This window comes from Ailuropoda melanoleuca, chromosome 8 (assembly GCF_002007445.2).
Source record: "Ailuropoda melanoleuca isolate Jingjing chromosome 8, ASM200744v2, whole genome shotgun sequence".
In the NCBI taxonomy this organism is placed as follows: domain Eukaryota; kingdom Metazoa; phylum Chordata; class Mammalia; order Carnivora; family Ursidae; genus Ailuropoda; species Ailuropoda melanoleuca.
This window is the reverse complement of record NC_048225.1, coordinates 54,583,769-54,644,716: the sequence shown is the minus strand read 5'-3', so window position 1 is coordinate 54,644,716 and position 60,948 is coordinate 54,583,769. Positions and strand designations below refer to the sequence as shown.

At 46.9% G+C, this 60,948-nt stretch overlaps 3 protein-coding genes, 1 long non-coding RNA gene and 1 pseudogene across 8 annotated transcripts in view; 2 read left to right on the top strand and 3 right to left on the bottom strand.

Moving 5' to 3' along the window:
• Positions 1-888: 888 nt before the first annotated feature.
• On the top strand, positions 889-21,525 carry DNAJB13 (DnaJ heat shock protein family (Hsp40) member B13). 2 transcript variants are annotated; one of them, XM_034666355.1, is made up of 8 exons: positions 889-1,016; positions 13,403-13,506; positions 14,507-14,668; positions 16,911-17,068; positions 18,093-18,206; positions 19,345-19,458; positions 20,338-20,414; positions 20,983-21,525. In XM_034666355.1, exons 1-8 carry the CDS (start codon positions 973-975, stop codon positions 21,134-21,136), a joined length of 927 nt encoding a protein of 308 aa, XP_034522246.1. In that variant the 5' UTR covers positions 889-972; the 3' UTR covers positions 21,137-21,525. The 2 variants fall into 2 exon arrangements, with proteins under 2 accessions (XP_034522246.1, XP_002915359.1); XM_002915313.4 differs by lacking the exon at positions 889-1,016 and adding an exon at positions 7,629-8,533.
• An 8,146-nt stretch (positions 21,526-29,671) lies between these two features.
• UCP2 (uncoupling protein 2) lies at positions 29,672-36,680 on the bottom strand. 2 transcript variants are annotated; one of them, XM_002915312.4, is made up of 8 exons: positions 36,278-36,680; positions 35,127-35,283; positions 32,606-32,830; positions 32,220-32,430; positions 31,206-31,400; positions 31,018-31,119; positions 30,508-30,688; positions 29,672-30,119 (listed from the first exon to the last, which is right to left on the bottom strand). In XM_002915312.4, the coding sequence occupies exons 3-8, from the start codon at positions 32,729-32,731 to the stop codon at positions 30,005-30,007; spliced, it is 930 nt and encodes a 309-aa protein (XP_002915358.1). In that variant the 5' UTR covers positions 32,732-32,830; positions 35,127-35,283; positions 36,278-36,680; the 3' UTR covers positions 29,672-30,004. The 2 variants fall into 2 exon arrangements, with proteins under 2 accessions (XP_002915358.1, XP_019650951.1); XM_019795392.2 differs by having other exon boundaries at positions 36,365-36,680.
• A 4,193-nt stretch (positions 36,681-40,873) lies between these two features.
• Positions 40,874-43,837, bottom strand: LOC100480057 (annotated as a pseudogene).
• A 9,220-nt stretch (positions 43,838-53,057) lies between these two features.
• On the bottom strand, positions 53,058-59,505 carry UCP3 (uncoupling protein 3). 2 transcript variants are annotated; one of them, XM_019795391.2, is made up of 6 exons: positions 59,378-59,505; positions 58,679-58,889; positions 58,205-58,405; positions 56,939-57,040; positions 56,227-56,407; positions 53,058-53,706 (listed from the first exon to the last, which is right to left on the bottom strand). In XM_019795391.2, the coding sequence occupies exons 1-6, from the start codon at positions 59,501-59,503 to the stop codon at positions 53,592-53,594; spliced, it is 936 nt and encodes a 311-aa protein (XP_019650950.1). In that variant the 5' UTR covers positions 59,504-59,505; the 3' UTR covers positions 53,058-53,591. The 2 variants fall into 2 exon arrangements, with proteins under 2 accessions (XP_019650950.1, XP_034522247.1); XM_034666356.1 differs by lacking the exon at positions 56,939-57,040.
• The window catches only part of LOC117803367, an 11,542-nt gene continuing 6,995 nt past the window's right edge, over positions 56,402-60,948 (top strand). The window contains exons 1-2 of one of the 2 annotated variants that reach the window (XR_004627157.1): positions 56,402-56,744; positions 58,000-58,056. This is a non-coding gene — a long non-coding RNA (uncharacterized LOC117803367). Of the gene's footprint in view, positions 56,745-57,999; positions 58,057-59,285; positions 59,412-60,948 lie in introns of those variants that run through there. The other variant, XR_004627158.1, reaches the window with a different exon arrangement.

The following is a 60,948-nucleotide window of genomic DNA, read 5'->3' as shown; positions in this document are numbered from 1 at the left end:
CTTAGAATCTCTGAGTTCTTTCTTTCTCAGTACATTTAGTCCTTCATCATTCTTTTTAACACTTTCCAGAGTTTTACATTTTAGAGATTACTAGAGAAAGGTTACTTGGAGGATACAACACTTGAACTGAGCAATGTAGGCTAAGGTCTGGATTTATTTAAGGGAAGAAGCCAATTTCTGGCTGGGGTAACAGTATGGTTCACAGCATTCTTAAAGGTATGTTCTCATGTAATGTTTATAACGTCACTATGACATGCAGGTAGTGAGACTCAGATGAATTGATTGGCCAAGGGTCACAGGGAACAGGAACTTCAACACAATTTATCTTAACTTTATTTTTTTTTATTTTTTTATTTTTAAAGATTTATTTATTTATTTATTCATTCAACAGAGATAGAGACAGCCAACGAGAGAGGGAACACAAGCAGGGGGAGTGGGAGAGGAAGAAGCAGGCTCATAGCAGAGAGCCTGATGTGGGGCTCAATCCCAGAACGCTAGGGATCACGCCCTGAGCCGAAGGCAGACGCTTAACCGCTGTGCCACCCAGGCACCCCTATCTTAACTTTAAATCCATTCTTCTTTTTTTTTTTTTTACCTGTTGTATATTGCCTAAATTGTGAAAATAAAATACTGTTAGTCATTGAATATTACTGGGCATCTACACTATACTAGGGACTATATATGTTTAATCCCAACAACACTCTTAAAATGGAAATGGCATTATTTTGTTTTATAGATAAGGAAACTGAGCCTCGAGAAATTAAGTACCAGTGACCCTTGATTTGGACTTTGCTTAGTCTGTCTCCAAGACCTGTGCCTTCTACTATGCCACATGGTCACAAGACCTCTGGGACTAGACCAGTTCCATTTAAGGAGTGATTTGTGATATGGTCAGGTAGACCCAAAGGGACATATTCCAGAGCTCAGAAACATTGGATCCGAGGAGGTTGGAGGGAACCTCTAAGAAGTCAGATGAAGAAGACAGGATGGAGGATATGGCTGAGTTCACACAGCAGGTACGTCTGTGAGATCCTATTCCAGGCCTCGCTCTTCACCACCATCACATCCATAAGCCCCTTTTCATAGGTCTCCAGAGTTGATAGCCTGGTTCTAATGGATGCAGTGACCCTTGACAGTTGCCCTGAAATCCAGATCCAAACAGAAGGACGGAGGCTAGCTCTCAAGTGCCCCAAAGTCTTGTCTTCTGTGAGTGGAACCTCCCCAGTGTCAGCGACAAAGTTTTTTTTTACTTTTGGGTTGAGGAGTGCATTCTGGGTAAGGAAGGGTAGACAACCCCCCTCTGCAGCAGTATAGGCTCAGGCAAGCCGGACTTTGTTTCTTGGCTTTTGGACGCCCCCTTGTGACTTCTTGTGAGAAGTGCCTCTATTTCTCAGATCTGGAAAGCTGGCAGTGAGTGGCATCTGCCAGTGAGCATATCCTCGGTGCCAGGCACAGTCCTCACAATAGTCTCGCAGAGTAAAGGTCCTTTTTCTTTTTTTTTTTTTTAAAGATTTTATTTATTTATTTGACAGAGACAGCCAGTGAGAGAGGGAACACAATCAGGGGGAGTTGAGAGAGGAAGAAGCAGGCTCCCAGCAGAGAAGCCTGATGTGGGGCTTGATCCCAGAACGCTGGGATCACGCCCTGAGCCGAAGGCAGCCGCTTAACGACTGTGCCACCCAGGCGCCCCTAGGGTCCTTTTTCTTGAACACATCTCTTTGTGGATATATTTTATATTTTTATTCTTAATTTACTTTTCTTTTAAGATTTTATTTTTTTATTTGAGAGAGAGTGAGCTGGAGAGAGAGCATGAGCAGGGCAAGGGGCAGAGGGAGAGAGAGAAGCAGACTCCCTTCTGAGCAAGGAGCCCGATGCAGGATTTGATCCCTAGATCATGACCCGAGGTCAAGACAGATGCTTAACCGACTGAGCCACCCAAGCACCCCTAATTTACTTTTCACCTTGAAATCATTTTGCACTTGAGAAAAGTTGCAAGGATATGGTAATCATGTTTAACATTTAGAGACTGCCGCCTGTTGTCCAAGTGGCTGTTCCATTTTACATTCTGAGCAGCAGTGTATAAGCGTTCTGATTTCTCCGTGTCCTTGCCAGCCCTTGGTTTGTCCACCTTTTTTATTATAATCAGGTGAGCTTAAGTTGGTTAAAATGGTGTCTACCAGGTTTCTCCTTGGCAAAGTTAGCATTTTGCAGAGAGCTACTTTGAGACTGTGTAAATATCCTGTTCCTCATGAAACTTGCCTCATCCAGTGGCAGCCTTTGTTGATGATTTCTATCTGAATCACTTATTCCTACTCTAACTGCCAAATGGTGATTTTATAATTCCATCATTCTTTTACATTTCTACTGTAAGGTAGAACTTTCCCTTCTCCCCCATTTATTTAATTACTAGTTCACTCACTCATTCACTATAGATATGAGTATGGACTATACATGGATTCATATTTTATTCTATGGATTATAATCCATTATAGCTATTATTTATTTTGGTGTTTTATTGTTTGTTGTTGTTGTTTTAAAGATTTTATTTATTTGATAGAGTGCAAGCAGGGGGAGCAGGAGGCAGCGGGAGAGGGAGAAGCAGGGAGCCCAACACGGGGCTCAATCCCAGGATCCCAGGATCATGACCTGAAACAAAGGCAGATGCTTCACCAACTGAGCTACCCAGGTGTCCCGATCCTATGTCCTTTTGACATGTTAATAGCATTCTTTTAGCGCTTCCATATTTTCTGATACAAGATTATTCAAGTTTCATCCCAGCCTGGAATAAGTCATTTGTCTAGATAGCTCCGGTTCCTTTTAGTGGAGAATGGCATTTGGAAATCAAGATCTGGGCACCATATATATATACTCTTTATTACTAGGGTATTATTGCTTCTAGGCCCCATCAGTGGACAGTACTCTGATGTAGTCTCCATTTCTATATCCCTCATTCTATATATATATGAAAGGTCATGAGCTCACACTGAAGTCCCCTAATTCCAAACCAACTCCACTGGGATTATTCTAGCTTTCTACATGTAGATCTCCCTCCTTCACAGTGAGAAATTCTGCTGTCATAATTCTCAGTATTTCACTTGCTCAACATCTCTGTGAGTAAGCAGTCTGGCAACCACACAGGCCATCTCCCCTTTCACCCCAACTCCTGCACACATGGTGTCCCTCAGATAGAGTCTCCTTTTTCCCGTGTTCACCTCAGCCAGTCCCAGGCTGAATAAGGCCTTCCCCAACACTCTGGGTTTAATTTTTAACAACATCTTTTCTCTGGAAATAAGAGTTAAAAAAAAAAAAAAGCCAATACACATGAAAAGACTTTCAATTCCAGTAGTTAAATGCAAATTAAAACCCACAAGAAAGCTCAGGGGCACCTGGGTGGCACAGCGGTTGGGCGTCTGCCTTCGGCTCAGGGCGTGATCCCGGCGTTATGGGATCGAGCCCCACATCGGGCTCTTCCTCTATGAGCCTGCTTCTTCCTCTCCCACTCCCCCTGCTTGTGTTCCCTCTCTCGCTGGCTGTCTCTATCTCTGTCAAATAAAGAAATTAAAAAATCTTTAAAAAAAAAAAAACCCACAAGAAAGCTCAGAAATGCAAAAAATAAAAAATAATGCCATATTTTCACTTTACAAATAGGCACTGTGGCTAAGACATCACTGTTTAAGGTCATAAAACTAGTAGCTAATGGACAGAATTTGGAACTTGGGCTCTGCCTCTACTGCCTCAATGCTAAGGAAGCATTTTCTATGTGATACATGCTTTTGTATAATTGTATTTAATATTTTCACACCTACCCTGTGGTGGAGTTTATGTTAATAATCCCATTTATTCAAGGAAACAGACTTGGGGCTATTAAGTAAACTTGCTTCAGGTCACACAAATGGGAAGTGAGCACAGCAGCATCAAGACAGTTGCTTTGTGACCACTCAACCTTTTTTTTTTTAACTTTATTTAAAAAACATTCAGTGCAGTATTAAAAAGCAGTACAGCGAGCTGGAGTGACAACCAACAGAAAGAAAGGAGAGTGCTAGGGAAGACACAGGGACGCCACTCCAGCTGCTCCCAGAGGCCCGAGGCCAGGGGCAGACTCGGTTGGGGCATGGGTAGTGGGGGAGAGAGGAAAGGCTACCCGCCAGAATGAACAGGCAGAACAAAACATATAGAAAACATCTGGCTGAACTGAAGAGGATCTAGGGGAGACAGGAAGCCCCTGTTTTTTCCCCAAAATGTCCTAGACTTGGGGGGGGTTGCCTTCCTGGGGTGCAATGAACAGGCCCTGTCCCACCCCACACTTCTCTATCATGGAGTACAGGATGTGCTAGGGGCCAAGTGTGTGAATGCTGGGGAAACACAGGGGAGAGATGAGTAGGGAGCAATGTCCCTCACTGGAATCTGTTATGAGGGCTGAGAGTGTCCCCATCCAGCTCCTAGACTCTGGGAGTCTTGGATAGATGGAGGCTGGAATGGGTTGGGGCAGGAGGAAGTCTGGGTGCTCAGCCTAGAAAGCCATCAGGGTCGTCATCCTCAAAGTGGCCTTCCTGTAGCACCTTGATGTAGTGCTCGTAGATTTTCAGGGCTGGGCCCAGGCGGATGGACAGGCCAGTTAGCATATCAGTGCGCTGCATGAGCAGCAGAGGCTGGCCATTGATTTCCTGCTCTTGGAAAGCTATTGGCTGCTCGGGGAAGCCAGCCTCGGTGAAATACTCAACCACGTCCATCACCGTCCACTCCACATGCAGTCCAGATCTACACCTATGCATATATGGAAACTGCCTGTGTAAAACAGCAGTCAATACAGATTGGTGGGGAAACAAAAGACTGTTAAATGAATGGTTCTGGGACAATAGGATATCAAAAACGAAAATGATACTACCTTGTACCATATTAAAAAAAAGTTATAGGTGGATTAAAGGTTTAAGAGTGAAATGGACTTTCGGAAGAAAAGATAGGTGAAGATCTTTATGACCTCTACAGAGAATATTTCTTTTTTTTTTTTTTTTTAAAGATTTATTTATTTATTTGACAGAGATAGAGACAGCCAGCGAGAGAGGGAACACAAGCTGGGGGAGTGGGAGAGGAAGAAGCAGGCTCATAGCAGAGGAGCCTGATGTGAGGCTCGATCCCACAACGCCGGGATCACGCCCTGAGCCGAAGGCAGACGCTTAACCGCTGTGCCACCCAGGCACCCCTACAGAGAATATTTCTTAAAATGGACACAAAAAGTATAACCAAAAAGGAAAAGATTGATAAGTTCTACCCCATTAAAAAAATGGTAAAAACACAAGCTCCAAAGTGAAAGGGGTTTGTATTTTATACATTTCAACAAAGAAATATAAAACATAAAGAGTCACACACACACAAAAAGCCCAGTAGAAAAATGGGCAAAAGAGGGGCACCTGGGTGGCTCAGTCAGTTAAGCATCTGCCTTCAGCTCAGGCCATAATCCTGGGGTCCTGGAATTGAGTCGGTATCAGGCTCCCTGCTCAGTGGGGAGCCTGCTTCTCCCTCTCCTTCTGCCGCTCCCCCTGCTTGTGTTCAGTCTCTGACAAATAAATAAAATCTTAAAAAAGGAAAGAAAGAAAGAAAAAAAAAGAAAGAAAAAAGAAAGAAAGAAAGAAAGAAAGAAAAGAAAGAAAGAAAAATGGGCAAAAGACATATAGACATTTCACAATGAAAAACGGACAGTTAACATGAAAAGGCACTCAACAAAAAAAAAAATGCAAATCAAAGTTTGCATTGAGATGCTATTTCACATCTATATTGGCAAACATTTAAAAACTTGACATCAGTGGTGCCTGGCTAGTTCAGTGGGTAGAGCATGCAACTCTTGATCTCAGGGTTTTATATATATATATATATACATACACATACATGTACTTTAAAAGAAAATTAAAAACTTGACGTCAAGAATTGATGAGGATGTGAAGCAAAAGGGAACTCTGACACTGCTATTTTGCCAGCGTAAATCAGAATAACCACATCAGAAAACTGACATTGCCTTGCAAAGTTGATGCATGTACCCAAATGTTCAGCATCCACAGGGAATGCTCTGTGCAAATAAGTCACACACACACACACACACACACACACACAAATACATACTATTGCATAAATGATTCCATTTATGTAAAGTTCACAAACATGAAAAGATAAATATGTTAGGAATACATGCAGTGGTGTGCTGGAGCTGGTTGTAACAGCTTGGGAGAAATTGGCAAATGCTACAAATCAGGGCTATTTTTTTCCCCTTCTGGTGAGCTGGTTGTTAAATATTTACAAGTACACCACAGGAAATGCATAGTGGTGAAACAAAAGCAAGTGAATACTAAACAGGTAGAGAGGGGCACACAGGGGCAACATTCCTTCAATAAGGAAAGTTTTAATGCTGCTCTTTTGTTCATATAAACTTCTTCATAAGAAAAACAAAAGTAAGGGTTAGCTTGGTGGAAGCCAGGGTCAGTGGTGTGTATGGTTTGGAGGGTTTGAAGAGAGGTAGCCCCAGAGGTGAATGTATGAGAGAGAATGGTTAGTTGGGGCAACTGGAAGCACGCTTTTCATGCTCAAGCATTCTGAGAAGCAAGGAGCAATGGGGGTTGGTGTACCCTGGGGTGAGAGATTAGGGTAGATAGGGTGAGAGCAGATCACCGAATGCCTGTGTGCCAGGGTAAGCAGTTTGGATTAACTTTGGGCAATGTGGAATATGGTCTTGGCAAGGGAGAGGCAAGGTGGGCAGGACAGTGAGGAAGTTGGAGTATCTTTGCTAAAAGGTGAAAGCTAAAGCCAGACCATGGCTCTGAGGAGGAAGAGGCTTGAGAGGTGCCTAAGAGGTAAAATGGACTGATCTTGGTGACTGGATGTTGGATGTGGAAAACAGGGCACTTCTGCTCTCAAGGAGGTCGAGCAGAATTCCCCACTCTTTAAAGGTGGGCCATGAAATGACTTCCTTCCAAGGAGTACAATTCAGAAAGGAGGAAACAAAAGTAACCTTATAGTGCAGAGAAACCTGACAAATACTACCTCAGCAGACGAAGGTCAACGGCACCAGTGATGTGTTGATGGTAGGTACCTTTGATATGATGGGATGAGAATAGCATTTCACCTCTGTGGTTTTCCTTCCAGAAGCCTCTAACCTCAGTCTAATCATAAGAAAAACATCAAACAAATCCCATCAAGAGACTGTATAAAATATGTGACCAGAACTCCTTAAACTATCAAAGTCATCAAAAAACAAGAAAACTTTGAGAAACAGTTTAAGCTAGGAGAAGCCTAAGGAAACTTGACAACTAAATGTAATGTGGTATCCTGGTTGGGATCCTGGAACAGAAAAAAAGACATTAGGTTAAAAACTAGGAAATCTGAATAAAGCATGGACTTCAATTATAAATGATGTATCTGGAGGAAATAATCAACAAAACTAAAAGGCAACCTACTGAATGGGAGCAGATACTTGCAAATGAGATATCTAATAAAGGGTTATTAATATCCAAAATATATAAAGAACTGATAAAACAACACCCACAAACAAATACTCCAATTAAAAAATGGGCAGAAGACATGAACAGACATTTCTCCACAGAAAACCTACAGATGGCCAACAGACACATGAAAAGGTGCTCATCATCACTCATCATCAGGGAAATGCAAATCAAAACTACTTGTCAGAATGGCTAAAATTAACAACACAAACAGCAAGTGTTGGTTAGCTATACTGGAATTAAAATAAAAACTCAATAAATAATGTCATGAAATTGAACATTCACACCCCCCCGATGTATGAATATTGGCTATTATTTGTGACAAATATGCCTTACTCATGTAAGCCATTAATAATACAGGAAACTGGGTATGGGGTATATGGGAATTCTGTACTGTCTTCCCAACTTTTCTGAAAATCTAAAGCTATTCTAAAATTTAAAACTTATTTTTAAAAAATCAGCTAAATGCATTTGTTCTGAATGATATATTTTTTTAAGATTTTATTTATGAGAGAGAGAGTGTGTTGGGGTGGGGGTTGAGGGGCAGAGAGAGAGGGAGAGAGAGTCTCAAGCCAACTCTGACTCCACACTGAACCTGGAGCCCCACTGGGGTTCAGTCTCATGACCCTGAGATCATGACCTGAGTGGAAACCAAGAGTCGGACCCTCAACCGACTGCTCCACCCAGGTCCCCGTTCTGAACACTTTTAATTAAAACTAATTGCTACTTTCCTTAAAAACTGAGTTGAGAGTTTCTGAGTTGAGTGACCTTTACCAGGGTCACAGAATCAGCTCCTATTCTTCTAATTCTTCCATTGGCTCTCTGTGAGGCGGAATTGAGCCGGTGGTTTGCTTAGGCAGGAAGGACTACCACTCCCAGAGTACCCCTGTGCGGTTGTTAGGAGCAACCAAAGAATGCAGACTAACAGCCCTCTTGGAGTCGGGAGTATACAACCACTGAGTGCCTTGCCAGCCAGCCATGGGCCAGGATTATTACGCCGTGCTCCAGATCACTCGCAATGCAGAGGATGCCCAGATCAAGAAGGCGTAAGTTGGGGTGAGAGTGAGGCTTTAGGGGTGTGCCAGGAAGGCCCCACCTTTATCTCTTCCAAACTGAGCTTTCTTGCACAAGTTTAGGGCAGGCAAGGTAAACCTTGTTACTTCTCTTGCTTCTTACATACTTGTAGCCTGGGTTTGGGCTGGGTCAGAGTTCCCAACTCATCATCCTTTAACCCCTATGCCCTGTCTCCCCTCCTGAGTATCCTGGTTTTCCTAGCAATAAAAATCAAGACAAAGGAGACATTAGAACTTTATCCTGATTATGGAGAACCAAAGGATTGAGAACAGGAGAGTGACATGACCAGATGGATGTGTTTCAAAATTTATTCTGGCCATCAGATGAGTTTTTGATGTTGAACTGCATTTCCCAATACTTTCATCAGGTCTTGGGGACTTGGGGTCCATTTCTAAGGAAGTCTGGAACAGGAGTCGGCACATTTTTCTGAAAAAATGTGTTTTTTGGGGATGCCTGTGTGGCTCAGTCGGTTAAGCTTCTGACTTGATTCTGGCTGGGGTCATGATCTCGGAGTCTGTGAGATCGATCCCTGAATAGGCTCTGTGCTGGGCATCAAGCCTGCTTGGGATTCGCTCTCTACCTCTGCTTCCCTCCCTTCCCCACTCCCCCCCACCCACTTCCACGTGTGCTCTCTCTTTCAAAAAAAAATGTGGTTTTTGGATGAATGTTTATTGAGTGCCTACTGTATGGTTAGATGCAGTGGTAGCAGCTGAAGATATAATCATGAATCAGATATACAGCTTAATTTTGTTGAATAGAGATGTTGGGTAAGTCATAAGTGTGATGAGTGTTGCAGAACGAGAAGTACAGAGTGCTTTGGAAGCTTATTTTAAAAGGAGAGAGACCCCTTCAGAGGCTGTCATGATAATCAAGGCAGAAAATGAAGCTTAGGGGTGCCTGGATGGCTCAGTTGGGTAAGTGTCTGCTTTCGGCTGAGGTCATGATCCCAGAATCCTGGGATTGAGCCCCACATCGGGCTCTCTGCTTGTCAGGGAGCCTACTTCTCCCTCTCCCTCTGCCCTCCTCCTTGCTTGTGTGCTCTCTTTCTCTCTCACTCTCTCTCAAATAAATAAATAAAATCTTCTAAAAAGGAAAAGAAAGATGAAGCTTGATGCAGGACAGTGGGCTAGAGAGAGGAGAGAGAATGGACTTGGCTATTAATGGGATCATTGGAAGGTAAAGAAAAAGGGAGGAATCTGGGATAATATAGTCAATTAAGGTTGGGTAGTGATACATTTCTTGAATGTACAGATTCTGCTCTGAGAACCTGCCATCATTATTTCATTTAATCCTCACAACAACCCTAAGAGGTAGGTGCTGTTATTATCCCAAGGCCATGTGCCTAGTAAATGGCAGAACCAGTATCCTGACACCACGCCTACTGTGGGCCAGGTCCAGGGCATTTATGTGGGATAAGTGGAGAGTCTACAGTGTGGCTGGAGAAACAAGACACAAACTCAAAAGACAATTACAGAACAATTCAGGACAATGTGTGATGTCACCCACTGTTCAGATCATCTCCTTGGCCAGGGGGAGCCATCTAAGGAGAGGTCACAAGGAGTTGGAGAGCAGAAAGATAAGACAAAGTTAAACACTGGAAAGACCCAAGTCTGAATCCAGGTTCTCCTACCTGCTAGCTATGTGACATGGACAAATGAATCTCTCTGAGCCTCAGTTTTCCCATCTCTAAAATAATAATAATAATTATAAGGGTTGGGGCACCTGGCTGGCTCAGTGGGTTGAGTGTCTGCCTTTGGCTCAGGTTATGATCCCTACATCCTGGGATCGAGCCCTGCATTGGGCTCCCTGTTCAGCAGGGAGTCTGCTTCTCCCTCTTCCTCTGCTGCTCCCCCTGCTTGTGCTGTCTCGTGCACTCGCTCTCCCTCCCTCAAATAAATAAAATTCTTTTAAAAATAATTATAAGGGTTGTGGTATTGACATGGGATTATGTGAGATAATGAACATGAAATGCCCAGCAATCATTTGCAGCTGAAACCATGTCATATAAAGAGTGATTAAAATTACCACATGTATTTCAAACAATAGCTCCCAACCCTTCTCTCTTGTAACAGCTTTAAGAGATGAGTCCCATACAGGAGTACCTAGATTTTGACCTCCCCCCTCAAAATGCTGAATGTATCTAATGAAGAAAAGTACCATGAAGATTCCTAATTGCCTTGCTATTTACCTGCTCAGTATCTCTCACTGGGTCTAGGCTGCGGCATCTGAGCTGTGACCCGCTCCGTCCTGCCCACTCAGGAATACAGCGACGGCACAGCCAGGCAAATCTTACAACCAGTCGAGTTTATATGAAAATGGAACTCTTCTCAAACCAACTTACTTTTACTCATTGATCGAATTTACCTGCAGTTCTCCCCATAACTGACTTTGACCTTTGTAACTGAGAAGGGCTGGTTGCAAAGTCTCAGGGAGGTAATGACCATGGTCTTCAAGTCTCTGAAGGTAGACAAAGCAGATACTCTCTGGAAGGCCTCCAAGGGCACAGTCAGGACCTTCAGCGTCACAGGACAGCAGACCTCACTCAGTATGTTGCCTGAAAGTCGGAGCGGTCCCACAGTGAGATGGGCTGCCTTGTGGGACAGTTAGGGTCATTCACGTACTCCCTCCTGCTCAGTGCTGGCCACCAGGGACACAGAACTAGACACAGCAACTCAAGGAACTCACGCTAGTGGGAGAAACAAACCAGTCCGTGAACAACTGGAGCACCGAGTGCTAAGTTTAGGGATCGAAGGTGCTGGGGACTCGGGAAGGGGAGTCTAACCCAGAATGGAGGCTGCAGTTAGGGAAGGCATCCTGGAGGAGTTGACCCCTGAGCTGCGTGTTGAAAGATGAATGAAAACATGCCAGTGGGAGATGGGAGGGACTGGAGAGGGATGAGCATTACAGGTGAAGAAATAGAATGTCAAAGATATGAGCAATGCCGTGTGGGGAGTTTGGAGCCTGGTCTGAAGGTCAGGAGAGGTCATGGGAATGGGGAGGGAGAGCTGTGAGTGAGAAGGCCAGAGAAAGAAACAGAGGCTTGAATCTTAGAGATTCGGGTTTTATGCTGAAGACAAAGGGAACTAGTGGAGGATGTAGGCCGGAGAGTGACTTGGTTGGGGAGCAGCACAGCGAAAGGCCCGGAGAGGAGGAAGGATAGAAGCAGGAAGCCATGGTTCTGCAGTAGTTGGAGGCATGAAGAGGCAGGAAGAGAACACTGGGGAGAAAGAAAAACTGACGTGCCCTGGTGATGGGTGGGCTGGGGGTGGAGGGGACGAAGAACACGGAAGTTGATAACGCTCAGCATTTTGGCTGCTTTGCCTGGGCAAATGGGCAAAAAGTTGGGGAATGAAAATGTATGTGTATTTGGGCTCATTGAGTTTGTGGGGCCTGTGGGACATTGGAAAGGTGATACCAAGGTGGCAGCTGGATAAAGAAGTCTGGGGCTCTGTGGACTGGTTTCAGATAGGGATTTGGGAGTGGTCAGTGAGTGAGTGGTACACAAAGCCTCGGGGTAGATCAGCTTGTGCAAGGAGAGTGTGTGGGGCACGAAGAGAAGGAACAGAAGGGGTCCCTAGCATAGAAGGTGTGAGCGGCCGGGGAGCTGCACTCTGACCCAGCGCTCTGACATGGGGTCACATTGGGACTGAGCCACTCGGGGTCTGCACTGATGCTGTCCTTTGGCTCCTCCAGACCAACTCCCCACCCTCCTGCAGCCTGCTCTCGGCGCTGGAAGCTGGGCCCTGCCTCAAAGGACGCCCTGGCGCTCAGACTTCCTGATGCATCCAGCAACAGAGCGCCCACGGCAGGTGACTGGGAGGGAGGAGAGGAGAGTGGGGCTGGAGTATTTATTCCCAGCTCCCTTCCTATGAAGGCCCTTTAGGTTGGATATGTTCCTTAACTGCAGATGACAGCTCCGGCCGAGTACCCCCCCCCCCCCGCCCGACCCCATCCACACACTCTCCTGTGGGATTTCGTTAACTTCTCCCTGCCTTCACTCCTATAGGCTCAGGGATGGTCAGCACCATCCCCTGTGGTTATCCTCCCTCTCTCCCACACTTTGGTGAGTGGTCTCTTTTTAAAATTCTCCACAAATCACCCAGGTCATGCCAGCTCTTTCCTCCCGGACCTTGATGGTACAGATTTTCCCATGCTGTAGGCACTGCCTCCCCGAGGGGTGGGGTGGGACAGCTACAGAAGCTGGGAGAGGAATGAACACAGAAGCGGGAGGCGGTAAGAGGGTCTGACATGTGCTCAGTTGCCTCTCTGTACCTGGCCCTTTGATGCCTTATTTTACCTGATCCCAAGAAGCCTAGGTGTCAGTTCAGACATCAGGACAGGATTAGATGGGCAAGAAATGTATTGGGGGAAACACATGTGAGGGTGAAGGGGGAGCAGGAGTGTGCGGGGAGGGCCCTCAGACCCCAGTGCAGGTCTGCTACCTGTGACAGGGGAGCTGGGAGGGGAGGGCTACGGAGTGGTCTGGAGAAAAAGCTCAGCTGGGCCCGTCAACAGGAGTGTGATGCAGAGGATGCAGGTTGGAGGGGTCCTGCGTCCTGCAGGGATACACCAGCACTAACATCCCCCCCATGTTCGGGCACTGGCCGGAGCAGCTAGAGGAAGTATAGCCTCGGCACAAACCCCCAGGGCGGGTGGCTGCGCTTTCTACCCACTGGGTTCTCTCCAGGGGCCTCTGAGCCGTGTGCCGCCTTGGCCACCACGGCCCTGATTCTATAGCTGGGACCGTCAAAGCAGTGGACGGCAGAGCCAGCTCCGAACCATGATCCGCGCCTCAGGCCTGTGTCAGCTGCTATGACGTGTATGAATCATCCCTCCTCTAGGTACCGGAAACTGGCCCTTAAGAACCATCCGCTCAAGTCCGGTGAGCCATCCGCTGCAGAGACATTCAGGCAAATAGCAGAGGCCTATGATGTGCTGAGCGACCGTGAGTGACTGCACGCATCTCCTCTGGGCCACCTCTCTGCCTTAGGTCTCTGGGTGTTGGGCATTCTGAGGGGCCCAACAGAGTAAGCATTCCTCTTCCCTGCCTAGAGTCTGAACAAACCTAGAAAGCAAACAGCATGCAGAATTGCCTCTCTCAGTAGTCACAAGGTAAGGTTGACGTGGTGTGGAGAGCCCTTGGATTAAGCTGATCTGCTCAGCCAGTCTCAGTGGGGCAGGCCTGGGGCAGTTCTCCCACATCCCCCACACCCCACCTGTGCCCTGCAGGGGTGCGTACAGTGAGATGCTTGCTGCCAAGGGAGGAAGGTTACTCTTCCCAGACTGCCAAGTAGCTACCTCTCCAACTCCCCAAGGAGAGCTTATCTACAAAGGGGCAGAGACAGGCTGGTAAAGCAGAAGTCTGAAACCAAGGGTGTAGAAAATGATTCCCCACCTCTGCCCTGGGCAGTACCCGCATGGATACCCCTGAAGGCTTGTCCTGGAGACTAATCACAGATCCTATGCAGAAGAAAGACCAGATCACAAAGGTTTCTCTAGTCCCGAGTTCTCAGGACTTTAGAGTACTTAGACTGTAGGATTTCAAAGCTCTAGAATTTGGCAGCTCTAGAATTCTTAGATTCTAGAATTTCAAGGTGCTAGGATTCTATCTGCCCCACATAAAACAGTAGCTATGATGATGAATTTAGCCAAATTCCAGAACAGTAGCCTGACCCTTAATATCTAGATCCCTCCTCCAATCCTTCCCCACCGCCCCCAGCAAGTCTCCACCTTTCCCGGCTCTCCTCCTGGCTACAGGACCATACCTAGGAGATTACGCACCTAACTTTAAGGGTCTCCCTCCAAAGAGTGCCAGACAACAGGAACTTTAGAAATAAGGTTGCTTTTGCCCCTTTTTCTCTACCCTGTGTCCACCTGCTTCCCAGCCCAGCAGCTATCTTAGTCCCCAAGGCCAACCCTCTTCTCAAGGTGCCCCATGTCCACAGCTGTGAAGAGAGGCATCTATGACAAGTTTGGAGAGGAAGGCCTGAAGGGCGGGATTCCTCTGGAGTATGGATCCCAAACCCCATGGACAACTGGTTACGTCTTCCACGGCAGCCCTGAAAAGGTTTTTCATGAGTTCTTCGGAGGAGATAACCCCTTTGGTGGTAAGAGGCCCCACCTACCCGCTTGCCTTATGGGAAAGGACAGAGCTGTAAAAGCTTTTCTTCGAATCCTTCTGTTTTTTTTTTACTTTAAGAAATAGATATAGTGCATGGTAAAAAAAAATTATATTAAAGAAGAAATAAATTCCAGCCTTTATTCCTTTTCCAGAAGCAGCCACTTACTGTTAACTATTTATGTATCCTTCCAGAAATTTTCAGTGCATTTATGAGCATATATTTATCTTTACATAAACCTTTTATCTAATTAAGAAAATAGGACCATATCGTACACACTTAATTTTTGCACTTAGTATATCTTGGAGATGATCTTATTATGTACCATACCATATATAGATCTCCTTTATTTTAATGGCTGCATCAGATTTCATTGTACAAGCGTGTGTTAGATGAGTACATGGATGGGTGGGTGGATGATCTCACATCCCAAAGTGACAAGGAGCTGACTCAGGCTCCGTTTCACTGCCTGTCCGCCTGCAGCACCTTCCTCTGCATTTCAGAAGTTCTCTCTTCCTTTTCTCCATGTTAATAAGAAGTGAGCTACAGCTCACGGCCTGTCTATCTCAGAGACCCCCCCACCTTGCATCGTCTTCACCTGTCTACCAGAGGAAGCTAAGTTCATAAACCCCATGTGTGACTGGACAAAGCAGGCAACTTCGGCCTGTTTCAAATCCATGCACTGCCACTTATGAGCTGTGTGATTCTGGGCAAATCTCTTCACTCATCTGAAACCTCAAATTCCTTACTTTTAAATGGCTGTAGTAGTCCATTCATCACCCATCATTATCAAATGAGATAATGGGCTTTATAAGACCATTAAGAACATGGGCTTTGCAGACTGAAAGATATAATGGACCCGTCTCTTCCAGGGACAGGTGCATGGAAAAGAGGCAGCTCAGAGGAGCCAACCCAAAGCTTATAGGGGCATCGCTTACAGGGCTTGGGGTCCCTCAGGTAGCGCTCAGAAGCTATACTGCCATATGTTTCACCCTAGGGATTCTTGTGTTCCGTCTCCCTGCAGGGCCGAGGGACTAGGCCTTCCTATGACCTGGCTCCCGGGGTGTCTACAACCTGGTACACCATAAGTGCAGGGTGAATAAATGAATTCAGTGATACAAGAGGGGACCAGGTAATTCACAGGCCTCTGGATTAGTTATCACCTCACAGCGGGGCACAGTGTGGTGCCGCCTTGCCCTCCCTAGCCTCAAGTCACTGCAGCCTTCTAGCCTGTGACCTTCATTCCTGGCACCAATTGTAAGAGGCAGAGTACAAAAAATCTTAATTATGATAGCAACCCCGGACTCTACAAAGCTTACAAAGGGCTTCACATGTAGCAATAAGCATAGTGGTTCAGGGCACAGGTTTGAGTCAAACTGCCCTGGGCTCAGATGGACTGTAGAACTGTGAGCATTTTCTTTGGCCTGTGAGAGAATAGTGTGAAGAGCTGAAACCAGCATTGGATGCATGGTAAGCTCTCAGCAACGTTTAGCTCTTCTTCATCTTGTTATTTAATTCCAATTAAATGGTAGAAGGCAGATCAGGCATTATTACTCCATCCACGGACAGAAAAACTGCAACCAAACAACGACATTGCACTTCAAGAGACAAGGGCTCTTTGCCCTGGGATGGAAGGGCGGGGCAGCAAGAGGGGTGCCGGGTGTAGAGCTGGGCCGGGAGAAAAGAGATTGAGGAAAAAAGGAGTTCGGTGAACTCTCACATTTGTTAGGAACTACCCCTGCCCCAGCCCCTTGTCAGCTGCTGACTTCATAGAAACTTGAGTCTGGGGTCTCTAGTGGTCTTGGGCTGGGCTAGAGAGTGAGGGAGAGTGGAACCTGGGGAAGGGTAGGAAGGACTAGAATGCTTCTGACCCTCCCAGCTGCAAGCTACCAGGAGTCATTTCTGGCATACCAGAAACTGCCACCAGAGGGCACTCCTCTCCTGAGGCAGCCAGTCCGAGGGGCGTTTCCCCAAATTCAGGGAGAAGGGAGTCAGGAAAGGGTGGGAATATCCAAACAGGGGGATGAAACAGTGGGAAGTGTCAAGGAATGATAATCATTGGATCTGCAGTTGAGGACAACTTTTTGGCCTGACCTCACAGTCTGAGTCTGCAAGGTAGGAATGGGATGCGGGGTGTTACACTTGGGGACTGAAGAGGTGTGTGTGGAGGTGTCTATGCATTCAAGTCCCTGGAAACAGCCTCTCTTATTCCTCTCCTCAACTCCTGCAGAGTTTTTTGATGAAGAAGGCAGAGAGGTAGATTTGAACTTTGGAGGGCTCCGGGGCCGAGGGGTCAAGAAACAGGACCCCCCAATCGAAAGAGACCTCTACCTATCCCTGGAGGACTTATTCTTCGGCTGCACCAAGAAAATTAAGATCTCCCGAAGGGTGAGTACTTGTCTTGCTCCTCCTGGGAGCCACTACCTATCCCCCCAATCTCACAAGTAACCTCCCTGTCCTCACTGGAGACCTCGGGCACAGTCTCTGATGGAATCATGAAATCTCAGATTTGGAGACCTAGGATAATAGAATTCTAGGCTCTGAAGTTGGAAGGGACAATTGAGGGTATTAGAGCATTCTTTCCTAGTGCAGGAATCTCCTCTCCAGTGTTCCTAACTGGGACAGAGTCTTTCCCTTCTCAGTTCAGCCCCATCCCTGTGGGAAGTTTGGCTCTGAATGGGCAGAGTCTCTTGTGAATTCTGCCCTTTGGGCATTACCAGACCATATCCCCAGGGCTTCATCAGTGTGTATGCCTCATGAGTAAGAGGAAACAGTGTGGACATGGAGGGTGGGCTGCAGGACAGTCCCGTAAGGGGTCTGATCGAAGACCCTCAGTGTCCCAGGTCACAGTCCTTGGGTTGGCTCTGACCCATAGCCCAGCCCTATGCTAGGCACACGAGCAAGGCCTCCTAACACCTTTGCCCAGAAGAGGAGATGCCAGCTATGGCCATGCTTTCCACAGAGGGCACCCATCTGGGCATGTGATTGGGGAATGGATGGGTGACAAAATAGGGAATGCTCAGGTAGGCTACCTCCGTGGTCTTTCTCCCTTCCTGATTAAGAGACCTGCCAGAGCCTCAGGGCCAGAGCCTCTGGGTTTGGAGAGAGCACCTGGGTATGTGTTCACTATGCATTTGTTAGTGGCCAGGGCCATGTGATTTCTAGAGCTGGAGTTGGAGGCTTGACCAACTCATGGTGACCACTTGGCATCTCAGTCCCTAGCCCCATGACATACCCTGGAATTATACGTCCTTGGTTTCAGTGAATGGGGTGAGAGCGGGAATGGCTCAGGGAAGGTTCTCCCCGTTGCTAGAGGAATGAACCTGAGCACCGAAGCCCTGTAACATCTTTCTCACGTGAAAAGGCCAGCTAGGAAATCCCCAGCAAACCTCCCCCTGCCGTCTGGTTGCAGGTGCTGAATGAGGATGGGTACTCCTCCACCATCAAGGACAAGATTCTCACAATTGATGTGAAACCTGGTTGGAGGCAGGGCACACGGATCACCTTTGAGAAGGAAGGGGACCAGGTGAGAAGGAAGGAACTGACTAGGGTCAGTCCTAGTGTCAGTCACCTGGGCTTGCTCATGGGGTGGGAAGACTGAGGGGGAAGGAGGCAATGCTTTCTCCTGCCCCTGTGAGCCCTAGTCTGGTAGGGAGACCAGTCTGAAGAGTGGGTGAGATGATCCCCAAAGTTCCTTACAAGCGATAGAGCCTCACCATACCTCCGTGAGTGGATAGCCCAGGGCTTTTCCCCATTCGGCAGAATAGGAAACTGAGGCCCAGAGATGGAAGGGATTTGCCCAGGGCAAGAGCACAAGAGCGCTTTCTGATTTTCTTTAGGGCTTCTTGAGTAAAGCCCAACTATAGGAGCTATTCGGAAACCACTTATTAATACTAATTTTAATACTATATAATATCTTAGTGATAATTACTTATTTAAATAAAAATATAAAATTATTGTTCAAGGCATGCTGAATCCTTAAGTCTGAGAAGAGGCAGAGTGATGGTGTTTTCAGAGTCAAAAGAGATTAATTCCTTGGCCCATACTTCTTGCTCCCTTTCTCACCTGTAAAACATCTACTTCCAAGACACTCCCTTCAGGACCCAGCCCTAAAGCTCCCAGCTGCGGGCAGCCTCCCCTGACCTCTCCACCTGGGTCAGCGCCTCTCTGATCTCCCACCTCTGGGTTCCCTTTACCACAGTCCTGAGCATGCTGAGGACTGTGTGCCTGTCCCCACCCCCACTAGACAGGGAGCTCCTTGCGGCTAGGGAGCAGTTGGACTCCTCTGTCCCCAGTGCCCAGAAGAGACCTCAGCAGAGTTTTGGTGACTTAATGAAACTTGGCAGGACAGAGGCTTGCAGGAAGTTGTCTTCAAAACTTGCAGTTCAGCGTTTTGCCCACAACCTCAGGAAGCCTCTGTCCCCCTCCACCTGAGTGAATCCTTTTGGGCATGCTCAATAGAGGAGAAATAGTGGGGGGCTGGATTCACCCAAGTAGGCTTCTCAGGGGAGGGCCTATGGAACCAAACTGTAACGGTCCTTCCAGAAAACCTGGTTTAATCTCTTCATTGTTCAGATGTAGACATGGAGGCCAGTAGAGGCAGGAACTTGACCAATGGCACACAACCTATTAGCTCTTGTCAACCCTTGGCCTCCTCTGTCCAGGGCCCCAACATTATCCCAGCCGACATCATCTTCATCGTAAAGGAGAAGCTACACCCTCGCTTCCGCAGGGAGAACGACAACCTCTTTTTTGTGAACCCCATTCCCTTGGGCAAGGTGAGTGGATAAAGCGGAGGAGTAGAGGTGGGCAGATGAGAGTGAGCAAGTTGGCTGCACTCTGCATGCCCCCCCCCCCACTGCGTGGGGCAGGCCTTCAGAACGTGATGAGCGCACGTAGAATCTTTGTGGCTGTCTTCAGGGCCCCTTCATGTCCTCACAATGCAAGCAAGGAATAGCGCCAGCCTAGACTTTGCCTTCCCTCCCCCATCCCACCTGCAGGCAGTCACTCAGTCAGTCCTGCTACCTGGTCTCCTTCTGTTCTTCCCCACAGTCTGGGTGTGAGCCCCTGCGTCTGCCCAACAGCCCCTTTGCTGGCCCTCCAGTCTCCCTCCCCATCTCCTCTAGGCTCTTCCTTGTACTCATTGGACTGTGCCCCAGGCCTGTCTCAGCATCTCGATATATGGCATTGAGGGCCCTCCACACTCTGCCCCTGCGGATCTTCTCCCCTGCACTCCAGCCACCGTGCTCCTTTCACACCTCCATGTTCTTCTTCGCACTAGGCCCTCTGTGTGGAATGCTGTATATCCACCTTGTCTACCTGCAAGCTCCTTCTCACCCTTACCAGCTGCTACCGCCACTGTGTAGCCCTCCTGGCCCACTCCAAAATGGTCGGGGGGCCTCTGCTTGATTCCCGCAGACCCCTGTACTTCCCTCTCCCATAACATATGTCATCATCAGTCTCCCTCACCAGACTGTGAACTCCTGAGGGCAGGTAGTGAGTTGCCTGGCTCGCTCTCCTATGAGTCCTCGAACAGCCTTTTGTGTCCTTGAGGCAGGCTTCAGGGCCTGGCACTGAGTAAGCTCAGAAAGTGCCTTCTACACAGAATGGCCATGGCGACCTCCCCCGCTCGCCCCTTTGGCCCTCATGTCCCCTAGGCTCTGACCTGCTGTACCGTGGAGGTGACGACTCTGGATGATCGTCTGCTCAACATACCCATCAATGACATTGTCCAGTGAGTGCCTCTGCTTGGGCCCCAGTCGGCAGAAGGGCTGGCCTGGGCCGTGGAGGGTAGTGGCACACTGGGCAGCCTGGTGCACTTCAGTCCTCACCAGAGAGGCTGAAATCCGGCCCCACCTCTGGCCCAGCTGCATTCACCTGATAAATGGGAGTGCCTTTTTCTAACTTGCATGGGCCACTGTAGAGCCCAGAGGGCCCCCGTGTTGGGCAATCTTGGTTGCCTTCCTCCTCCTGAACCTCTCATTAGTGTTCTGAGTTGCAACCCTTAAGTCCTTTACAGGAAAGCCTCCCTGCATGGGAAGCTTTACTCAGCGGCTCAGCACCCTCCACCCCAACCCAGGGTAGAACCCTCTATTAGACATTCAGTGTAAATGGGTTTTCAGGGGGCAGGCTGTCTGAACAAGCCAGCCCCCCGCCCCCGTTCTGGCTGAAAAGAGCCACCTGGTGGAAAGCGGTACTGACTGCCCCATGCCTGGGGTTACACGAGCGGGGCAGCATGGGATCTGTCAAAGTGCTTCTCTGGGGGGCCTGCTAATTTCCCATCTTTCATCCTCCCGCCTCAGTCCCAAGTATTTCAAGAAGGTGCCAGGTGAGGGGATGCCACTGCCTGAGGACCCCACTAAGAAGGGAGATCTCTTCATCTTCTTCGATATCCAGTTCCCCACCCGCCTCACCCCCCAAAAGAAGCAGATGCTGCGCCAGGCGCTGCTGACATGACTGGTGGGCTGCGGGCTGGAGCGGGGAGAAGACTAGCAGGGCCTCATCCCATTCCTGCCTCGGGATGTGCAGGGGAGCCAGCCCACTGCCCAGATGTGATGTGAGGGTGGGATGGCACGGGACTTAGAAACCAACACAATAAAGATTTATTTCCTATCCTCCAGTTGCACCCAGGACACTGTGTTGGAGGGAGAGGTGCTTCATGTATCTCTTCTCGTGGAGCAGAGGGAAGGGCAGGGCCCAGGAAGCCTAATACCTGGGTCCTTGTCCAGGTTTTTTTTTAAATTTAAATTCATTAATTAACATATAATGTATTACTGTTTTCAGAGGTACAGGTCTGTGATTCATCAGTCTTATATAACACCCAGTGCTCATTACATCATATGCCTCCTTAATGTCCATCACCCAGTTATCACATCCCCCCCACCCCCTCCCCTCCAGCAACCCTCAGTTTGTTTCCTATAATTAAGTCTCTTATTGTTTCCTATAATTAAGTTTCTTATGGTCTGTCTCCCTCTCTGATTTCGTCTTGTTTTATTTTTTCCTCTCTTCCCCTCTGATCCTCTGTTCTGCTTCCTAAATTCCACATATGAGTGAGATCATACGGTAATTGTCTTTCTCTGATTGACTTATGTCACTTAGCGTAATACCCTCCAGTTTCATCCATGTCATTGCAAATGGCAAGATTTCATTTTTTGATGGCTGAATAGTATTCCATTGTGTATATATACCACATCTTCTTTATCCATTCTTCTGTTGATGGACATTTGGGCTCTTTCCATAGTTTGGCTATTTTGGACATTGCTGCTATAAACTTTGGGGTGCAGGTGCCCTTTTGGATCACTACATTTATATTTTGGGGGTAAATACTTAGTAGTGCAATTGCTGGGTTGTAAGGTAGCTCTATTTTTCACTTTTTGAGGAACCTCCATACTGTTTTCCACAGTGGCTGCACCAGCTTGCATTCCCACCAGCCATGTCAGAGGGTTCCCCTTTCTCCACGGCCTCACCAACATCTCTCGTTTCCTGACTTGTTAATTTTAGCCATTCTGACCAGTGTGAAGTGGTATCTCATTGTATTTTGACTTGTTTTTCCCTGATGCCAAGTGATGTGGAGCATTTCTTCATGTGTCTGTTGGCCATTTGTATGTCTTCTTTGGACAAATGTCTGTTCATGTCTTCTGCCCATTTTTTGACTGGATTATTTGGTTTTTGGTGTTGAGTTTGATAAATTTGTAATAGATTTTGGAGACTAGCCCTTTATCTGATAAGACATTTGCAAATAACTTCTCCCATTCGGTCAGTTGTCTCTTGGTTTTGTTGACTGTTTCCTTTGCTGTGCAAAAGCTTTTTATCTTGATGAACTCCCAATAGTTCATTTTGTCTTTGTTTCCCTTGCCTTTGGAGACGAGTCTAGCAAGAAGTAGCTGCAGCCAAGTTCACAGAGGTTGCTGCCTGTGTTCTCCTCTAGGATTTTGATGGCTTCCTGTCTCACACTGATGTCTCTCATCCATTTTTATTTTATTTTTGCGTATGGTGTAAGGAAATGGGCATGTGTCTGTCCAATTTTCCCAACACCATTTGTTGGAGACTGTCCTTTTTCCATTGGATATTCTTTCCTGCTTTGTCACAGATTAGTTGACCATAGAGTTGAGGGTCATTTCTGAGTTCTCTATTCTGTTCCATTGGTCTATGTGTCTGTTTTTGTGCCAGCACCACACTGTCTTGATGGTTACAGCTTTGTAATACAGCTTGAAGCCCGGAATTATGATGCCACGCAGCTTTGTTTTTCTTTTCCAACATTCCTTTGTTTATTTGGGGTCTTTTCTGTTCCATACAAATTTTAGGATTATTTGTTCCAGTTCTGTGAAAAAAGTTGATGGTATTTTTTAATGTGTTTATTTTTATTTCATTTTATTTTTTAAAATTTTATTTAATTAATTAATTTTAAAGATTTTATTTATTTATTTCAGAGAGGGAGAGGGAGAAGGAGAAGGAGAAGCAGGCTCCCTGCTGAACAGGGAGCCTGATGCGGGGTTCGATCCCAGGACTCTGGGATCATGTCCTGAGCTGAAGGCAGACGCTTAGCCAGCGAGCCACCCAGGTGCCCCAGTTGATGGTATTTTGATAGGGATTGCATTGAATGTATAGATTGCTCTAGGTAGGATAGACATTTTAACAATATTTGTTCTTCCAATCCATGAGCACGTGATGTTTCTCCATTTCTTTGTGTCTTCCTCAATTCCTTCCATGAGTGTTCAATAATTTTCTGAGTACAGATCCTTTGCCTCTTTGGTTAGGTTTATTCCTAGGTATGTTATGGTTTTTGGCACAATTGTAAATGGGATTGACTCCTTAATTTTTCTTTCTACTGTCTCATTGTTAGTGTATAGAAATGCAACTGATTGCTGTGCATTGATTTTATATCCTGCCACTAAATTCCTGTATGAGTTCTAGCAATTTGGGGTGGAGTCTTTTGGGTTTTCTACATAGAGTATTATGTTGTCTGCAAAGAGTGAGAGTTTCTTCTTTGCAGATTAGGATGCCTTTTATTTTTTTGTTGTCTGATTGTTGAGGCTAGGACTTCTAGCACTATGCTGAACAGTATTGGTAAGAGTGGACAACCCTGCCGTGTTCCTGACCTTAAGGAAAAAACTCTCAGTTTTTCCCCATTGAGAATGATATTCACTGTGGGCTTTTCATACATGGCTTTTATGATATTGAGTATGTTCCCTCTATCCCTGCAGTGTGAAGAGCTTTAACCAAGAAAGGATGCTGTACTTTGTCAGATGTTTTTTCTGCATCTGTTGAGAGGATCATATGGTTCTTGTCCTTTCTTTTATTTATGTAGTGTATCACATTGATTTGTAGATGTTGAACCACACTTGAAGCCCAGGAATAAATCCCACTTGGTCATGGTGAATAATCCTTTTAATATTCTGTTGGATCCTATTGGCTAGTATCTTGGTGAGAATTTTTGTATCCATGTTCATCAGGGATATTGGTCTGTAATTCTCCTTTTTTGGTAGGGTCTTTGTCTGGTTTTGGGATCAAGGGTGCTGGCCTCATAGAAGAGTTTGGAAGTTTTCCTTCCATTTCTATTCTTTGAAATAGCTTCAGAAGAATAGGTATTAATTCTTCTTTTAAATGTTTGGTAGAATTCCCCTGGGAAGCCATCTGGCCCTGGACTCTTGTTTTGGGGGAGATTTTTGATGACTGCTTCAATTTCCTTCCTTGTTATAAGTCTGTTCAGGTTTTCTATTTCTTCCTGGTTCAGTTTTGGTAGTTAATATGTCTCTAGGAATGCATCCATTTCTTCCAGATTGTCTAATTTGTTGGCATATACTTGCTCATACTATGTTCTTATAATTGTTTGTATTTCTTCAGTGTTCATTGTGATCTCTCCTCTTTCACTCATGATTTTATCTATTTGGGTCCTTTCTCTTTTCTTTTTGATAAGTCTGGCCAGGGTTTTGTCAATCTTATTGATTCTTTCAGAGAACCAGCTCCTGGTTTCATTGATCTGTTCTACTCTTCTTTTGGTTTTATTTCATTGATTTCTGCTCTAATCTTTCTTAATTCTCTTCTTCTGCTGGGTTTAGGCCTTACTTGCTGTTCTTTCTCCCGCTCCTTTAGGTGTAAGGTTAGGTTGTGTATTTGAAAACTTTCTTGTTTCTTGAGAAAGGCTTGTATTGCTATATACTTCCCTCTTAGGACCATCTTTGCTGCATCCCAAAGGTTTTGAACAGTTGCGTTTTCATTTTCATTTGTTTCCATGAAGTTTTAAAAATTCTTCTTTAATTTCCTGGTTGACCCATTCATTCTTTAGTAGGATGCCCTTTAGCCTCCATGTATTTGAGTTCTTTCCATTGCCGTTTCAAAACATTGTGGTCTGAAAATATGCAGGAAATAATCCCAATCTTTTGGTACCAGTTGAGACCTGATTTGTGACCCAATATGTGATCTATTCTGGAGAATGTTCCATGTTCCATACACTAGAAAAGAATGTGTATTCTGTTGCTTTAGGATGGAATGCTCTGGTCCATTGTGTCTTTCAAAGCCCTTGTTTCCTTGTTGATCTTCTGCTTAGATGATCTGTGCATTGCAGTGAGGGGGATGTTAAGGTCCCCTACTATTATCGTATTATTATCAATGTGTTTCTTTGATTTTGTTATTAATTGGTTTATATAATTGTGTGCTCCCATGTTAGGGCCATAAATATTTACAGTTGTTAGATCTTCCTGTTGGATAGACCCTTTAATTATGTCATAGCGTTCTTCCTCATGTCTTATTGAAGTCTTTGGTTTAAACTCTAATTTGTCTGGGGTGCCTGGGTGGCTCAGTCGTTGGGCATCTGCCTTTGGCTCTGGTCATGATCTTGGGGTTCTGGAATCGAGCCCTGCATCAGGCTCCCTGCTCAGGGGGAAGCCTGCTTGTCCCTCTCCCACTCCCCCTGCTTGTGTTCCCTCTCTTGCTGTCTGTCAAATAAATAAATAAAATATCTAAAAAAAATAAAATCTAATTTGTCTGACATAAGGATTACCACCCCAGCTTTCTTTTGATATCCATTAAAATGATAAATGGTTTTCCACCCCTTCACTTTCAACATGGAGGTGTCCTTGGGTCTAAAATGAGTCTCTGGCAGATAGCATATTGACAGGTCTTGCTCTTTTAATCCAATCTGATACCCTGTGTCTTTTGATTGGGATATTTAGCGTATTTATATTCAGAGTAAGCATTGAAAGATATGAATTTAGTGCCATTGTATAACCTGTAAAATCACTCTTTCTGTATATTGTCTCTGTTCCTTTCTGGTCTGTGTTACTTTTGGGCTCTCTCTTTGCTTAAAGGATCCCTTTCAATATTTCTTGTAGGACTGGTTAGTGATCACAGATTTTTAAAATTTCTGTTTGTCCTGGAAGGTTTTTATCACTCCTTCTATTTTGAATGACATCCTAGCTGGATAAAGTATTCTTGGCTGCGTAGTTTTCTCATTTAGCACCCTGAATATATCATGCCAGTCCTTTCTGGCCTGCCAGGTTTCTGGGGGATAGATCTGCTGCTGGTCTAATGTTTCTACCCTCGTAGGTTACAAACCTCTTCCCCTGAGCTGCTGTCAGGATTTTCTCTTTGTCTCTGAGATTTGCAATTTTCACTATTATATGTCAGGGTGTTAACCTATTTTTTATTGATTTTGGGGGGGTTCTCTCTGCCTCCCGGACTTGAATGCATTTCCTTCCCCAGATTAGGGAAGTTCTCTGCTATAATTTGCTCCAATATACCTTCTGCCCCTGTCTCTCTTTCTTCTTCTGGGATCCCAATTACTCTAATATTGTTTGCTTTATGGTATCACTTATCTCTTGAATTCTCCCGTGATCCGGTAGTAGCTTATCTCTTTCTCAGCTTCTTCTCTATCATTTTATTTTCTGTATCACTAGTTCTCTCTTCTGCCTCATTTATCCTAGCAGTTAAAGCTTCTATTTTTTATTGCATCTCATCAATAGCCTTTTTTATTTCGACTTTAGATTTTAGTTCTTATTTCTCCAGAAAGGGATTCACTAGTGTCTTCTATGCTTTTTTTCCTAGCCCAGCTAGTGTCTTCATAATCATTATTCTGAACTCTAGTTCCAACATCTTACTTATGTCATACTGATTAGTCCCTGGCAGTCAATACTGCCTCCTTGTCCTGGTTTTGTGAGTATGGCCAGGTCCCTGAGGGTTCAGAGCCCATATGCTCTCACCTTGATAGAGTGGGGCAGAGCTCTGTGGCCTCTGTGGGTCCCTACTCTGCTCTGATTTCTCATGACACAAAATCTTTAGCAGGGGCAGTCTCTAGATTTTGATATGGTCATTTTGTAGACAGGAAGCACAGAGAAGAAAACACTTATCAAGGTTACACAGGGCAAAGATATCAGAAACTTGAAGGCCACTCCCAGACTCATCCTGCTTAGAGGCAGCACAAAGGACACAGTGCTGGAAACAGCTTTGGTTTCTTCCTCACCAGCCTCAATTCTCATCTATGCAGTGAGTCCTGGGCTGCCTCTAGGCAGGGTGTTGTGGGAGGCAGGTGAACTGGGTTCCACTCCCAGCTCTGCCACGGACTTCCTGTATGTTACTGCTCATAACCCCCCCTGCAAGCTGCTTGTGAGGATTGAGTCATTGGTGTAAATGTGCTTGGTGAACTCAATGCTTAGGTATCAGGGTTCCAGGATTGCTGCTGATATGGCCTCCAGTCCCAGCTGGGTCCGTGCGGACCACACCTTCCTCCCCAAACTGCCTTCCGTCAGTCAGCAACAGTGTAGCATGCAACTCTTCTGCCTTTCGAGTCTGGGTTTGGGCTCAGATAGGTCCAAGTTTCGGAGAGTGGGTGGCCACTTTTATGGAGGGACTTCAGAGGTACCAGAAAAGGCCTCCATATTGTCCATATTGGATTCCCCCATTCAAAGCATTCTTAAGCATCAGGTTTTTTCTTAAATGGGGACTCAGTAGCACCAGTCATGCATTTAAAAACCATCAGGGAGAATGCAGCAGGAGCAGACCTTGAGATGTGGAATCAGGGTTCTAGGAAGCACCTCTGCAGTCCTTCGGGAATGTGGGCCCTGGAGTCGGATACACCTCGGGCATATGCCCTTGGGCAGATCACTGCCTCTCTGAGCCTGATCTTGCAGGCTTTCTGGGAACCAGGGGAGTGAAGCGGACTCTGCCCTCAGGCATGGCCTAGCTGCCCTGTGCTGAGAGCAAGCAAATAGGTGAGGGAGCATGGGGCTGGTGTTGTGAAACTCCAGGACCCCAGGTCTCCTCTAGGACCCCAGGTCTCCTCTAGGCCAGCAGGAAAGCCTGCCTCTAGCCTTTTCCTCACGGCAAGACCCTGAAGGAAGCATGGTCTTAGGCCTGATGAAAGACCTTTATGAGGTATCTTTTACCTCAGCAATCTTCAGTGCTACCTCATTTGGCAGGCAAAGCAGGGCTTGTCATATATTCACTTTGTAGGCTGTGAGGACTGGTTACGGAATTCCTGAGGCCTACTGATGTGCTGTCCGGTGGTTTCTGCCCCCTCCCCCAGCTCCTCACTGTCCCAGGATCATGCCCAGAACCATGATGGAGTCCGGTGGCCTTGTGCCCATCCTAGTATCTGGGACACAAGGCTGGTGAATGAATCAGCTGACAAGATATGCCTAGGGCAACAAATTGACCGTTTCCTCTGGCACAAAACAGTGAGAAGCCGCTTCACAGGACTAATGTGAGAATTAAGGTGCAGGAGTGTCAGTCTTCCATTTATGCCGACTCTGTGCAGCCCAACAGACAACCCCACTGGGCTGCCTACCACCTTCACTCTGGTTCAACTCATGGACCCAACCAACCCTGTCTCTCTCAGGGACTGTGAGACCCCAGCTCAATTTGTCAGACGCTAGGAAGTAAGGGGAGGAGTCCGGGGCCCTCCTTCCTTCCCCAGGAACCTAATATCCTAGACCCCTTGCCAAAACACTGAAGGGCTGAGTCTCCAGCTCTGACCAATGGAAAAGTAGTGTTAGCTGTTTTAGGCAGCTGGAAGAGGGAAGTCACATTCTCTGAGCCTGGCTCCACAGCTACCCAAGACTTTCCAAAGGACTCCAGCACTGGTCCCTGGGTGAAGAGTCCAGAGGGGCAGGGAGGAGTCTGAGTCCTAGTCTCGGTTCAGTTGTTCACTTCCTGTATGTCCTTGCTTGCATGACCTCAGCCTTCAGCTTCTTCCAACGGCTATAAAATGGGCCTGCCTCTGCACGAGATGCCTCAGGATTCTGGGACTTCAGAGTCCCCAGCCCCTTGAAACAGATGTAGAGTCTGCTTTCCTCCCTCTGAGGACAGGTGGTAGGAACGGGGACAGGGAGGCTGACACCCTGTGCAGCCCCAGCCCCGGCTTGGCACTGCCTCCTGTGATCTCTAGCCCAGGGAGAGGGTAAGACTCCAAATGAAAGTATCCTCAGGGGGTAAAAAGTATCCTCAGGATGAGGCCTCCTGTTTGCCTTGCAGCCTGTCCCATCCAGTGCAGTAAACCTGCCTCCTAAGGGTGTGACTGTGGAGGGTGAGAAGCAGCCCGACTCTCCCTCACTAGGTTTGGGAATTTGAGGAGGAGGGTTCCCATTTGTAGAATGGAATACTAAGTCCATAGCATCTAAGATTCCCAAGTTCCTCTAAATCTTCCAAGAAGCACAGGAGACGTAGGGGAGACAGGAACACACTAATTTTGTAGATAAATAGGCCCGGGGCAGCTGGAGAGTTTAGAAAGGTAGGTGCTGGAGTCCTAGGCACTGAGTGAGTGAAAGCTCATGTGACCTGGTAAAAGTGGAGCCACTGCTGTGACTCCCAGCTGCTCCTTCACTTGCCTTCTAAGCCCTGGGCCTGGTTTGGAAAGAGAAATGGACAAGATGACCTCCATGGGCCTCAGATTGGATGCTGGAAGCAGAAGGTGGGTCATACCTTCCTTTCTAAGTCAGGTGCCAAAAGGGCCCACTGGACCAAGACCTCTGGTAAGAGCTATGACAGAGGGAGGAGACACCAAGGTTGAACCTGTTTTATGGGTGACATGCTGGCTGGGCTGGGCTTGGGGGCAGAACAGAGAGCTGGGCTTAACTTTTCAAGGGATTGAAGGCTTGGGATCCTGGCTGGTGCCAGGCCTCTTACAGTGTCAACTGGGGTCAACTCTACTGGGACTGAGAGACAATGGGGAGATGAGGTAGGGAAGAGGGGTGAGAAAGTGGGGAGAGGAAAGGGAACTGGTGGGAAAGGGAGTAGAAGGAAGGGGTGAGGAGAGAGGGAAGGGAAGCAGGGCCTGGCTGGAGCTGAGCCAAAGCCAAAGCCAGACGTGGTGGGGTCAGCAGCAGGAGACACTCAAAAGGGAGCCTCCCGGGAAGTGCGGGCAGCCATGAGGGCCCGTTTGAGCTGCTCATAGGTGACAAACATCACCACGTTCCAGGAACCCAAACGGAGAAAGGAGGGCATGAACCTAGAAGAGAGGAAACACAGGTCACAGAGGGCAATCTGGTGACTCCTGAGGGCACTCTACCTCCCGCTCACCCCCCGGGCCATGGTATCCAATCCAATCCAGTTGCTCTGTCCCAAAGGAGGGTGGGAGGGTCCAGGGAACAGAGCCCCACAGCTGTGTGGCTGTGAGCAAGAATCTCCCTTGAGTCCCCATTTTAATACCCATAACGTAGGGGTGACAACTCTGGAAGTAGTTGAGAGCATGAGAAAATGCTGGTGAAATACCAGGACCAGGATCAGAATAGCTTGACACCTGGTTGCTAATCAGTTCCAGGTGGTTCTCTCCCACCTGTGTGTAGGTATGGGTAGCCAGGAGGCTTGGAATTGGGTGGGATGGATCAAAGGCTCACCCTTTGTAGAAGGCTCGGGGACCCTCCTTCTGGAGCATGGTGAGGGCACAGTGGCCAGCGCTCCTGTACTGGCCCAGGGCAGAGTTCATGTATCTCGTCTTGACCACATCGACAGGGGAGGCGATGACGGTGGTGCAGAAGCCTGCCCCGAAGGCGGAAGTGAAGTGGCAAGGGAGGTCATCTGCCAAGGAGGAGCAGGAGAGGCAGTGAGGACTCCTCACCCCATCATTCCAGAAGGAAAGAGATTATTAAAGTAGCTTAGGGGTCTGATGGTTGTAGAGAGAGAGACTCCAGCTGGGACTTCTGATGACCTAAGAGTCATTTTGCCTCAGTGCCTCAGTGTGCAAAGTGGGCGCTTCATCCCAGCTGGCTTCAATGTGGTAAATCTAAACTCATTCCACAGGCAGAGGGGAAGGAGGATGAAAAGATGTGGTCTTCAGGCAACCAGACTCCCACATCTCATCCTAGTTGGGGGAAGGGTGAGATCCGGCACCATTTACCCTAACTCACCTGTCATGACGTTGGCCTTCAGGAGGGTGTCCTTGATGAGATCGTAGGTCACCAGCTCAGCACAGTTGACAATGGCGTTACGAGCAACATTGGGAGAGGTCCCTACAGGAGGAAACGGTACCGATGTGAGACCAGAGAATAGGGGAGGAGGAGGATGGGGAAGGAACACCCGATACACTGATACACACCTTTCCAGAGTCCTCGGAACCCTTCCTCTCGGGCGATGGTCTTATAGGCATCAACAGTGCTTTGGTATCTCCGGACGCTTCCAGCCCGGGCCTGAGCCTGGAACCGGACCTTCACTACATCTGTGGGCTGGGCCACGGCCACAGCCAAGGCACCTGTGGTGCTGCCTGCCAGGAGGCGGCTCCCAATGCCGGCATCTGTGGGACAACCATGGGGGTCAGTGCCCGGCTGGGGTTGTACTCATTTTCCACCTCCCCTCACTAAGACCACCTCATCACTGTAATCTTTTGCCTTTCGGGAATAGGACTCAGACAAGCTCTGGCTCAAAAAACTTCTTGCCTCAAAGAAAATAACACTGTGGATGTCTACTCTTGGTACAGGGTCATAACAAGGAGTAGGACAAAATGAGACTTAGCTCAACAGGGTAAATGCTGAGAAATCACAACCCTTTCTGTTTGACAAATGTGAAAACCAAGGCTCAGAGAAAAGTGGCCTTTTTAAGGCCTGGGACCCATAAGACTTGAGATCTCATGCCAGATCTATTTCTCCCTACCATGTAATCTTGGGAAATGTTAACCTTTCGATCTGGGTTCTCAGTTTCCACTTGTGAAAAATGGAGGGTGGGCAAGGCCTGCCGAGGAGATGAAATGGAAGAGTGGCCTTGGAGGCAAAAGTCCTGGGTGTGTTTTTCCGGCTCTTCATCGTGTGCCCTTGGCCAAGTCCTTTCCACCCAACAAGACTCAGTCTCTTCATCTGTAGATGATACCATCTACTCTCAAAGTGGTTGTGAGGACTGTCCTGGGATGATCCCCTGCACAGAGCTTAGCACAGGCCAGGTGTTCAGGGATCATTGGGAGAATCAAGGTCCCTTCCAGTTCTCAGTTCCTTTGATCTGCCTAGGGATCTTGAAGCCTAAAGGAGCTATGTAGCAAATCATCAATCACGGATGATTTACTGGGATCGGTCATCACCAAGAAGAAAAGGCCAAGGGGCCTATGGCCCAGTTCCACACTCACGCTCAGAACCCTTGGTGTAGAACTGCTTGACAGAGTCGTAGAGGCCGATGCGGACAGAGGCAAAGCTCATCTGGCGCTGCAGGCCGGCGACCAGGCCACTGTAGAGGCTGCGGGGGCCCTCGGTGCGCACCATGGTCAGGATGGTGCCCAGCACGCCGCGGTACTGGGCGCTGGCCGCAGCCCGCACTGACCCCTGCCTCTCTCCTTGGATCTGCAAGGTCAAGATGAGTGTTATATGGATAGGCAGTTTGCCCTCCCCGTCTCCTGCCATCCCTATGTTCCAATGTTTATAGTCCTCAACATTTCCCTGGCCCTTAAGGAGCCCGTGTCTTGGGGCAGAGCAGACTAGAAGACAACATCAGGAACCCCAGGCTTCTTTCCCTCACCTGCAGCCGGACTTTCGCGGTGTCCAGAGGAAAGGTGATGAGATCTGCGATGCAGGCAGCTGTGCCAGCCCCCAGGAACTTCACAGTGGCAGTAGGGGGTACATCTGTAGCCTTGAACCCAACCATAATGCTGATATCCTGCTACCTCCCAGAAGATGGAGAAAGACTGGAGAAGGGGACACCTTCAGTCAGCAACAAGACAAGATACAGGAACTCTGCCGGAATCTAAGCCAAGGAGAGAGAAGTCCCATTAGCAGCAGAATGACCAGCCCCTCCCTGCTGGCCACCCCGCCCCTACCTTCCCTGACAAAGCAAGAACCAGAACAACCTTGTGAGGGAAAATAGGAGTGAGCTCTGGAGGTACTCAAATAGGGGCTGGAGAAGCAATTCCTGCTTGAGGGAAACAAGTTTTGTGAAGCGTCCCCTCCTTTTCACTACAGGGAGAGTCTGGCTCAGGGCTATCTTAGTGATGCCTTGAAAATAGGCAGTGACCTAGCCTTTTGTCTGCTGGGTGCAGAGTTCACTGGCGATGGCCACATCCCTGCTTCTGCAGATCTGGAGGATGGGCAGAAGTGGGCAAAAGTTTTCAGTCAGACGAAGACCTGACAGGCACAAACTCACAGGCTTACGCCCCGGATTTCTAAGCAGGAGCCATTCCTACGGGTCTGAAATTGCCTAAGTCTAGACAAAAAGGAATGGGCAAGACAGTTCAGCCCTCTCCCAGCCCATCGGTCTCAGTCTCTCCCCAGCCCGCACAACTGGGGCTCTCTAAAGTTATTCTTTCGAGACTGCTCTGCTGGGCGTTGGTTCACTGAGATGCAGGAGACAATATCACCCTAGAGGGGCCTTACTGTCTGGCACAGTGGATGGGTAGGTAATTCAAACCGCACTTCGGGCTTGCAGGACATACTCTCAAAATGTGGAGGGAACAACTGACTCCATCAGGAGAGAGGGAAGAGTGGGTGATCAGAGAAGGTAACATTTAGCCGGGCCTTGAAGGATCCTGGGCAACTCTCAGGGCTGAGAGCAGGTGCACAGGCATTGGGCTCTCTCCCCCTGGATGACTACTGTGTGACGCAGGGAAAACTGTCTCCTCCTCTGGCCAGCCTCCTCTTGTTCAACACAGGGGATCCACATCTTCACCACAGAAGGGGCAGGCACACGGGAGGGGGTGCAGGTCAGAGCTATGAAGAGTGACACAGGAAACCAAAAGCTCCATTTTGTTCTCAGAGTTGGAACAACACCCTTCTCTGCTGCCTCTGCGGCCTGGGGAGGAAGTGAGCCCAGCGCCCCAGTGGGGGAGGGCGACCTGCTTCTCTCTTCGCTGAGCTCACTTCTCTGACTGCAGGAGCAGCTGCTCTGAGCCCAGCCTGATTGGCTGCCTGTGTCACTGGGGCCATGAGGAAAATGCCGGCCAGCAGAGGGAGGATGTGGTTGGAGTCCATTGAGAACACAGACCCATGGAAACAAACAGCTTCTTCCTCCTGGGCTTTTCACTCTAGGTATCTGGGGCAAAGAGCGAAACCCAGAGGCTATTCACCACCTCAACTGCACCCAGAGCTCCTATAGGCCAGGCCTGGTCTGGAGTTTCCCTGGAGCCTGGCCGTATGAGGCTCAGTGAAGACTGGTAGCCATATGGCAGAATGGGTTGATGAAGGTGCTTCAGACACCCCAGCTTCCCTGCCCCCAGGATGTGTTCCATACCTTCCCCATCCCACTGCCTGGAGCACTCTGTTACTCACTCACTCTTCAGAGCAGCCCGGTGAGGTGGCTGCCTTACTTCCATGTTACAGATGAGGGAACTTAGAGCCACATGTACAGACTCCAAAGCTTATGCAATTTGCTTTGCGCTGGCGTCCAGAACATTTTTCTCCTGCTGTTTTCTCAGCCCCGGCACAGGCAGGGCTTTTGCAAGGAAGTCTAACACCTAAGTTCTCTCATGCCAATTTGACAGTTCTGAGAAGATTCAGACAAGTAGTGTCCTTTCTCTGGGCCTCAGAGACATGATAAATGAGTCAATCGTGTCCTGACACTGAGCTAGGTTGCAGTGTTGTGAAGGCCAGAGAAGAACAAGACCCAGCCTGTCCATCTCAAAGACATGTGCACGGAGGCTCAGTTGCCATTTCAAATGTTGTTTTGGGTTTGCCCAGGTCTTTCAGAGGTGGGAGTACGGGATCAATGGTCACTTGTGCTAAAGACCCTACTAAGAAAAGTAAGTAATACTCAAGCCTAGAAGTCCTAGCTCTGCTGCTGACTTCCAGGATGATCAAGGACTAATCACTGTCCCATCTAGGCTTCAATTTCTTCCTTTGTAAATATGGGGACCACCATCCCTGGCTTGTCAAGGTCAGCTTAAAGGATAGAATGAGACTAGGGATATATGAAAGTCTTCGTGAGCTCTGAAAGCAACTTCACTGGGGGTGGTGGGAGTTATTTTTGCTAATGTCCTACTGACACCCACCCGCAGGCCAAAGCGCAGCTGTAGGCAGCAGGAGACCCCTCCCTCAGACTGGACTCTTACCCGGCTTTGTACGGTCTCACGCTGAGGCCTCCAAGATCAAGCTTCTCTAAAGGCATCCCATTCTTCAAAGCTGCCAGTGGCTATCATGGCCCGATCCCCTTGGTTTTCCATAGAAAATGGCTGGGAGACGAAACACCTAATAGTCATACTATGTGTCCTGTGGATGAGGGCAGAGTTTATTTTTTAAAATTTTATTTATTTTAGAGAGAGAAAGAAAGAGAGCATGTGAGTGGGGGGAGGGCAGTGGGGGGGAGGGGCAGAGGGCAGGAGAAAATCTCAAGCCCGACTCCCTGCTGAGCACAGAGGTCAATACCAGCTGGATCCCACCACCCCCAGATCGTGACCTGGGCGTTGGCCAACAGTCCAAGACTCAACCCACTGAGCCACCCAGGCGCCCCAAAATTAGAGTTTAGAAAGGGGAAATCTGCCTTAAAGGATCACACTCCAGCAAGGAAAGAGCCACCTGCCGGAGGCACATAAACCCACACAGTCCTTAAGGGGGGAGGTGGGGAGGAGTAAGGAACAGGGTCCATTTCTCCCAGGACAGCAGGGGACTAATTAAGTGCACACATTGGAGGGGAGAAATGAACCCAGGAGTCCCCCCTCTCCAGCCTGCTCTCTTAGTATCACACATTGACTCCCTTCCAGATTTCTGCTTTAGTGGCAGTCTGTACTCTGGAGAAGCATCCCCCAACACAGCAGACTCTGGTGAATGGGAGTGTTTTAAGAAGATCATGATAGGTCAGAGACTCTCTGAGAGTCGACTAGGCCCCAGGCGCGGGCTGTAAGGAGGCTAGGGGGGCTGGGAGCCGGCCCTGCTCAAAACCTCCTCCTCCTTGGGAGGGAAGGTCATTCAGATTTCCGTGGACGCGCCGATGGTCCCCACCCAAGGGGGGGGGTGCTGGGCATCCAGGCCGAGGGGAGAGAGTGGAAGGGTAGAGGCTGAAATTACGGCCAATTGAACCTGAGAGGTAAAGAACAAAAGGGAGAGAGAAAAAGAGTGAAAAGAGAGATAAAAGAAAAGAGGACATAGAGGAAAAATACAGACTGGGAGAAGAGGAGGGAAATTAAAGAGAGGGAAGGGCGGGGGGTAGCGGGCTTGCCGAGGGTTTTGCCGGCGCAGGGCTGGGGCGGGCAGGGCCCGGGCTCACCGGGCAGCAGGGAGAATACGAGAGTGCCGGCGGATCTGTCTGTAGGCGGGCGGAGAGCGCGTGGAAGGAAAGCACACGGTACTCTACCTAAGAGCGCTGCTGGCGAGCTTGCAGTGGGGCCCGCGAAGCCTGCCGCGCGGTTTAGGTCTCGGGGGGCGGGGCCTGCGAGGCGGGGCCTGCGGGCTCCGAGGGGTGAGGCGACCCTCTAGCCACCGCCTTTCCGCAAGGGCAGTCACGCCTGAGGTTCTCTGCGCTCCTTCCTCCACTCCCATTTCCGTGCGGGCGGATTCCCGCGTCTACCCGTTCGTTCCTCCGCAGGGTCGCTCCCTCGCTCTGCTTCACACACCCCCGGTCCGCCAACCTCCTGGTGAGAATGGCAAGGCTGACGTCTGGAAAGAAGCAGAGCCTAACTAGGGTCACACAAGCCTCTGCGCCCCCGGAACCCTGCCAGGGCTCTTTGTAACAGCGCCCCCAGAGGCTCGGGTGGAACGCACTGCCTCCCTTCACCCGCCCAGTCCGCGACTCCCGACCACGCAAACCCAACGCCTGCCTCCCGCGCTCTCGCGGGGCGGGGCCTCCCGACCGCTGGCGATTGGTTAAAGCCGCCGCGTTGCCCGCGGAGGGAGCCAATCCGGGCTGCAGCGGCAGGTGGCGGCTAACCGCCAACGGTCGTGGGGCGCGCCTGGGCTTCCCCCGGTCTCCCGCGGGACACCGGCCTTGCCCAGGGGACCCGGGGGACTTCCGACGAGAGCGGGACGGAGGCACAGAGCATGACGCTCCCGCCCCCACTTGCGGCCGAGTGCGCGGGCCGGCGCCCCGCGAGTGAGAAAGCCGAACAGGGCCCGGGCCTGCTGCGCGCCCAGCCCTGAGATGAGAAAGTGACTTAAATGAGCTGAACCTGGGTCGCCCTCGGGGCTGGCGGTCTTCTCGGGGTGACAGACACGTAAAAAAACAGTAACGGGGTCCTGGGGCTGGGACAAATATGACGTTTAGGGAGTAGAAGGAGATAGGACTCTTCACCCTTAGCCGCTCTGTCCCTTTCTTCCTGTTTTCATCCCTTCGGCCTTCCAAGACTGTTTTAAGGGATTAATGGAGGTACTGGAAGCGGTCTCCCTGACTAGATTGTAAACTTCTCAAGAGCAGGAAGCTATTTCCTGTATTTTTAGTATCATAACACTCCAAGGGCCTGCCTGCAGTAGAGGCTCAGTGCGTGCTGTTTGGGCTGGAAATGCCTGGAAAAGCGAAATGGGAGGACCGGGGGAGACGAACATTTGGTGACTGCAATTACCGAGTTCACGTTCATTGTGAATACGTCGCATAATCCTGTGAGGATGATATTAACTTCAATTTTACAGATGAGGAAACAATCCCAAAGAAGTTGAAACACCTGCCTAATGTCACACAGCTAGGAAGTGGTGACCCGTGACTTAAATCCTGGTGTATCAGGTTCCATGTGTTTGTTTTCTGAATTATCCGTAAGCAGAAATTGTCAGCTGATAATAACTGGAATGGGCCTGGATAGTTATAGCAGGAAAGAAAAACACTGAGCACATGGTCCTGGCAGAAGCAGAAACAAAGTGGAAACTGAGAAGTCAAACCAGAGAATTTTTTCTGACACTGTGTAGTCTCCCATCCACTAGCTGGTCTAGCTTTTGCACAAGCTTCTGTGTCTTGCTGTGATGAAATGATTCCCAGGATGCTCTGTGACTGGTGAAACTGCTGAACTTGAGGAGACAGAAAGAAAAGGATGGAACTAAGGGCCTAAAAATGAAAGTGTCACCCTGATTGCCAAAACAGGGAAGAATTTGGATTCCAAAGACTATACCCATGAAATGTTTAATCATCCCTGGCAAAATTCAAGGGCTGTTAAAAGGATGATGTGTGAACATTTAAAAAGAGAAGCCGAGATTCCCAGGACCCAGCACAGATCCCTTAATAAGAAATCCTGTAAAAACAAGTTCAACACAAGAGTTTGAAAACAAAAAAAATAAACAACAAAACCCCCAAATGCTCTTTTATTTTGGATGGAACCAAGCAGATTAGAGCAATGCTACAGACACTTACCTCCGGAGTTTTAGCAAGCCGCTTGTCCAAGTCATTAGAGATCCTGTAGACAGATTAGAGAATGTATGGATACAGGTAAGTGCATTTTAAAAACTTGTTTCACATCTATTTCATCAAATATCTATATCTATATCTATCTATCTATCTATATATACAATATATGCTTCCCGGTTTAGTTGTAAATATATGTCCAATAATTAAATTGACAAAGTTTATAATGTTGATAATCATACCAGAAAACAATCCACTGGGGGCGCCTGGGTAGCGCAGTCGTTAAGCGTCTGCCTTCGGCTCAGGGTGTGATCCCGGCGTTCCGGAATCGAGTCCCACATCGGGCTCCTCCGCTGGGAGCCTGCTTCTCCTCTCCCACTCCCCTGCTGTGTTCCCTCTCTCTCTGGCTATCTATCTCTGTCACATAAATAAATAAAACCTTAAAAAAAACCCAAAAAAACAATCCACTGTATTTACAGTTTGGGAACTTAAAAATTTTAAATACAAACTACTTGAAACACTAAAAATGAAAAAGACACAAGAATGCAATAGAAAATTGAAAGCATCAGGTAATAAAAACCAACACGAGACAATATTAAATATTAGACATTTCAAATATCTCTGCTAATTTTAAAATATTGAGTAGGTTGGCTATGTTAACCCCTCCCCATAAACAGGAAATTATCTGATTGCATTTTTTAAAAGATTTTATTATTTTTTACTTTTATTTTAAAAAAGATATTTGAGAGAGTGAGCAAGCACGAGAGAGAGAGAGAGAGAGAGAGAGAGAGCAAGCAGATTGGGGGAGTTGGGGGGGTAGGCAGGGGTAGGGCAGAGGGAGAGAGAGAAGCAGGCTCCCCACCGAGAAAGGAGCTGGATGCAGGGAGCCCAATGTGGGGCTCCATCCCAGGACCCTGAGATAATGACCCGAGCTGTAGCCAGGTGCCTAACTGACTGAGCCATCCAGATACCCCAAACACTATATTTTTAAAGTTGAATTACAAAAACACTGTTAAGAGTTAAAAGATGCATCTTAAAAAAGTTAAAAGATTTATCTTTAGTCAGCAATAAAAAGGAATGAAGTACTGATACGTGCTACAACATAGATGAACCTTGAAAACAGTATGCTAAGTGAAGGAAGCCAGACACAAAGACCACATATGGTCTGCTTCCACTTATATGAAATGTCCGAATAGGCAACTCTATAGAGGCAGAAGGTAGGGCTGGGAAAGATGAAGGGTATTGGGGCATGACAGGTAAAGGGTAAGGAGGGGCTGGATATTTTGAGATGATGAAAATGTCCTAAAATTGGTTGTGGTGACGGTTGCACAACTCTATACTAAAACTGTTGACTTTCTATTTAAATAGATGAATGGTATAGTATGTTAATTATATTTCAATAAAGCTGATACCAAAAAAAAAAAAAAAGAAAAAAACCAAAACAAAATGCAAATTGGACCATGTTAACATCCTTTCAAGGGCTGCTTTTTGCGCTTTGAAAGAATTCTAAATGGGTTAAAAAAATGTTTTTTTTCCAAAACTTCTCATGGGATGTCAGTGAATCTTTATACTCTGAGTTAGGACCTTAAAAAACAAGGTTAAATTATACATAACTGTGCTGATTTGCATACCTTCAAGGTTCAGCTGATGTACATAATTTATAGATATCCAAGGAATTCTTAATACCTCATCAAATTTCTCAGTACTGCATGTTTATTGTTTTACACTCTTTCTACTCTAAATACCAATAAGTATTTTCATAAGAAGAGTTAAATGTCTTCCCATTATCCCCAAAAGCATAGGTAACAAAATATAAAATTAAACAAGATTTATGTTTGATAAACTAACACATAAAATCACCATTACAATATTCATTGTGATGGCTTATAAATGTTAGCAGTCATCATACAGCCTATAAAGTTTATCCTTAGATTTATAAAATGAAATGCAGATCAACTCAAGATAAAAAATACAGTGTTGATTGTTACAAAGTCTTTGTTTAAAAAAAAAAGAAAAAAGAACCTAGGGGTCAATTAAAAAAAAGATTTATTTATTTTAGAGAGAGAGAGTGTGTGTGTTCAAGTGGAGGAAGGGGCAGAGGAAGAGGGGAGAGAGAGAGAGAGAAGCAAACTCCCCACTGAGTGGGGGAGCCTGATGGGAGGGGAAGAGGGTGTCATCCCATGACTTGAGTCAAAATCAAGAGTTGGACTGTCAACCGACTGAGCCATCTGGGTGCCCCCTCAATTTTTTTTTTAAAGCAGCTGTTTGTGGACGCCTGGGTGGCACAGTTGGTTAAGCGTCTGCCTTTGGCTCAGGTCATGATCCCCACGTTGGGCTCTCTGCTCATCGGGGAGCCTGATTCTCCCTCCCCCTCTGCCTGCCGCTGCCCCTGCCTGTGCTTTCAATCTCTTTCTGTCAAATAAATTAATTAAAAAAAATATATATATATAAACAGCTCTTTGTTGCATTAGGATGTGCTATAATCGGCAAGATTCCAAGTAATATTAAATGTCTCCCAAATTACACTACAACACACTTTGAACATCCTTTACGGATAGTATAGCTACACCAGCAGGATGCTTTTTAGTGACTGGCACTATAAACCTAACTTTGAGAAAGAAAAAAAACAGCAAGTGTGAATAACAAATGTTATCAAATTACTGCAAGTGAGGGTTAGCAGTGAGGAGTGAGGAGGGTGACTCTCTATTCCATTCTGATAAAATTGATAAGATTCTGTGACTCGAAATACTGCATTATTTGCAGGAAGCTGGACTTCCATACCAGCATAAGATGGTAAAACAAACTTGAAAAACTGGCTTCAGCGTGGATATCCAGTGTTAAAGCTCTTTCCTAGAATGAATGAACAATTAAGGACATGTAGACAGAGTTTTCTCTGATGGAACGGAGTTGTTTGCTTGCTTGTTTTGAATGGAGTTTTTGAAGGCTTTCTTCTCTGCGAAGGTTCTGTGTAGCAGTTTTCCTAAGAATGTTCTCATTTAATTCAGAGCTAAACAGGAATTTCAAAGCACCGCTCAAGGGGGAACCAGTCAGTTTCTGTTGTGGCAACATCAGAGTTTTGTTTGTTGTTCAATCTGTAGTTGCTTCCTCAGTGACTATTTCAAATGATTCTGTACTTTTCATTTGCTCTGAGCCGAAAGTTAAATCAGGTTCTCCTTTCTTCTCAGAAACCTCACCAAGTTTTGTTTGTAGGTTGTTTAGAAGTGTACAATATGGGGNCTCAGAAACCTCACCAAGTTTTGTTTGTAGGTTGTTAAGAAGTGTACAATATGGTGACATAACGACAGAAATCCCTGCAAGCCCATTTTGTTCCTGAATGTTTGCAATGCCTTATGAACACCCGTATTGACATGACTCGTTACTCTCCTTGTAGTTTTATCAAATGGGAAAAATTTCTCCCTTCTCATCATTCAATATCTGAGCATGTGTGAAGTAGGAATTACTTCAGGTTTAGGACTCCAAGACATTATTAGTGCTTAATAATGACCATGAAATATATCTGACCGTTTTTGAAGTCTTATACTTTTGGAGTAATAAAAATGGGGATTTGACTTCGGGGTGGTGACTTCTGGATAATGGGTCTAAAATGCAGAGCAGTACTACTGCTAATGGGCTGGATCTATTAGTGAGAGGAGCCATGGAAACAAGCAATTTGTAATTTTTGTTTAGAAGTCTGCTACAAGTCATAGAATTCAAATCAGGAAAGCTTTTACAATGTAAGAGATTCAGAAGAAAGCCATAATTGGGTTGTTATTATGATGCAGAGACACTATTGTGTTTCCGTAAGTGCCTGATCAAAATATTTCTGTAGTCCACACTTCTTCCTAAGTGTTTAGAATCTTTTCTAATTCTGTAAGGAAGCTGTCCAGAGACTCATGTGAGAGTTTGTCAACTTTTGGTGAAAGATTTCCCATTATTAGAAAGGTACAGTTTGAATCAAATAGGAAAGTGATATCTTTGCGTATCCTTTAGACAGATCCCAGGTGCTTACGCAGGCTGGATCAGCTGGACCTAGTATCCTTATCAGAGCTGACAAAGCTTCTTGTTCAGGTCTCCTACTCTCTTCACCATGCCATGATAAGAATATCTTTTGTAGATATAAAGTACTTTTAAATTTGTTTATAGAAGGCACATTCCACCATGATAATGAAGCTGATCCAGATTTATTACTTGTCTTTTCTTATGCACAAAGCCCAATCAGAAATACATGGAAACATCATTCTTAACCAATGATAAGTGTATCTCAAGGACATTTGCAAGCTCAGCAACATTAGTGTGCTTATCTATTGGAAGAAATAATAGTTTCAAAGTAATCACCTAGTCATCTTGCACTCAATTCATTACAGAACCTTCAAGAGAATGAAATTGTCATCAGAGATTGATATGTTCAAATAAATAAATCCTTAATTATATAAACTGTGTACCACATTATAATCTAGTAATCCAGAGAGTTGAGGACCTGAATCAATGATCTTAACTATAGTATATTTCTCAGGCAAAATGCATATCTTTATGTCATCTTTGTGATCTGACCAGTTCATACTCCCTACCATGTCTCCGTGGAATTTTTTACTGGCCTTATTGGTAGAAGATGTGATCATTCCTCCAAATTTCAAAAAGAAAAAATTTGATGATCTATACTGATTCATAATATGAATGTACTACTATCTTTTAATGCCAAGAAAACATAGACAGTCAGCTCTAGTAAAACTGGACAATGAAGCCTAACTCTTCGCATTTTTCAAAATGTCCTCTGTGATCTCAGCATGATTCAAAAATGGTATTATCCTCAGGTCCACAATATCCAATAAATGGTAAAGGTACAGCATGAAACAATCTAGAGTATAATAGCTCCTCAAAGTATTTGCATTCATCTTTCTTGACATGTTTATATTTCTGTATCATAACTGACGGTAGATATCTGTAGGGGACAACCTAGTTTGCATGTTTTCTCTGTGAATTTTAAAGACCTTGTCGCATTTTGGCTCTCAGCTTGCTCTGTGGGTGATGTGCCCATGTAGAGCTCCATGTTTATGTTGTGAGGGCCCTGGGGCAGTTGGGGGGAGCCCACTAGAGGCCTGGTGCCTTACACTGTGGAATTCCCCAGGCTTCCCCGTGGTGAGGGCTCCAGACAGCTAGCTCAGCGAGGCAGACAACAGAGAACAGTGTTAGGAGTGCATCAGAGGACCTAGTTTCTTCATTAAATTATATTTTAAGGGAGAAAGAAAGAGCTTTTAAGATCTCTTTTTTATAAATAACTCTCTAGGCCCTAACCGACTTTCCTATGTGACCGTTCCTGAAATTTAAGTGGGAAGATTGGAGAATGCTTTCATTTTGCTTCTCCCCATTTCAAAATGTTTGCCTTTTTGGCTGTTTTATTTCTAGCTTTTCCATATCCATTCCAGAGTGATCCCTACCACCTTACCCCATTGTTCTATCCTCTTCTGTTTTCTCTAGGATCTTGTTTCTGCAATCTGTTAACCTCATCTTCAGTCTTTCCTTACTTCTACCGTGTGTGTGTGTGTGTGTGTGTGTGTGTGTATGTGTGTAAATGGAAAGGAACCCTCAGGACTTTCTTACCACTTCTTCTTCTTCTTCTTCTTTTTTTTTTTTTATTAAGATTTTATTTATTTTCTTGACAGAGAGAGAAAGAGCTAGCACAAGCAGGGGGAGCGGCAGAGGGAGAGAGAGAAGCAGGCTCCCTGCTGAGCAAGGAGCCCGATGTGGGACTTGATCCCAGGACCCTGGTATCATGACCTGAGCCGAAGGCAGCTGCTTAACTGAGCCACCCAGGTGTCCTTTCCTACCCCTTCTACAGTGGCTTTTTCCCTTCCTTCCTTTCTCTGCCACACATTCCAAACAATTGGCTGTCCTCTGACTTCTTAGCCTCTGGCACAACTCTTACATATTTGATGAATGAATAAAGGAATGATCTCACATTCATCTCATTCACTTTATGCCAGCCACACACAGTCGTCTTCCTGTTCTCTGAACATGCCAAGCTCATTCTCATAGGGCCTGTGGACTGCTTGTTTCCTTATCCTGGAACACTTCCTCAGGTCTTCACCTGGCCAGCTCCTCTCATCATCCCTACATATACAAACACACTCACACATACACACAGATACAAAGACACACAGAGATACGCAGAGGCACACACGCACGCATGCTTTTCAGAGATCACCAGTGATCTCTTTTTCAAATTAAGTGCATTTTTAAAGTAAACTTTTTTTTTTTTTTTTTTTTTTTAAGAGAGAGACATGCATTCAGTGGGGGAAAGGGCAGAGGGAGAAAGAGAGAGAATCTTAAGTAGGCTCCACACCCAGCATGGAGCCAGATTCAGGGCTCGATCTTTCCACCCTGAGATCATGACCTGAGCCGAAATTAATAGACCCTTAACTGAGCCATCCAGGTGCCCCTAAAGTAAACTTTTTATTGAAGTGTAACATAGATCTGAAACAGTGCACAAACAATAAGTGTACAGCATGATAGACTTTCAAAAAGTGAACACCCTTGTATAATGAGAACACACCTCAAGAAACATTATTAACATTGTCAGTGATACCTCAGTAAAGCTGGAAAAAATAAAATTAAAATAAAAAAAATAATTAACACCCCACTATCATTGTTCACCTAAAGAATAACCACTATCTTGACTTCTAACACCAAATATTTGTTTTGCCTGTTTTTAAACATCATGTAAATGGAATTATGCATTATGTACTACTATGTGTCTTTTTTTTAAGATTATATTTATTATTTGAGAGAGAGAGCGCACAAGTGGGGGGGGCAGCAGGCAGAGGGAGAAGCAGGCTCCCCGCTGATGAGGGAACCTGATGTGGGGCTTGATCCCAGGACCCAGGATCGTGACCTGAGCTGAAGGCAGACTCTTAACTGACTGAGCCACCCAGGCACCCCTATTATGTGTCTTTCACTCAACATTATGTTTGAGAGTTTCATCCAAGTTACGTGACGCTGTAGTTCTTTAATTCTCGTTGCTGTATAGTATTCCATCATATGAATATATCCAACTTATCCATTCTACTGTTCATGGGCATTTATGTTGTTTCCAGTTTTTGCCTATTACAATAGTACTGCCATGAACTAGGGCATAACCTTTTCAACTACAGCCTTACTGAGGTTTAACTTAAATACCATATAATTCGGGGCGCCTGGGTGGCACAGCGGTTGGGCGTCTGCCTTCGGCTCAGGGCGTGATCCCAGCGTTACGGGATCGAGCCCCACATCAGGCTCCTCCGCTGTGAGCCTGCTTCTTCCTCTCCCACTCCCCCTGCTTGTGTTCCCTCTCTCGCTGGCTGTCTCTATCTCTGTCAAATAAATAAATAAAATCTTTAAAAAAAAATAAATAAATACCATATAATTCACCTGTTGCTAAATTTACAGTTTAATTAATTCTTAGTAAATTTATACAGTTGTGCAGCAACTACTATAATTCATCAGCCCCAGAAGTTCTGTTGTGTCTATTTGTAGTCATTTCCTTCTCTCACCTCCAGTCTCCAGTCCTAGCTAACCACTGGTTTTTTCTGTCTCTACAGTTTTGAATTTTCTAAAATGCTTTTAAGAATTTGTTTTTAAATAATCTCTGCACCCAACATGGCCATTGAATTTACAATCCTGAGATCAAGATTCACATGCTTTATCAACTGAGCCACCTAGGCACCCCAATTTTCTAAAATTTTCATATAAATAGAATGTAATCTTTGGTGTCTAGCTTCCTTTACTTAACATAATTTTTTTTACTTTTTTTTTTTAATTAGGCTCCATGCCTAACATGGAGCTCAACGCAGACCTTGATATCATCACCCTAAGATCAAGACCTGAGCTGAAAGTAAGAGTTGGACACCTAACAGAATGAGTCACCCAGGCGCCCCCATTCTGTTTTTTTTTTTAGATTTATTTATTTATTTATTTTTAGAGAAGGGGGAGGGGTAGAGGGAGAGAAAGTCTTAAGTAGACTCCATGCTGAACATGGCACCTGACGTGGGGCTTGATTTCATAACCCTGAAGTCAGGCCTGAGCCCAAACCAAGAGTTGGATACCTAACCGACTGTACCACTCAGGTGCCCCAACATAATGAATTTTTAGGTTCATTCATGTTGACATGTGTATCAGTAGCTTGTTCCCTTTTTACTGCTGAGTAGTATTCTATCGTAGTGATAATGAATGTTGTGTTTGTCCTCTCCGCTGTTGATAGGCATTTGAACTGTTTATAGTTTTGGGCTATTACGAATAATGCTGTTACAGACATACATGTACAAGTGTTTTGTGGGCATATGCTTTCATTTCGCTTTGGTAAATACCTAAGAGAAGGATGGCTGGATGAGATGGTAGGTGTATATTTAACATTTTAAGAAGCTCAAAATTTCCAAAATGGCTGTACCAGAGTACAGTCTCACCAGCAATGCATGGGAATCCAGTTTGTTTCCTACAAAGTTCACCATTTTTAGGTGACAAAGCCATAGCTCTTGGCCAAATTATTTACCATATTTTATAGATAAAGAAACTGAGGCTCAGAGAGACCAAGAATTTGACCTATGTCACATAGCTACTAAGTATCACAGCTGGGATTCTAGCTTTAGTTTTTGTTATGAGGTCAATACTCATTCCATTTACATGAATTCACATGTATACTCATATTCCCAAGAGATTTCCACCCCTGCAGAAATAGATTATTCACTGTGTTTGGTTCCCAACAGAAAAGCTATATTTCAGGGAAGGATTTTCTTGATCTTTTAAAAATTTACTCAATTTAGAATAAGCTTGGACACTTCCTTAATACCAGTTACAAAAATTAACTCAAAATGAATCAAATACCTTTTGGAAAACTCTTAGGAAAAAAAACCACCACTAAAAAGCTTCACAACAGTAGATTTTGCAATGATTTCTTGGGTAAGACAACAAAGGCACAGGCACAAAAAGAAAACATAGACAAATTGGAACTCATGACAATTAAAAACTTTTGTGTATGAAAGGACTCAGGCAACAGAATAAAAAGCAACCTACAAAATGGGAGAAAATATTTGCAAATCACATATCTGATAAGAGATTGATATCCTGAATAGGTAGAGAACTCTTAAAACTCCTTAACAAAAATAACAACCCAATTCAAATTGGGCAAAGGGTTTGAATAGACATTTCTCCAAACGAGACATACAGATGGCCCATAAGCACACGAAAAGATGCTCAACATCACTCATCATTAAGGAAATGCAAATCAGAACCACCATGAGATACCACCTCACACCCGTTAGGAGAATTATGATAAAAAAACGGAAAATAAATGTTGGTAAGAATGTGAAAAAATTGGAACCCTTGTGCACTGTTGGGGGGAATGTAGAATGCAGCTACTGTGGAGGACAATATGGTGATTCCTCAAAAAATAAAAAATAGAATGACCATATGATCCAGCAGTTATATTTTTGGGTATATACCCAAAAGAATGGAAAACAGGGTCTAGAGATATTGTACACGCATGTTCATAGCAGCATTATTCACAATTGACCAAAAGGTAGAAGCAACCTAAGTGTCCACTGGCAGGGGAATGGATAAACCAAACGTGGTATATACATATAATGCAATATGATTCAGCCTTTAAAGGAAGGAAATTCTGGCACATGCTACAACAAGGATGAACCTTGAGGACATTATGCTGAGTGAAATAAGCCAGTCACAAAAAGATAAATACGGGGGCGCCTGGGTGGCTTAGTCATTAAGCGTCTGCCTTTGGCTCAGGGCCTGATCCCAGGGTCCTGGGATCGAGCCCCACATTGGGCTCCCTGCTCCCCTGGGAGCCTGCTTCTTCCTCTCCCATTCCCCCTGCTTGTGTTCCCTCTCTCGCTGGCTGTCTCTCTCTCTGTCAAATAAATAAATAAAATCTTAGGGGCGCCTGGGTGGCACAGCGGTTAAGCGTCTGTCTTCGGCTCAGGGCGTGATCCCGGCGTTGTGGGATCGAGCCCCACATCAGGCTCCTCCGCTATGAGCCTGCTTCTTCCTCTCCCACTCCCCCTGCTTGTGTTCCCTCTCTCGCTGTGTCTCTATCTCTGTCGAATAAATAAATAAAATCTTTAAAAAAAATAAATAAATAAATAAATAAATAAATAAATAAAATATTAAAAAAAAAACCAAAAAGATAAATATGATATGACTGTGCAAAGTACCTGGAGTAGTCAGATTCATAGAGACAGAAAGTAGAAGGATGGTTGCAGAGAGCTGGGGGAAGGGGAAATGGGGAATTACTGTTTCATAGGAATAGAGTTTCAGTGTTGCAAGATGAAAAAAAGAGTTTTGGGGATGTATGGTTGCATAGCAGTATGAATATACTTAATACCACTGAACCGTAGATTTAAAAATGGTTAAGATGATAATTTTTTTATTATGTTCAATTAGGAGATGGTAAATATTATATATATATTTTAAAATTAACTAAAAATTCATAGCCCATTCATTTTACAATGTCCTAGGCACTCTGCTAAGGATGAGAGATACAATCGTAAACATGACCCCATGCATGTCTGCAAAGAATTTACAGGCTCATGGGACTGCCAGGCAGGTAAACGCAGTGTAACCAGAGCTGTGGGACTCTGTCAGAGGAGCACCTAAGTTTCCCATGTGTGTCAGACCCAGCATATGTCTAAGAGATAACAGAAGTGGGCAAAGCAATAAATGGTACAAGATCTGTGCCTTTGGTTCATTATCAGAAAGCTTTCTCCTAGGCAGAGCTGGAAATTGTGAGTCTGTTAATACCCAAGCAATTTGGTTCAGGGACCAGAAAATAATTTGCTAGGAATATTACTGAGGATATTTCTATGTTGTTTAAAACATGTGACTCTCATCCTTCTCTTTTCTTACCGCTATGTACAAATTGAATCTTTCCAAGGACTATTGATATTATTACTATCCGTTCACTCAGCTCCCACTTTTACTACACTTGCCTGGGTTTCAACAACAGCCTCATCTTCCTACGACCAGAGGCCATTCCGCTAATTCATTCTTTACAGTGCAGCTAGTCATTCCCTACTTAAAACACTTCAGTGGCGGGATGGTGGGGTACCTGGGTGGCTCAGTTGGTGAAGCGTCTGGGTTTGGCTTGGGATCGACACCATGTTGGGCTCTCTGCTCAGTGGGGAGTCTGCTTCTCCCTCTGCAGCCCCCCCACTCCTGCTCATGTTCCCTCTCTCAAATAAAGAAATAAAATCTTATTTTTTTTTATTTTTTTTTTAAAGATTTTATTTATTTATTTGATAGAGATAGAGACAGCCAGCGAGAGAGGGAACACAAGCAGGGGGAGTGGGAGAGGAAGAAGCAGGCTCATAGCGGAGGAGCCTGATGTGGGGCTCGATCCCATAACGCCGGGATCACGCCCTGAGCCGAAGGCAGACGCTTAACCGCTGTGCCACCCAGGTGCCCCAAGAAATAAAATCTTAAAAAAACAAAACACTTCAATGGCTCCACATTACCCTCAGAATACTCCAAACTCCTTAATGTGGTGTCTCAGTCAGCTTGGGCTGCCATAACAAAGTACCATACACTGGTGGCTTAAGCAACAGGGCTTTATTTCTCGTATTCTGGAGGCTGGGAAGTCCAGGATCAAGGTGCTTGCCAATCTGGTTCCCTGGTGAGGCCCCTCTTCCTGACTTGCAGAAGCCTTCTCACTGTGTCTTCACATGGTGGAGAGAGAAAGAGTGCTCTGGTTTCTCTTACTTTGCTTATAAGGATGCTAATCCCATTATGGGGTTCCCACCCTTATGCCCTCATCTAATACATGTGAATTTTGGAGGGACACAAACATTCAGTTCATAATATGTAGCTTCTACAGCTTTTCAGGGTCCCTGGTTTCCTCTTGATCCCCATCTCTCTCCTTGCTTTCCTTTAGGTCTACAACCCAGTCATACCACTGGCAAAACTTGGATGCCCCTTGTTCTTGCCTGGTTTCTGGGCCTTAGCACAAGCTATTTCCTCTCCCTAGAATGACCTTTACCCACCCTCTTTTTGCCTAGTTAACTCCTATTTGTCCTTTAGGTGTCTTCCTTCAAGAAGCTTCCTGGCCCCCAGACCAGGTCAGGTGTCCCTAATCTGTGTCCCTGCTCTTAGTGCCTTATGCAGATCTCCAGTGTGGCTTTTATCACTCCGTATGGCTTATTTGTCCTTCCTGCCCCCAACCCTCCACCTCAATGAGCTGCTTGAAGGCGAGGATTGGCCTTGTTCATCTCAGCACCCAGTACAATGTGTGGCTTACACTGTATGTACAATGAATGCTTTCCTCTGTATAGCACTCAGCAGTTTTCAGAGTGTCCTGACACAAATTAACTCATCTATAGAGATAAAGTTCCTTAACATTCATTCTTCTGAATAAAGTATTCCTTTAAGAAATATTACCTTTACTTAGAAGATTTATGTGAAGTCAGTTATCCGTTATGTCACTAATGTGACTGAGATGGGGCCAGAACTGTGTCATTTTTGCTTGATACACTAGAAGAGTTTGAGAAAAGCAGATTTCCTCTTTCTTTTTTTGAGAGAGAGAGTTAGTGAGTATGCGCTTGCAGGAAGGGGAAGAGGCAGAGGGGGAGGGAGAGAGAGAATCTTAAGCAGACTCCTTGCTGAGCAAGGAGCCTGACATGGGCCTCAATCTCACAACCCGGAGATCATAACCTGAGCTGAAGTCAAGAGTTGACACTTAACTGGCAGAGCCACCCAGGAGCCCTAAAGCAGATGTCCTCTTAATGACTTGATGGAGTAGGTGTCTGTGGGTGTGCTGTGGGGGATTGGTGCCCAGAGCTAAGAAGCCAGCTTCCCTGTGTGGGCCTCAGCTGGTGGTCTGACCATTTTGCAAGATCTCATCCCTGACTTCCTTGTGGCAGAAATTGGGGGGCCAGAACTGGGAAGGGCTTGCATGCTGTGGCTTAGAGGAAGCTGTTTCAGTTCTTAGAATCACTGAACTTGAGAGCTTTAGGTCATTTGGTTCAACCTCTGTCTTTAAAAAGTGGGGAAGGAGATCTAATATTTTGCCCAGGAAACTATAGAAGACCTCCCACCAATCTTGCTTTCCTTTCTTCAAAATCCTGGACTCAGAGGTCACTAAGGTGCTGCTCCCAGTCAAAATAGCTCTTAGAATTGATCCTCTCTCTCTTTCGGTATCATCATCTGAATAGTTCGCTCTGGGTAGAGGATGTGTTAGTATTGCTATGAGAGGGCGCAGGGGTGGCTCACTTGCTTACCCGGCCGACTCTTGATTTTGGCTTAGGTAATGATCTCAGGGTTCTGGGATCCAGCCCTGTTAGCCTCCTCGCTCAGCAGGGAGTCTGCTTGAGACTGCCCTTTCTCCCTCTGCCCCTCCCCCTTCCCCTGCTTGCACTCTATCTTTCAAAAATAAACAAATCTTTTAAAAAATATATTGCTATGTGGAAATTCATGGAAGATGTAGTTCCTGGCCCTAGGAATTTACAAACTGAGTCCAGGAGTTTAAGAATGATTTGCACATGCCAGTCAAGTCAAAAGAAAGAGAAAATTTTAAATATGAGTTTTATTTGAAAGTCAAACCAGACATTAAATAAAAATAATCTTAATTTTTTTGCTTTTATTTGGACTTTCCAGTTTGTACATATTGATAATCTCAAATTATAATTTAAATTTAGGAAAGTGCTAAGGGTGAGTGGACATTTGCTTTTTCCTCAGGGATGTGGGGGAGTCCGAGTGCAGAGGCAGGGATGACCTTGCTGACCCCTTCTGCAAGGTGGGGGATTGTTATTTCCACTTCTCTGCTAGGACACTGAGGTACTAGGATTCCTGGTGGTTAGGTTTCTGGTAAGGTGAGGGGAGGGGGTATTTGAACCCAGTTCTATTATTAACATCCCATAGGGTGCTAAAAAGCAGGACCAACATTCTGGGTCCTCATGATCAGCCTAAAAGAGCTCCAGTGAAGTTTAGAAGGAGGTTGTCTGGTTCAAGCCCACCTTTTACATTCAGATGGAAAAGCCAAAGGCCCTAAAAGGCAGAGCAGCTAGACTGGGCTGAAGGCAGTAGGAGAATGTGGGGCCAAAGGCCCAGCCCCAGCAAACAGGAATCCTGGTGAGAAGGGGCCATTCTGTCCAAGAAGGAGAAGGCAAAAAAAAAAAAAAAAGCTGTTCTCGTTCCTACATCCTTTATTGAATTACAATAATTTCCCCAAAACCTCTGAGTCCTGCTACTTTAGGCTGTCAGCCTGACATCTACCTCTTTTTCCCCAAGCTGGGCACCCTTCAGGGGCCTCACAGTCCAGCTGGGAAGCAAGGGCTGCGTGGGAGTGGGGTTTCTGTGGGTGCACACCATTCTCTGTCACCCCTGGCCCCCCAGACCCTGGCTCCTTTGGTCTAACCTCTAGACAACCTTTCAACTTTTCAAAAACCTCCCTGGCAGTTCCTCACTGTCCTGAGAAAATCTTTCCCAAGGCCTTGTGCTTATATTTACATTTGTAAATATCAGAGCTTTTGCTTTTATAACGTGCTTTCATGTCCGCCTTGTCACTTGATCCTCATAACATCCCTGGTGAGAGAAGAGGGAGGGAATTATTACTCCCATTTTACAGGAGAGAAGATGGAGTCTGCCTTCTTGATTCTCCAGCGTCATCAGGAAACAGTTATGAATCTCAGCCTCATGCTGGCCCCGAAATGTTCCTTTGGCACAGGTTCCAGGTTTTCTCTCTCTCTCTCTCTTTTTTTTTTTTTTGGGTCTCATATTTTCTAGAATCCCAATGGCTTCGAAATAGCAGGCACATTACACATATGGCTGATGATCCACGGTTAGCCAAAGGCTACAGTCACAGCTATGTTGCTTTGGCAGCGTCCCTCCAAACTCCTTAGCTGATTTCCAAGTATCGTGTGCCACTGCTGTCCCATGCTCACAGTCTTTCCTGTTTACAACTTACCATCTAATCAGATTGTTTTTGTAGAGAACATAGGTTTGCAAACTTTTGCTTTATCCAAATGGATGTTTTGGTTTATTTTCTCTTGCCTAAATGTTAGGCATCCAACATCATGGGTCCCCCAAATTAATATAATTTAATTTCCATCTTGTCAGCACAAAACAAATATGTTCTTAAGACAAAGCACGGAAGACCAGAATCTTTCCTCTTCTTCTATTTCTTGACTCAGCAGCAAGTAAACAGTTCTGTAAACATGTGTGGGTTTGTGTGTGCCTGGGCCCACTGGTTCTTGTTCCAGTTAAGTACCCAGTGGCCATGCTTTATTCAGAATGGAGATTCCCGTAGCACCTGGACTTTCATGAAGGCCCGTTTCAGTTGCTCATAGGTCACGAACATCACCACGTTCCAGGTTCCCAAACGCAAAAAGGATGGTGTAAATCTGATGAGAGAAACAACCAAAACATGAGGTGGAGTGGACTAAGAGTCCCAAACAGATCTCCAATGCTCCCCCCATTCACAGTGTTAGTGCCAAAGGACCTAGGCTCCTGTTAGTCACAAGCAGTCTCTGAGATCTGTTCAGGCTTTTCCCTCTCTGCTGAAGGAATTTAGGCAGAAGCAGGGGTCAGGAAAGGAGAGAAAACACATTTTGAGCCAGGTTCTGTGTTAGGCAGTTAATTCCCACAATTCTGTAAGGTAGCTATGATGGTTGCCAGGTTTCTTTTTTAGAAACTGAGGCCCAGGCGCACCTGGTGGCTCAGTCAGTTAAGCATTGGACTCTTGGTTTTGGCTGAAGTCTTGATCTCGGGATCATGGGATGGAGCCCCTAGTCAGGGTCCGTGCTCAGTGGGGAGTCTGCTTGAGATTCTCTCTCTCTGCCCCAACCCCCGCTTACGTGCGTGTGCTCTCTCTCTCAAATAAATAAGTAAATCTTAAAAAAAAAAAAAAAGAAAAAGAAAAAAAAAAAAAGGAACTGAAGCCCAGGGCAGTTAAGGAGCTCAACTAAAACTACCTGACTCCACCCTGCTGCTGGGTATTTCTGGAATCATTTACATGCTGAGGGGCCATCCCTGAGGAGGCCCTACTAGGGCACCTAGAAGCTGGCACACCAAAGGGTGAAGACTGGGTGACACCAACTTTAGCTAATCTCCAGAGAGCCTGCCTGTCCTGTGATAGCACAGCTGGGAGACAGTCCCCACCTCAGACTCAGGGAGGAGCCTGGGACCTGGCCCTGCTCCCTCTTCAGCCTTTCTCTCTCTGCGAATCCCCTGCTGGTCCTCTCCTCTCCTGCCAGACTTGCTTCCATGCCTTTGTCTGAGCTGCTCCTTCTGCCTGGGAATGTCCACTGCTCTCCTTCTTGCCTGGCTGGTTGCTCTTGGCTCTATAGGACTCAGCTTGGGCACCATAGCCTCATACCAAGGTCTCTCCAGAACCCTCAGCCTAGGCTTCCCAGGGAGAATAGCGCTGGGGCAATGAATGTGAACTGCGGCGTCCGACCTGGGTTTAGACCCTAGCTCTATCAGTTTCTAGCTTCAGGACCAAGGACAGGTTGCTTAATCTTTCTAAGCCTCAGTGTCCTCATCTGTAAAATGAGGACCATAACAGTATTTACCTCATAGAGTTGTGAAGGATTGAATGAGTTAATGTATAGCATACAGTGCAGTGCCCAGTATCCGTAAATGCTCCACAAATGTCACCTGTGTCTGCTGCTCTTTGAGGAAAGCACATGGCCTGGCACACAGGAGATGCTCAGTAAATGTTTTCCAAGTGAAAGAATAAACTGAGACAGGTGGCTACTGCTGATGATTATAATGACAGAAGCACTTATAGGAAAAGAACATTCTGACAGTTGGAAAAGTTTTAACCCTCACTTGCAGGGTTGAGAGCCAGATTGCTTGTTGGGTCCAGTCTAATGTTGGGTACCTGAAAACTATCTGCTGAAGGCATCAGTGGGGGGAGGTGTGTGGGCCAAGCCAAGAGCTTGGCAGTGGGACGGATGATGACATGTGGGGTGGCATCTGATGATCTGGGCTAGAGCCATGGCTCTCACATTTTAAGTCTGTGATCTTGGGTAAGTCACTTGACCTTTCTGAGTCTTAGTTTCTTCCTCGGTAAATGTGGAGAATACTGCCCAGTTCAGGGAGTTGTTGAGATAATCTGTGTAAAGTGCTTTGAGTAAGGCCTCGTACTTCGTGACTTAGCGGTCATGGTGATTGTTAATAACCTACATTATTGAGTGCTGGCTTTTGGCTAGGGAGGTGAAAGACGTATAAGCCACCAGTTCTGGCTTCAAGGAGCAGCTTGTGATCTAGCATGCGGGATAATTTAAACTTACAAATCCTATAACACAAGGGAGGAGATGGTAAATACCATAAAAATGCTATCAAGAACATATTGCTGAAGGTCACAGGGAGGAGGAAAAATTTATAGCTGAGAATGTTGGGGAGGAGGTGGCATTTGAACTAGTTCTGAAGCATGGCTAAGACTTAGAGCATGTGCGTGAGGTGGGAAAGGCATTCCGTTAAGAGCGAATGGTAAAAGCAGACACAGAAGCAAGAAAACATGACATGTGTTGGGCATTTTGGCTGCCATCAATGGTGATCCATAGTTATGACCGTGGGTTGGAGAAGTCTCAGGACTACCAACCACCTTTCCCTCCTTCTCCCTTGCCCAATAAGTTTGGGGATAGACAGCACTTTGACCTATGCCTAGACTTCTTTTTCTCAGTTAAGCCTCCCCTGACTCTCCAAATCAGATTTGGTCCACCTTATTATTATTATTTTTTTAACTTTCATACATAGTTCTTTATATTTGTCCTTTGTGGCATTTACATCTGTGCTGTTCACCATGTGGACCCATGGTAGGCACCTTATGCATGGAAGGAAGGAAAGAAGGAAGGAGGGAAGGAAACAAGCCCAGGTTCTCTGGGAGGGGCTGCTGGAGGCAGGAGGGGGAGGCTCACCCCTTATAGAAGGCTGTGGGGCCCTCATGGATCACCAACTTCAGCATACAGTCCAGGGGGCTGCGATATTGGCCTGGAGGCGAGTTCATGTACCGGGTCTTCACCACGTCCACTGGGGAGGCCACCACTGTGGCACAGAAGCCGGCTCCAAAGGCAGAGATGAAGTGGCAGGGGAAATTGTCTGTAGCAGGGAAGGGAGGAACAAGTATGGAGCCATGAGACGGCAGTGCGCTTGGTTTCTGTTCCACATGAGTCATCATTTGTCTTCACTAAACTGGGAACTCCCTGAGTGTAAGGATAGTGCTTTCTAAAGCTCTCACAGGACTCGCAAAATAGAACAGGGCTGTCCCACAGTTGAAAGGCTGCGCAGCCCAGGGATCTCATTAGAAGAAAATGAAGTCAGAGAAGGCAACTCTTGCTTAAAGATGCACGGTGGGAAGTGCTAGGCTGGAATCCAGGGCTCTGGGTTCCACAATGATGGACTGGGCATTTTTTAAAGATCTAACTGGCATTATGAGGTGAGTCATGAATTGGGCAGCACCCCATCTATCAAGTAGAGAGGCACTCCTGTACCGGGCATTTTTATTGGGCACTGCTCCTTTCTCTGCTTCTTCTAACACCCAGTTGCCTCTGATGGTGCCCACTCTGTGGAATTCCGGGTTCCCTTCCTGCTGTGGGAGGGCAGCTCCCTGGATGGAGCCCAGGGCCTCACCAGTGAGCAGGTGATAGTCTAGCAGCTTCTCCTTGATGATGTCATAGGTTACTATCTCAGCACAGTTGACAATGGCATTCCTTGTGATGTTGGGCCAAGTTCCTGTGAAGGATGGAGAGGGGGCTGATGATTGAAAAATAGATGTGGACACCCTGGTTGCAAGGCCACAGGCCCAGTTTGGGGGCAGAATGCTCCATTCCAATGGTCTCAGAGGAGCCTGCCTCAGTTGAGCAGATTCCACCCTTTCCTCTCTGGGGTTAACTCTTAGATTATCCATGTCCGCCTCAGAGACAAAAAACAGAGAAGCCCTCTTATGTTTGTTTCAGCCACATTTTGGAGAATAATCTGCATTATCTATCAAAATTAAAATATGCCTGCCTGAGACCTGGCTAAAGCCAGGCAAGGAAGACTTTCTTTGGAGGAGGGAGGCAAGACTCTTGGAGCAGTGACAGAAGCTAGCCCTGGAAGACTCCAGGAGAGCTTCAAGACCCAGCCGCTGATAACACAGATGAGGGCTGGGCTTTGGGAGAACACAGAGCAAATCAGGCTGTGACCCAGGTGTCCTGTCCTTAACCTTCACTGGGTCACTGTTTCTTCTGCAAGTATTTGTATGAACCCTGGTCTGCAGGTGGGAGAGATTCCAGCATTTGTCAAGGTGGCCTCCACTCAGACACATAGGGAACCCGGAAGCCTTACTCCTGAGGAAGCCCGTCCTCATCACAACTCCCTGTCCCCGACAGCTAACAGCTGCCTCCTCCACTGGCCTCTGTTTCTTCTCCAGGCCCTATAGTCCCCCCAGATAGAACTTTGCTGGGGAAGCCCTTCCCTCCCATCTCCACACTCCTAGAGCCCACGGAGCCTGGAGGGTCTGCTTATGCATCCCCTTCCCCCTGGAGCCCGCACGGCCTCTCATGCCTCTGGCCGTGTACCTCTGCGTGAACCTCACGTATCCTGCCCTGTGGAGTGGCTGCTCCCTGACATGTCTCATCTCCTCTCTTTGTCTGTGAGAGAGCCATGCGGGTATGGAAGGTATCCTCTATTCATTTCTGTCTCCCTCACAGCAACCTGCACATGCTGAGGGGTTGACGAACGGACCCGAATTTGGGGCACTGTGGCAGGTCAGTGTGGTAGTTTTGGTTGGGATGTTCTTACAGAATCACTGGAATATACCCTGCTGGGAGTTCCCTCCTTGCTCGGTTCTCTGTCCTAGCTCAGGGGTAAGGCATGCTCTGCCCACGGCCCTCCGTGCCTGGAGTCCGGACCTACCTTTCCACAGGCCCCTGACCCCTTCCTCCCTGGCGATGGTCCTGTAGGCATCCATTGTCCCACTGTATTTCCTGTTGCTCCCGGCCCCCAGGTGTATGCTGGCCTGAAACCGGATCTTTACCACATCCGTGGGCTGGGCGCATGAGACTGCCATGGCCCCTGTGGTGCAGCCTGCCAAAATCCGGGTAGTGATGCTCGAGTCTGGAGAGGAGGAGAGAGAGTGGGTCAGTGCTCTGCCCCCCAGCACTTCTCCGGGCTGGATGCTGTGCTCTGTGGAGCTGCCCCTGCCTGATGCCTGCCTCTTCTGCTAGGCTCAGGTTCCTGACAGCGGCTCAGTCTCCTCGTGAGCGTCTCTGACCAGCCTCCTACGCCCCAGCTCTGCCTCTGAGTCCGTACTGCCCTCATCTCTGACCCGCTAGCCTGCAGTCCGCTTCTGCCTACCCCCTTGGTGTCTACAGGATACCAGGCACTCACGGTCTGATCCTTTGGGGGTGTAGAACTGCTTGACAGAGTCGTAGAGGCCAATGCGGATGGAGGCAAAGCTCATCTGGCGGTGGAGGCCGGCGACCAGCCCGTTGTAGGGGCTGCGGGGGCCCTCGGTGCGCACCATGGTCAGGATGGTGCCCAGCACGCCGCGGTACTGGGGTCTCTGGGCTGCCTGGGTGGCCTGGTTCTCCCCCTGGATCTGAGGAACATCCCAGCAGAGGCGTGAGGAGCTGGGAGGCGGGCAGGGGGGCTGTGTGCAGAGGGACCTGTCCAGGGCTGGTTCTCGAGCACAAGCAGGATGACAGCATCACCTCCCAGTAAAAACGGCTGAGGTTCGTGCACAGCGTATCGCTCAAGAACCGTTACACGTGGTGTGGGGCTCAGCCCTCAAAGCAAATGGAGGGCAGATTGTTTTTCCCACAACGAGTGGTCAGTGGTCTGCCCAAGGTCACACAGTTACTTTTACTCACACTCCAGGGTTTACAAAGTAGGGTGAGGCCGTGAAGGGCCCAAGGACCCAAGATGCTTTTGTCTTGGGTGATGGTGGGCGGGGTTGTGAACAGTGGAGTGAGTGGCCTGCCCACTTCCTGTGTGAGGAAGACCAGGCCGGCACACCAAGAGGTGCTGGAGTGGAGAACTCAGTCCCTCCTTTGATCTGAACAGTGACCCTTGCCAAAAAGCACCTACCTGCAGGCGAACCTTGGCTGTGTCCAGTGGAAAGGTGAGGAGATCAGCAAAACAGGCCGCTGTGCCTGCCCCCAGGAATTTCACAGCTGTGGTGGGAGGTACCTCTGAAGGTTTTAGTCCAACCATGGTCCCTGAAGGTTCGGCCTGGCCCCTCCAGGGCCCAGCAGAGGTCTAAGGAGAGAGGCCGCTTTGCAGTCCTGAGATTTAGTGCAGGGAGGAGGCTGCAGGAGACAGGCCAGAGGAGGCAGATGGAACTTGGGCCATCCGGACCTGTCTCCAAGCTCCTTTCAGCACTAGGAGAAGCTTTAGTAAGAGAAAAGCCTGGGCATTGCTCTGCTTAGCTGTGTGGATTTGGCTTATAAGAACAGGTCACTTTCCCAGCCCTTCTCTCTTGCGATCCTCCCCTACTCCCCTCCTCTCTCCACCGACCAGGTGGATCTTCATCCTTTAGAGGAGGAAACTGAGGCTCAGGCAGTGACCAGCCCTCATTCTGACTCTACCCTACAACCCTGTCCTCCTTGTCCTGCATCAAGCTGCTCCCTGGGCCTACCAAGTCTCTCCACTTCAAGTCCGTCTGTCCCAAATCCACAATATAAATGTGCCTCGTGACTTACCTAAGCTGTTAGTTATCTTGGGTGAAAGCTTATTTGTTTGCAAGGCTGCCTGAATATACTCTTACTATACTTAAAATGAAATCCTTCCCAGCCTGTGATTCCTCCTCTGTCACTAAAGATTGTTAATCTATGACTAGAGACGCTTCCTGCCAACACTGTGGGATTCCTGGGGCTGATGTTCTGCTTTGGAGGAGGGAGGGAGACTGGTCCTGGGCTCCCCTGCTGCTCTGCCTCCCCACGGCTCCTAGGGAGAGGGGGCTACAGAGCGTCCCGCTGCTAATGTTGGGGGCAGTGGCATCTGCTCCGCCTGGCCCAGCTCATGCCCTTTCCCCCTCACACCTCTGAGGGCATCCCTTCTCAGCTGTAGAGAACGGGCTTCTCAGACAGAGAAGGATCGGCCTTGGGTCAAGAGAATGTGCCCCTCTCCCCGTGTGCGCTCGTGCCTGCACCCGTCCTACTGCTGGCTGAGCAGGGGCACGTTCACATCCGAAGGCCCTGGTTTAGCTGGGGTTACCTTGGGAACCTGGCACGCCTGTCACGGGCAGCCCTGCATTCTTATAACCTGGACTTCTGTGCATCCGGCTTTTGGCGCTGATGCCATTCTTAGCAGGTCACACCCCCTGGCACCCAACTCACACATACCCCTGGTGTGGTGGGATCCTGGATTCTTCAGTGTCCTCACCCCTGGAGCCGCAGCCAGCCCCACAGAGTTGCGAGGTGGGCACAGTGTATGTCCCCTTCCTTATGGCGCAATAAAAACTCTGGTCCTGTGGTGAGGAGACCTGAACTCCTGCCCAGTCTTCATGGCTTACTAATGGTGGTGGGAACGTGGCTATGTCATTTGACTTCTCCTGGGTAAATGAGAAAAATATATTACCTGCTCACCAATGATAAATTGGATGCCAAAAGGTAAGGGTGACCACCGAAGTCTTCTTTCAGTACTGCCATCTAGAACCC

Bases quoted from the DNA above. Each gene is read 5' to 3' on its own strand.
- DNAJB13 (XM_002915313.4), top strand. From the start codon at position 8,466: ATGGGCCAGGATTATTACGCCGTGCTCCAGATCACTCGCAATGCAGAG. The intron at 13,507-14,506 runs GTGAGTGACTGC...CCATGTCCACAG, and splicing joins CTATGATGTGCTGAGCGACC to CTGTGAAGAGAGGCATCTAT. The intron at 18,207-19,344 runs GTGAGAAGGAAG...TCCTCTGTCCAG, and splicing joins TTGAGAAGGAAGGGGACCAG to GGCCCCAACATTATCCCAGC.
- UCP2 (XM_002915312.4), bottom strand. From the start codon at position 32,731: ATGGTTGGGTTCAAGGCTACAGATGTACCCCCTACTGCCACTGTGAAG. The intron at 32,431-32,605 runs GTGAGGGAAAGA...TTGACCTTGCAG, and splicing joins CCGCGAAAGTCCGGCTGCAG to ATCCAAGGAGAGAGGCAGGG. The intron at 30,689-31,017 runs GTGAGTTAGGGT...CCTCCTTGGCAG, and splicing joins GAAGGCCAACGTCATGACAG to ATGACCTCCCTTGCCACTTC.
- UCP3 (XM_019795391.2), bottom strand. From the start codon at position 59,503: ATGGTTGGACTAAAACCTTCAGAGGTACCTCCCACCACAGCTGTGAAA. The intron at 58,890-59,377 runs GTAGGTGCTTTT...GATGTTCCTCAG, and splicing joins CAGCCAAGGTTCGCCTGCAG to ATCCAGGGGGAGAACCAGGC. The intron at 53,707-56,226 runs GTGAGCCTCCCC...TTCTCTCATCAG, and splicing joins CCCACAGCCTTCTATAAGGG to ATTTACACCATCCTTTTTGC.